General features: G+C 41.2%; 5 protein-coding genes across 5 annotated transcripts in view; 3 read left to right on the top strand and 2 right to left on the bottom strand.

Moving 5' to 3' along the window:
• The window catches only part of LOC145439637 (uncharacterized), a 5,543-nt gene extending 2,746 nt beyond the window's left edge, over nucleotides 1-2,797 (top strand). The window contains exons 5-6 of the mRNA XM_080317151.1: nucleotides 379-508; nucleotides 2,577-2,797. Of these exons, the coding sequence (XP_080173277.1) occupies nucleotides 379-508; nucleotides 2,577-2,639 (193 nt within the window). The 3' untranslated portion in view covers nucleotides 2,640-2,797. The remainder of the gene's footprint in view (nucleotides 1-378; nucleotides 509-2,576) is intronic.
• A 2,547-nt stretch (nucleotides 2,798-5,344) lies between these two features.
• LOC145439638 (uncharacterized) lies at nucleotides 5,345-9,801 on the top strand. The gene is made up of 6 exons (XM_080317152.1): nucleotides 5,345-5,537; nucleotides 6,335-6,521; nucleotides 7,515-7,645; nucleotides 7,702-7,933; nucleotides 8,764-8,893; nucleotides 9,592-9,801. Exons 1-6 carry the CDS (start codon nucleotides 5,480-5,482, stop codon nucleotides 9,652-9,654), a joined length of 801 nt encoding a protein of 266 aa, XP_080173278.1. The 5' UTR covers nucleotides 5,345-5,479; the 3' UTR covers nucleotides 9,655-9,801.
• A 12,434-nt stretch (nucleotides 9,802-22,235) lies between these two features.
• On the top strand, nucleotides 22,236-30,869 carry LOC145439636 (uncharacterized). The gene is made up of 6 exons (XM_080317150.1): nucleotides 22,236-22,399; nucleotides 23,647-23,836; nucleotides 24,919-25,049; nucleotides 25,109-25,340; nucleotides 25,952-26,081; nucleotides 30,669-30,869. The coding sequence occupies exons 1-6, from the start codon at nucleotides 22,342-22,344 to the stop codon at nucleotides 30,729-30,731; spliced, it is 804 nt and encodes a 267-aa protein (XP_080173276.1). The 5' UTR covers nucleotides 22,236-22,341; the 3' UTR covers nucleotides 30,732-30,869.
• Nucleotides 30,870-42,804: 11,935 nt separating this feature from the next.
• Nucleotides 42,805-46,173, bottom strand: LOC145439626 (uncharacterized). Its single transcript, XM_080317138.1, has 3 exons — nucleotides 45,885-46,173; nucleotides 45,108-45,288; nucleotides 42,805-43,933 (listed from the first exon to the last, which is right to left on the bottom strand). Exons 1-3 carry the CDS (start codon nucleotides 46,107-46,109, stop codon nucleotides 43,125-43,127), a joined length of 1,215 nt encoding a protein of 404 aa, XP_080173264.1. The 5' UTR covers nucleotides 46,110-46,173; the 3' UTR covers nucleotides 42,805-43,124.
• Nucleotides 46,174-63,874: 17,701 nt separating this feature from the next.
• On the bottom strand, nucleotides 63,875-67,100 carry LOC145439627 (uncharacterized). The gene is made up of 3 exons (XM_080317139.1): nucleotides 66,482-67,100; nucleotides 65,562-65,742; nucleotides 63,875-65,101 (listed from the first exon to the last, which is right to left on the bottom strand). Exons 1-3 carry the CDS (start codon nucleotides 66,764-66,766, stop codon nucleotides 64,359-64,361), a joined length of 1,209 nt encoding a protein of 402 aa, XP_080173265.1. The 5' UTR covers nucleotides 66,767-67,100; the 3' UTR covers nucleotides 63,875-64,358.
• Between the last annotated feature and the right edge of the window lie 4,989 nt (nucleotides 67,101-72,089).

Raw genomic sequence — 72,089 nt, 5'->3', positions numbered from 1 at the left:
GGATAGCTGCGGATACCATTTTTCGAGTCTTTGGTATGACCCGGCCGGGAATCGAACCCACGACCTACCGCTCGAGAAGCCGACGCTATCTCGCTCGACTCCCTAATTACCCACTTGTTACGGAAGTTGTGAGGTGTTGACTACAAAACCCGTCGTCTATCATTTAGGTCAAAATTCGACATCTTTCTAGGTATTAGGGCATTTTAGGCTAAAAGGGACGTGTGGTAACCCTAGTAAATGCGGACTGATAGAATTTAACGAACGATTGTATCGTCGAAGCAAGGGTGCATCAATTCTGAATACGGCGAATCGTTTTAAAACAGTTACAAATATAACTATATCTAGTAAAGAACGGCGATTCAATGGTCATATTTTCAGAAACGACTGTGATTGTGCATCCATGTATGACCCCGGAAGTGACATCTACCAGTACTATCTTGAACATGGCTTGTCGTGCGGAGATTGTTGGGCTACCAGAATGGCCGGAGCATTCAGCAAAAGACCAGAGGTTCGCTGATATATTATTGCTGAAGATCTTTCGCTAAGAGCTCGACAAAACGATAATTGCAAGCTGTAACTATTAGGACTGTGCACGATAATTCGAGTACTCGTATCTGAATCGAGTATGGGTTCTGATGATTTGAGTCAAGGAGGGCGAGATGATTTTTCGAGTACTGAAATTATGCGTACCTTGTCACTAAGAGCCGATTCATTCGCGAGAATATATATAGTTTTCATATCATTTTCCACTACGGATTTAACGTATTTCAGCACACGAAATGTGTAGTACAAGCTAGTGACTCCCAGTGATTCCCAACCGCGGGTCCAACCAGGGTTGTAATGACTCGAGTCCGACTCGAGTCAAGATTTTCACACGACTCGACTTGACTCGAGTCCTTTTCTGAAAATGTAGAAATGCTCGAGTCAAATCTGTGTATGGAATCGACTTGGACTCGAGTCATCGCGTATGACTCGAACCAAGTCGAATGACTCGAGACTCAGACGGCCAAGACCGGCATTTCATTGTAATTTCGAAGAATAGCAAAGTAACCACACTGTTAAGATTTCGTCTATTCGTACTGGTACTTGAAGATGCGACCAGAAACTGCTAAGCGCGAGGAAAATTAGTATATTATGAATGCGAACCATTCGATATCTCACCAACAGTGTTATAAAAAGTGGGTTAACAAAGACTTCATCTGGAAACTGAGCACTCAGCACAACGACTTGAGCTAGGACTCTAGTCATAATACCATGGCTCGGACTCGACCCTCTGCTCGCTGACTTGGACTCTGACTTGACTCAGTGGTGAATTGAAAATGACTCGACTTGACTCGAGTCAAAACTATCAAAGTGAGATTGACTTGTGACTCGGAGCCTTGTGACTTGGTTGCAACCCTGGTTCGCAACCCTGGGTCCAACATCTAAATATCCCGCAAAATAACATAGACGGTAGTTGTTGTTTCCGTGAACAGTTATGGTCCATTTCTGTATATTAATGGTAGAATTAGGGATATTAGCCGTGTAGCCGTGTCTTCAGTCATCCAAGGCCGCTTCTGAAAACCGGGAAATAGAATTATTGCAGACTATAGCGTCACACGCATGGATTAATTAATACCCGTCGGATATGTTTCAAGTTCTGCTGGCGTATAGAGCCTGCTGGCGTATAGAGCTTTATATATCGTGTCTGTGAAGAGTAAATTTCGACACAATTTTACTAACATACAAATGGCAGCTCGTACTCGAGTGACAGCTCGTACTCGAGTATAAATTACAGTTTAAGTCCAACATTACTCAGCGTATAATCTCCCGCAAACTTGTGCATCATGCTGCTATCTATGTATGAGGAGCTATCACGCAACGACATAGATGTTATGTTGTAGCAATTGTACGCATTTTAAGTTTATTTATTATATGTATAGCAATTGTACGCATTTTAAGTTTATTTATTATATGTATAACGCTCGCCAATCTGCCTCTTTCAATAACCGATATAGAATCTGTAGAAGTATATGTGCATGCTAGAGGTAGACTATAGCTACCTTTAAATTAAATAAAAAGTGTATACATGCGGCTTCTAAATCCAACAAGGTCGGGAGCCACTGCTATGGACGTTAGTGTGAACGACATGTCTTTGAACTCGCTAACATAATGTGAATTCGATAACATAGTGTAAATGACGTATCTTTGAACTCGATAACATATCTGTGAACCACAATATTTTCACAAAGCTCAGTGAGCGTTTTATGTTCGATCAAATGCCAATTTATACCTTTAATCAGGCAATACGTTAATTGTTGTTGCGTAACATGTGAATATTCGAACTTTCCCCCTTCATTTTTATTCGTACGATGTCATGAGTGATATATCTAATCGACTGGAAGCCTGTTACTCAATTCAGAATCGAATCACTCGCATTTGCTCAGCACTATCTGTAACGCAACCTGAATCGCGAGAGCTCAAGGCGCGTCTCTAGGGGTCTAATATTCAAGTTCATTTTCTTCCTCCACCGAAATGGATCAAATAATTCACACTTCCTTGTGTCTGCAATTTTCCCTTGTGTCTGCAATTTTCAGATGTCTGGATTGAGAGACTCAGTCCTTCGCTGCGCTGAACTTCTGTCAGCTTACAATGGATAGGCATCGCGGAGAAAGATACTTCCATTTTCTCCGTGTATAGCTTACTTGGGCTGGACATAAATACCTTCGGGGGAGTTGGCAATCTTATTCTGGGTTGGAATACTCTGTTATTTTCTCTCGAGACAGCATCGGTCTGAAATACATATTACTGATCAAAATTTGTGTTCGTGTGTACCTTGCCATTCATAAGGAGAAAGGAGGGTGGGAGAAAGGAGGGTGTAAGTAGTATCTGAGCATATGCAACGTACACCAACAGACATGGATAACTATAACATATTCGGCTACTACATTAGAATTTTCCAAAATTAGATTCGTATTAGGATTCGTATATCAAGATTCGGATGAAATTTATTCTCCAAAGTGGATTGAATCCGCGACAGTCAGTTTCTGAGTGAAGTTCAGTTTATCCAATTCTAAATAAGTATGAGAAAGGTTTACCATACTTTGAAATCGGGAAAGGTGGACACATTTTCAAACTTTGAATACCTACCGGAAGAAAATCCAGATAAATGGTAAAATTTTCCCACTTCTTGGTCGGTAGACTAAAAATAAAATCAACTTTCCGGCTCAACTCCAGAAATACGGTTTTTCTTTCACACTAATTACGTCAGTTGACTAAAATAAGTCACTTACCATTTAGCGTCATTTATGCCCATTTTCACTCGTATCTATCCACTATCTTGGCTCTAAAAGCTGTAGAGAACGAATTGCCAAAACAGTGGACATTTAGACGTGCCGGAGGACATTTTCAAAATCTTGATAAATGAGGATAAATCCTCCTAAAGGAGGACGTATGGTAACCCTAGAGCAGTGGTTCTCAACCTTTTGTCCCGCGGACTATTCTCAAGCTCCCCTATATATCCGCGGACTCAAGCTTTGTAAAAACGAAAGTAGGTCAGGCAAGCACTGTTTTTCACTCAACCCACACTCTCAATGAGAGCCTTGTCCTTGATCTTGCTTGACAAGTTCTTCGAATTCCGGAATTACGGTTGTCAATGTAGGCCTCCATCTGATGTCACCTTACGGTTGAAGTCTGACGCTGAACGAAAGAAGTAGGCTACAGCAATAGAGTTGAAACGCCAGATTCACACAGGTAGGCAATCATAGTAGTCAACAAACACCATGAATGCCACAAAACAACCACAAAACAAACAAACAAATAAACGACAAGATTTGTCCGTCATTGGTTTCTCTGAGAAAACACTGTCGAAGAACGTTGAGATGCGTTAGTGTATGGGGTGTGGAACGAGCGCGCACGCGACTATGATACAAATGTATTTCGAGTCCAACCCCTTCCTCGCCGAGACACACGAAGACATGAAGTTTCGGGCAAAGCGCGCGGTACAGCGATAAAACATTGGCCAACATTGACCGTCACTGTTTGCCAAAGCCTTCGATCTTAATATGTCCATTGTCCATCCTGACAGACAGTAGTACAAATGCAGAACAAATGCAACCCGCAGACGAGAATATTGCAATCCGATTTGAAGTGAAGTCGCGAGAGTCGGACGTGAGCTACGTTGCGTAGGCTACAGCTGTAAGGATATTTTGGGCACCAGGCCTATTGCAGATGCAATTGTTCAGACCAGCTAAATTCAATAAAGTCATCACTATTCTCAATGACGCAAGCTCCCTCAGTTATTCCTAGTGCCGCCGCGACACACGCAATGACAATAAATCGACATGCAAGGAAGTTTGATCACTGATGCGGAGATTACCGAAACCCTATGTGGGTATATTTCGGGTATACATCTCGTTCTCGGTAATGTTGTTCTTGGTAATGTCCATTATTGGTAATGTCATTCTCGGTCAAGTCCATTCTCGGTTATGTATGGGAGATGTGGTACCGATGGATCAAAAATTGCTAAATGATCTCTCTAACCCCCATATATTCAGTCGATATGAGCAGCTCTTTTGCTGGCTCAACACTTTGATACAAGCTCTGCATACGCACATATATACATGAATATCCACCTTCTGAAAAATTATTTATGAATTTTCAAAATTTGTTGCTCGAACGTATCCTCGGTCCGCACCCGGTTGGTCGGAAGGACCTGAATGAAAACCTTTAATGTTCTAACTTTTCTTGCTGTGTGATATAATCTAAGCTGCAGCAAGCCAAAGACGAATGTTTGGTCGCAACTGGCGATAAAGTAGAATAAATATAATACATCAAATGTTGCCATGAAATCACGTTTCGATTTTGGCACAAACTTAAAAATTTGTTGGTACATACACATTGCCAGTAAGAAGACATTCTGACTTCCAAATAACTCATTAATAGCGATAAACATCACAGGTAGTTATTAAAAATAGGGTCTATGTGTAGGCGAGTTTCTGTCGTTGCATGATATGTTGGTCCAACTACATTGCTTGATTTGGCTATGGCATCATCGGCCTCAACTCTCCATGTCCACCTCGGTAATAGCATTCTCGGTTCAGTATGGTACTGAAAATTGTAGCGCAATCAACAAACCAGTCTCGCTAGTTAGTTTACATGATAATTGTACCATATTAATGACCGTGAGTAGGCGGTCATTGAGTATATTGTGGTTATTTTATAATGTAGTTGATTGTCAGTTCTTCAACGGTGCACTGATCATTATACTTCTATTGTGACATTTACGGACGTCATCCACATCCACAACAATAACCAGTTAATGGGTACGGCAACACCTAGTACTTTTGCATAAAGAGAAATTTATTCAGAAGCCAAGTCTTGAAAATTAGTAGCCGTTTTCGCAAACATATAAAAGTCTGATGCGTGTGTCGGATAGGACACACAGTTCTCAGTTAGCAAGCGCATACAAGATCGGCAAGCCCATACAAGATCGGAAGATATGGATCGATGTCCCATTGTTATACTGGTTATATTCGCTGTAGCTGCCACAGCGGAAGGTAAGTCGGTGGTACATTTGTTTCGATAGATTAATACACTTGATTAACTTAGCTTCCATCGTACTTGAAGTACTGTAACTCAAAACCTCCTCAAAGGGAAGGGGCGGGGCCTACGATATGAATATTGGAGGCCGCGGAAGGTGACATGAGATTGAAATTGACAGTGATCTCATTTTTAAGACCGCACGATTAAGATTTAGCATATAAGGAAGGCCTATAGAATATAATCCACGTACAAGAATACGTGACCAGATATGAGCAACTGTAGATAATTCTCGTTGTCTAATTGGACCAATCAAGGCGAATTGGTGGCAATCTAATTCATGAAATGTTTCCATGATATAATCTTATTTCTGCTGCTCCTGGAAATGCTGAGGGATAGGCTAACTGATGCTGAAAGCGCGAAACGACCCAAGCTTGCTGTACAGACATTTACCATTGTCATGCTTATGAGAATGAACTTTGAATCAAAGATTCAATTTGCAAGTTTTCGCGAATTCAGTGACTCTGATTCTTATCCAATTTGGAAAACACTGTGCAACAGTAATTCTAATGTAGCCTTGTCTGAAAAAATGTGCTCTAATTCTAATCTAATTTTGAAAAGCTGTAAATACTAACGTTGTCGAAATACGTTCGTGATCTTGTTACCTTGCACAAACAGAATATCATCAAGGTAACGAACTTGATGAAGGAAAATAATTTAGACGCGACATCACTACAGTAGTTTTATCAACTATAATGAACATTTCTGTTTCTAACGAGCATCGTGACATATGAAATCAATATCTTCCTTGCAGGATGTCACCTAATAAGAGGTCGACACCGGAGACAAGTTGGCGAAGATTCGGTGATAACCAGAGTATTTTTCTCCAAATGCATGGAGAGGTTGACCTCAGACATACCGTGGGATTGGAATCAAGTGACAGATTTCATCGTCAGCTACTCACAGTGGTATCAGGAAACGGACTACTTTCGTTGTTCTGGGTATGTTATTGTGGCAACATCGGACCTATTGCACAAATTATTCCAGCTGAGTATTCGAGTATAACAGTGTGAATGATGCAGAAAGCGACCACATACCTATTTCATTGCACTGTAACAATCATGTGCGTTGATTACGACTCTTAGAAGGGTTGTTCAAAATGGACTTTTTTCAAATTGTACTGGCTACGTGATAGAATTGCTCTCGGTTACCGAAAAATGGGCTGCACACCTACTGTAGCTCAACTCCAACCTATAGTAGCAATGCAATAAGAGGGAAAAGTTTTCGTCGCATTATTCGCCCCGATTATTCGAAATTTCATGCAGGTGACGTCATATTTTCTGATCCGATTGTCGATATGCAATGTTCTTTCCAATCCTCTATTATTACCCCTGACGTATAGGCCTATGCCAGCCGAAAATATTCGGGTTCAAAAAACGTCATTTTTGAACACCCCCACTCCACAGACATGTCATCTCCACTAACGGCACTACTGCGTGGTTTTATACTGCACTTTGGTATGCTGTGATACGATCAATCGAAGTTACAGCAAACCGTTGTCAAAATAGCAACCTAAATTTGTAATTCTCAATGATTTTAATTATCAAGCAAATATTGTGGCTAGCGGGCCGTATAAAAAGTCTTAGTCAGGCCGCGATGGACTTAACCGCCTTGGCATCTTAACAGATATCTATGTTGCTTGCAAAATAACTTTTGTAAAAACGGAGTTTGACTAACTAAGATCTCAACAAAACTTGACCTCGAAAGACTAGACACAACCTGCCAAGGTGTGAAAAGGGTTAGGAAACCCTGCTTTATAACATAGGTCTACTTTATTTAAGGAGATTGATTCTTTCTTACTTTGAGAATATCGTGCATTATATACCTTTTTTAGAGTCTAACTCTAAATGTGATATATTTAAATTACTCACCATAATGTGATATATTCAAATTACTCACCATGACTCTAATTCCAATGTGATCTGATCATCCAGGAACCGCGACACTGCCGCTTGCTGGCGACAGGCGGCTACCAAAATGTTCAAAGGGAGCTCCGACGTCCTGCCGGCTTTGAATAGTTGCATCGACACGTTCGTTGACTTCACGAATCTCGTGGAACATGACGGTACAATAGAGTCCGCATTGGCAATTGCAATGTGTAATGATGTAAAATATGCTTAGACACCGCCAGTTCATTATCGGATATGGTGTATCGATCCATTGATAACCACTTTTCGGGGAGAGTGCCACATTTCAAGAAGATGACCTTTGGGTCAAGTGACAAGGTGAATTGCCCGAGAAGAAATGGTTACGAGTTCGGCAGTTGTATGATGGATCAGATGCGAGAACGAATGGACCATTTGGACTACTTCACTATAGCTACGTTCATGCAGTCCGATGGGGAATGCAACGGGTAAGAAATGAACGCGTACAGCATGTTAATATATATGTCTGCATGGTAGCGTTCCGTACCGGCCAGATTTCACCAACGATATAGAAATGAGCGAAATGCGAGTGCTGGTACTTTAATTCCAATCTAATTTGTTGAATGTAATCTTGAATGCAATCTTTTCTCAAATTCTATTTGCAATATAATTTGTGAAATGCTCATGCGCTCTAATTTTATCAAAGTTTTAATTATTTAATTTTGATCTAATTTCTGGTTTTCCTGAAAATGCTACGGCAGAACTATATAGTGCGAAACGAGCTAAGTCTGCTGTACAGGTATTTGCCGGTACCGTGCTCATGAGGATAAACTCTGATGTGACATCAACTGGTGTAGCTATCTATATTTGTAAACGGTAGGGTTACCATATTTCGGAAACGGGAAAGGATAACACTTTTATGAAATCATAAAAGTTGGTTTACCAAAACTGAAAACAGCTGATTCTGACATATTTAATGGAAATCTTGTTGCGTTGACATAAAAAAAGGTCATCACTCCGGCTCGACCCAATTAACACTATAGCTGTGTGGTGTTAACTAAATAAAACCTCGTCTATCTTTTCGGTCAAAATTTAACTACTTTCGTGGTCTTTTTGGGAATTCAGGCAAAAAAGATGTATAGGAATTTTAGGCTAAAAAGGATGTATGGTAGTTCAATGGGGCGTGACAGAATTTAACATACGATTGTATTAATTGTAGCAAGGACGCATCAATTCTGACTGTGTAGAATCGTTTTAAAACAGTTATTCTGTAACTATCTATATCTAATGAATAACGATTCAATTATCATATTTTCAGAAACGACTGTGACTGTGCATTGATGTACGACCCCGCAAGTGACATCTACCGGTACTATCTGGCGCATGGCCTGTCGTGCGGAGATTGTTGGGCTACCAGAATGGCCGGAGCATTCAGCAAAAGCCCGGAGGTTGGCTGATGTATTATGGTTAATTATTATCATTCGCTTATAGCACGAGAAAACGACGATTCCAATCTGTAACTCTGAGGAATGGGCACAATGATTCGAGAGATGATTTTTCAGAGTGCTGAAATAATACGCACCTTGTCACTAGGAGTCGATTTATCCACGAGAATGTATATAATTTCCATATCATTTTCCACTTCGGATTTATTGTATTTCACCACACGGAATAATTATTAGTACATGGGATTTATTGTATTTCAGCACACGGAATAATTAGTACGAAGTAGGGACCTTAGCGTAAATGACGACGTATATGTGAGGTCGTGATCAACCCACAACATCTTCACAAAGCGCAATGAGCGGTTCATGGTCGATCAAATACCAAATTACGTTTGCGATATAGAACTGGCATATTATGTTGATTGTGGTTGCATGAAATTCGCATATTTGAATTTTTCCCATTATTTATATTCGTACGATGTCATAATCAGTGATACTCAACCGACTTGAAGCCTAAATAAGTCAGTTCAGAATCGAATTACTGATATACTCGAATTTCCTCAGCAGTATCTGTAACGCAACATGAAACGCGAGAGCTCAAGTCGCGTCTCAAGGGGCCGCCTAACTATATTCAAGTTTATTTGCTTCCACCATCGGAATTGAGCAAATGATTCACACTTTAATATGTCTGTAATTTTCAGATGTCTGGATTGAGAGATTCAGTCCTTCACTGCGCTGGATTTCTGTCAGCTTACAAGGGATAGGAATCGTGGAGAAAGATGCCCTAATTTCCCTGTGTAGCGTGTATACTTGGGCTGGCGATGGACATGTGTTATGAAGCATACACGCTATTTGTTGAAGCTTGTGGTATCGAAATAATTGTACCATACCAATAAACCTGAATGACAATTCTTGTACGTTATGTGCGATCAGTGCCGATTCAAGCAGCAGGACACAATTGCAATTCCTGCATTACGCAAGTACAGTTCTTATGTATATCGATTCGGAAAAAGTGTCCGTAACAGCGGAATCAGCTGTATATGCCGGAATGCTTTTTTATTTTCAAAACTATCGCCTCTAAAATTGAGTATGAATTTCCAAAAATGTTATTATTACTCGAGTAAATCAGAGAATTTTACTCGAGTAAATCAGATATTACTTGTAGGCAATCAGTATTACAAACTATAGGCTACTGTTTATTTTTCAGGTCATGGCAAGCAGGTTTTTGTAGCTACAGCTTACTCACGTACGTGGCTTCCTGTTATTATAGACTAGCATGGTGGACTTTTCCACTGTGCCCCGATTATCAAGACTCTATCCCGCAAACGTCCACAACCCCAACTCGCATGGTTGACTTTTATAAACAGGTCCTTTGTTATATTAACAGGCCTTACAGACCTTTACGACTCAAGTTCATTAGTTTTTATTTTCCTCTGCGTTATGCCATATCGGTCACTGATCTCAATTTCTGCATCTTACGCTATTAACTCGATTCAGTATAGTTGTCACGCCGTTCGCTTCCTACATCAAGTAGTTGTCCGAAAGCTTTCAGCGACCCACGATTCGAAATCTTGACGACCTCTAACTCGCCGTATTAGAGGGCTAGGCGAAAATGCCAAGAATAATCAGTTTAATCAGGGAATGTATCCTACACGTGATTGCGAAAGGGATCTTGAAGTGTGGTTCGCGGTATAATTTTGGGTCGTGACGGCACCTTAATATGAAAGTATATGTAATATTTGTTATATTTCTTGCAGCAAAACAATTCTTCGCGATTTCCGGTTGCTAATAGTTTGTGCAAGAGCGAGATAGTGTAAGGGTGATGCGTCCGGCTTCTTGATCTGTAGGTCGTGGGTGCGATCGCCGGCCGGGTCAGACTACAGACTCGAAAACAGGTATATCCGCAGCTATTCTGCTAGGTGCTCAGCAATCACGGATAGCACGGAGGAGAAAAAACGGGGTTGCAGACTATAAAGGCCGTACCGCATCTCCGTCGTCAAGAGTATCTCGATGGTGCAGGCGAAACAGAATATCATATCTCTCTCTCTATCCGAGATCGCTCTCTCGGGTACTATAGCATAGTCAAAGTGAGACACGGGGGAAGGTCGTTAGTGCAATCTGACTTACTTTTTAACATGAAGATGTACCATGAAAATGTACCGACTTCTGTACAAGAATCGGTATGGATTCACGACATGATTTGTCCGGCATTGGTTTCTATGAAAATACAAGAATCGGTATGAATTCACGACATGATTTGTGCGGCATTGGTTTCTATGAAAAAACACCGTCGGAGAACGTTGAGATGCTCTTTAGTGTGGGGGCGTGGAACGAGCGCGTGCGCGACTACGATACAAATGTATTTCGAGTCCAACCCCTATCCTCGCCGGGACACACGAAGACATGAAGTTTTGGGAAAAGTGTGTGTGGTACAGCGATAGAACATTCGCCAACATTGACCGTCACTGGTTTGCCAAAGCCCTCATTCTTAATATGTCCAATCTAAACATACAGTACAAATGCAGTACAAATGCGACCTGCAGAGGAGAATAATGCAATCCAATTTGAAGTCGCGCGAGTCGGTCATGTTTCATTAGAGCTGCGTTGCGTGTGCTGTGTGCGGGCTCTCTATGTCGTATGCCCCTCATAATGTAGCATTCTAATATTGAAATGGATTCTTTTTGACATGTAAGGCTCGCGAGACGCCACTAAGACCAAAAGTTGGGTCGCGGCCTAAAAGTTTCAAGAGCCACTGACATAGGAGATAGGTGCAATGCAGCTCTTACGTCACGTTTCGTAATTACCAACACATTTTTCGACCAATGTGTAAATTTGTGAGATATATATAATGAACAAAACTCGGATAACCCCGTGATGTCACCAGGGCTTTGGAGCAGTCCTAAATTTAAAACTGCACCAGCTCCCAGCTCCAGATTAGGAGCTATCTTCTATCATAAATTAGCTCCGGCTCCAGCTCCAGAGCTTACTGATACCACTGCTCCGGCTCCGGCTCCACCTTCGGCAGCTGTGGTTCGGTTGTAGCCTTCGCAAGGAACCGTCGTGGTATGCAAGTCCTGTGACGTAATAATTATTATTACTTCATGTCGCCTGTCGATGACGTCATATCTGCATGAGAACGCACTTCGCTCCATGCCATTACATGTACTGTACACATTGTACAGCGTTAAAACATTGTCCCGACCTTATCAGCAGAAATCCACTTTTTACCAAATATACCCTATGGTTTGAAATTCGATATTGGTGCGCTCGTTACCAGTCCCACCCACCCTCGTCGATCAAGTTTAGTGGAATATAAAAGGTTCCCATTCAAACGAATCGAATAAACTCAGAATTAGTGTTACTGACAATCTAGTGTTGCATCAATGTTCGAGAACATATTTAACGCCGCGTACTTTACAAGTCAGTAACTAATTGAACTGCAAGCTCGGAAGTGATATTGCGCGACAGTTCAAGAATACGAGTGTATCGAGTGTATCAAGCAGACAAGAATGAATACACAAAATTGATGTTTACAATGGGAAAGCGCGCATCCAATCACTAATTGCCCTCTCATATTCCACACCAGGGCAGGGCTCGGACATACCATTGACTAGCACGTTTCGCGACAATTGCATGCCGAGTATAATAGCCATTTGGGCTGCTTCGATGCATCCACCTATATACGCTCGTAAATCGTTACATAGGATCATGCACTGGAAGGAATTTCAATTCGTAGACATTAACGACAACACACTGTTCAATTTGGCGCTACGATTAAAAAATTATCAACCAAAGAACGCGCATTTGCTCATCCGAAATGGCAGACGATGTCTCCCGGCGTGAGGCATCCGCGTCTCCAAATCGAAATGTGCAGCAATGTCACCTTTTCATCCTCTGGCATCGCTTGCATATTCGTCTCATTACTAATTACGGAAATTGCTCAGCTCACATATGCATCCATCACGTTTTGTGACATGCATGGTTTTCATTATATGTATGAACATGGTTACTGGTATATGTATGAACATGTTAGAAAATGTGGTGCCGACGACGCAACAATTCTTAAATCTTGTGAACGATTTATTATCGTAAAAGTATGTGAATTCAACCACTAGTAAGCATAGCATCTCATGAAATACATCTATCTGAGCCGGAGCTACTGTTCAAACACCGGCTCCAGCTCCACTTGAATTTTTTGTAGAGCTCCGGCTCCGCTTAAAATGCACGGCTCCAGGAACAGCTCCACTTGAATTTCAAAAAATGCACGGCTCCAGGGCTCCCGCTCCAACGCCCTGGAAGTCATGCATTAACGGAGCACTTCCAAAGGTCAAGTATAACGATGATTATATTCATAATTTCATTAAGATATGAAAATTGTGGACCATTTGACTACGGAACCTCAGTATAGCAACAAACAATATTCATTGTTCATGTTCATGTTATCAAATTTATTTCACTCTAAGCTTGTCACATGAAAAATTGTCGTGTCCGGTCAATACCGAGGTCGTGTCCGGTCAATACCGAGAATGCTATTACCGAGAAAGACGATGCCGAGAATACTATTACGGGGAATTAACATTGCCGAGAATGTGCATTACCGAGAAAGACACGGGCGAGAGAGAGAGAGAAATATTTATTGATTCGTCCAACCGAAACGAAAATAACATTGGCGCATGAAATTATAACAAAATACTTAACGGTGTAGGACAGGGTGTAATCGATATGACTCTGGGTAGGGTCAACTAGTCTGATCAGAGATCGAGAATTTATATTACCGAGAATGGACATTACCGAGAAAATAAAATCATTCAGTGGCATGCAAAACGATAAAATTTGAATCACTCGCAAGTCGCGAAGCACGCGGTCAGTCCACATTATTGTCGAATATTAGCAGGACGATCAGTAACAATAAAAAGTTTAAAATTCCCGACCAGACAGAATAATCTCAAAATGTAGCACGATATGGTAGATACCGCCTTAGATATATGGTTATTATCCATGAAATTGGGTTTCGACCGGTATGATATCGAGGCGAGGTCGATGAGATCTCGTGCTTCGCTGTATCTACAATGTCCATTGTACATGTCTAGTTCTTCGCAACCCGCTTTCTGTAATTAGAGGTGTAAAACCAGTTACGTACCACAGGTTGGGTTAAGTATATATGCGCAGTGTGCACCAAGTCGCTAATACGAGCAATTGCGGTGTCAGATGATACGCGGGTGATGTCGTAACTCAATTTCGGTAATTAGCTAGGCAAAAGCCAAGTTGCGTCTTCCAGATAGGCAAGGATGTCTTGCGCACCAGGCCTATTGCAGATGCGATTGTTCAGGCCAGCGATGATGTCGTGCGCACCAAACCAGCTCCGCGCTAAATTCGGTGAAGTCATTACGATTCTCGGTGACACAAGCAATGACGTGAGTCGACCTCGACATGCAAGGAAGTTTGATCACTGATGCGGATATTACCGAAACCATATGTGGGTATATTCGCTGTCAAATCTCGGGTATACATCTCGTTCTCGGTAATGTCCTTCTTGGTAATGTCATTCTCAGTTATGTAGGGGAGAAGTGGTATATGTGGATCAAGAATTGCTAAATGATCTCTGGCCTCCTCTTTTCTGAGAATTTTTGGTTTTTCCTTTGAGAATTTTGGGTAAAGGTAGGCCAAAATCCGACACTGAAGTAGCATTTCGGGAGCTGAGCCGGAAAGTTGACCTCTTTTGGTTCAACCAAACTGACATTGTGAAAGAAACTGTATTTTGGGATCTGAGCCAGAAAGTTCACCTTTTTTCCCATAGTCAACCGACCACAAAGTCGGAAATATTGATCATTTTTACCGGATTGTACTCTTCTAGTTTTGTAGCTCTGAAGATTCTGAAACGTGTCCTCTTTTTACATTTCAAAAATATAGCAACCCTACTAGATCATTCTCATTGTCCAACTAGACTAAGCAGGGCGAATTGGCAATTCAATTTGTGTGAAATGTTGATATGATATAAATTTCTGCTGCTCCTGAAAATACTGCGGAATAACTGGTGCTCGACACGAGCCAAGCTTGCTGTACTGTACTGTACAGACACATTGTCATGCTTCACGAGAATGAACTCTGATTTGTTATGAACCGGAGTTGATTCAATTTGCAAGTTCAGTGACTGATTTTGATCCAATTTGGAAAATAATTGTGTAGTAATTCAAATCTAGTCTCGTATGAAAGAAATATAGCTCTAATTCTAATATAATTTAGAAAAGCTGCAAATGCACTTGCACGAACCGAATACCACCGAGGTAACGAAATAGAATGCCACCGAGGTATCGAAATTGATGAAGGAACATGATTCAGACTCGATATCACCGCAGTGGTTTCATCATTTATAATGAATATTTCTATTTCTAATGAGCATCATGAAATCGATTCCTTCTTTGCAGGATGTCACCTAATAAGAGGTCGACACCGGAGACAAGTTGGCGAATATTCGGTGCGAACCCGAATATTTTTCTCTAAATGCATGGAGAGGTTGACCTCGGACATACCGTGGGATTGGAATCAAGTGACAGATTTCATCGTCAGCTACTCACAGTGGTATCAGGAAACGGACTACTTTCGTTGTTCAGGGTATGTTATTGTGGCAACATCGGACCTATTGCACAAATTAGTCCAGCTGAGTATCCGAGTATAACAGTACCAATGATGCAGAGTCCAGCTGAGTATTCGAGTATAACAGTACCAATGATGCAGAAAGTTGAAATATTATTCTCGACCACACCTAGGCCTATTTGCGACCACACTGTGACAATCGTGTGCGTTGATCACGACTCCACAGTAGGGGTGTTCAAAAAGTGACTTTTCAAATTGTACTGGCTTCGTGATGGAATTGTTAGGTCACCTAAAGAAGCGCTGCACACCAATTTTGGCTCAATTCCATGTAGTCTCAATTCCATGTAGTCGCATTGCTATAAGAGGGAAAAGTTTTGGGTCGGATCATTCGCCCCGATTATTCGAAATTCCATGCGGGTGACGTCATATTGTCTGATCCGATTGTTGATATGCAATGTTCTTTCCAATTCTCTTATCATTACCCCGACGAATGCCAGCCGAAAATATTAGGGTTCATTTCAATATGAATATATCTATACTATTCGGTTGTTATAATACATCCAATACTTTCTCTTCTGGCAATGCCGCTATAGGTTGGAATTAGTCAAAATTGGTGTGCAGCATTTTGATAGGCAACCGAACATGTTATCAACTAGCCATTATAATTTGAAAAAAGTCATTTTGAACATATCTGCTCCACAGACATGTCATCTCCACTAACGACACTTGTTTTATACTGCACTTTTGGTATGCTGTGATACGACCAATCGAAGTTTACATCAAGCCTTTGTGAAAATATGAACTAAATTTGTAATTCTCGATGATTATAATTATTAAGCAAAGATTCAATTTTCAAAATAGTGCTTAGAGTGAATATGACTAGCGGGCCGCGAAAAAATTTCAGTCATGCCGCAATGGACGTAACAACCGCCTTGGACTTGTCATCGTAGCAGATATGTTACCGCTTCTGGCTTGTAAAAACACAGATTGTCATCGTAGCAGATATGTTACCGCTTCTGGCTTGTTTACCGCTTCTGGCTTGTAAAAACACAGATTTTGACTAACTAAGATCTCTCAACAAAACTTGACCTAGAAAGACTAGACACAACCTGCCAGGGTGTGAAAAAGGTTAGGAAACCCTGCTTATACCATATGCCTACTTTATTCATGGAGAGTGATATATAAATACTCATAATGCAAACGTGATCTGATCATCCAGGAACCGCGATACTGCCGCTTGCTGGCGACAGGCGGCTACCATAATGTTCAACGGGAGCTCCGACGTCTGGCCGGCTTTGGATAGTAGTATCAACAGTGTTGATTCGACACGTTCGTTGACTTCACGAATCTCGGGGATCATGACGGTATAATACAAAGTCCTAACTGCCAATTGCAATGTGTAACGATGTAAAAAATGTTTATACACCGCCAGTACAGTATCGGATATGGCGTATCGATCCATTGATAATCACTTTTCGGGGAGAGTGCAACATTTCAAGAAGAGGACCTTTTGGTTCAAGTGACAAGGCGAATTGCCCGAAAAGGAGCGAAGGCGAATTGAATTGCCCGAAAACGAGCGGTTACGAGTTCGGCAGCTGTATGATGGATCAAATGAGAGAACGAATGGAGCATTTGGACTACTTCGCTATAGCCACGTTCATGCAGTACGATGGGGAATACAATGGGTGAGAAATGAACGCGTACAGCATGCGTAACATGTCTCCATGGAAGCGAGAAATCGGTACCGGCCAGATTTGACCAACTATATAGAAATGAGCGAAATGCGGACTAATTCCAATCTAGTTCGTTGAATGTATCTTTGCTCAAATTCTATTTGTAATATAATTTGTGAAATGTTTCTGCGCTCTTAATAAATTATCATTTCATTTCAATCTAATTTGTGGTTTACCTGAAAATGCTACGGGGGAACTGTGTAGTTGGAAGCGAGCCAAGTCTGCTGTTCAGTTTCGGCACCATGTCGGTATCAACTGAGGTTCATTCAATTCGCCTGTGTAGCTATAATTGTCAATGGTAGGGTTACCATATTTTGGAATCGGGAAAGGAGGACGCTTATTGAGGACACTTATCAAAGTTTGTTCACCGAAACTGAAAACAGCTGATTTTCACATATCTGAAGAAAACGGCTGCGGCCAAAATTTTTCTTTCGTTTTGCCCTTCAATTTGAGAGACCACATCATTTTTAGAGCGCAGTGCCCCTTTAAGGTTGAGTAGGCGACGGGATAGCGTCGTTGTTCAACTGCGTGTGGCCAATTAATCTCGATATTGAATTCATGCGGCCCGCGTCCTCTACGAAATTTGAAAAGTGGCCTACGATCCGTTTTGAGTTGGCGACCCCTGGCATAAGCGGGGTGCCTTACCTAGAAGTGCGCCGTGAAGAAATATCAGCCTGGTGCAAATGGCCATTGTAGTCGACAAAAATCATGATAACCACAGACGGCATTATGGTTGAGTGCATCGTAAATGCCGATAATGCAAGTCTTCTCGCTTCGACGAACTTACGCATAAGCTGCACTCTCGCAACGCTGCGCATACACGTGTATAATGACATACAGTCTCTAAAATTTGACGTAGTAAGCAAGTAGTGCGGAATCTCGGCAGACTGGGGTCGCGGGCCACATTATCATGTAAGACGGAAAACTATCCGCGGGCCGGACAAAATCCCTTCGCGAGCCGTATGTTGCCCACCCCTGGTGTACAGTAATATCGGCTATCACGTAACTGAAATGTCGGATTAGCAATATGACGTCACGTGACGTCATGATGAGGTTCACGTTCGCGTTCACACAGAACATTTCAGAAAGGTTCGCGTTCACACGAACCTGAACCTTTCAGAGGTTCACACCATCCCTAGTTAACAGTCGACTGACTGTCGGGTCACTTGCAAGGGTCAATCAAGTATATCGATGATTATATCCATCATTTTATCAAGATATGAAATTGTGAAGTCATCTTGTTACATAAGTTTTTCGAAGTACAACACTTCAATATTGCAACAAGCAATATGTTCGTTGTTCATGTAGGCAAATTTATTCCACTAGATTGCTAGAAGCTTTTCGACCGACTTAACAGGGGCGAATGTCAGTATGTGCAGTTAACTAAATTACAAATATACAAATGATTTTGCCTTTGCGACAATTACACGGAGTCTGTAACGGTAGATAACAACGCATGAAAAAATCTTAATCTGGTTAGTTAAATTACTGCATCATGTTTATCGTGGGGAAGGCGGTCATCGGGTGGGTATATTGTGGCTAGTAAATTATCACTTCAATGAAATGAATGAAGGGGATGCTGCAGTGTCCTCCTCCAATAGAGTCGGTGAGCCGCCCGTGGGATCCGTCCCTTGTCCCTAGTGTGGAGAGTATTTCAAAGCTCGAGGGCTGAACGCGTGCATATAGGCAGTCTAAACATCCAGACGCCTACCACGCGGGCCTGGTCGTGCATAGGCGGTCTAAACATCCAGACGCCTACCACGCGGGCCTGGTACCTGCCGCAAGGACCAAGGCCCGCTAGGATCACGATCAGCTCGTCTTACTCGCACGAGATGAGATTCGACTTGAGGGTGAGGGGGTCAGTTATATTAACCAGGCCCTCGCAGATCCACACCCGGTCCGTACGGTCGAGGGAGTAATACCAACAAAGCGTACCCGGCCTTGAGAGAGAGCGGCTAAGGGTGCAATCCCTGGACCCGCCCCCTGTGCCCGAGCCCACGATAACCCCTCCGATAGTCGACCTCATGGAGCACGCGTGGAGAGACAGAGACACGTGTGGAGAGACAAGAGACAAGACAAACTCACATGGAGCACGCGTGGAGAGACAGAGACACGTGTGGAGAGACAAGAGACAAGACAAACTCATAGCCGCGATATCGGACCACCAGTTCATTGTGGTCCGCCCAGTCACGTAACCTCGAAAATCCTAAAGAGACCAGGAGGCTCGTGGATCTCGAATACCGAGAGGTGTTCGGCCGACCCACGAGAGCCCGCCCGGTGGTGCGTAAACAGCCTGTACCACCCTCTCGTCCTAGAGAGAAAAGGCGCTGGGACTGCTGGCACTGCCAGAGGAAGTTCCGAAGCAACCGAGGGAAATGTGCGCCTTGGGTTTTATCCGGTGATTATAGAGAGTCGACCCCCGTGCCGCTACAACCCGACAGGGCTGGAGTTCTGGAGGGGAATTTTCGAAACAGCCTTTAAGTCTGACAGCCGTGTTCCCGAGTCTTTGAACCCGACGGTATGGGAGTTGGTCCGGCCGGTCGAAAGACCCGAGCTGGATGCGGCATTAAGATCTACGAAAGCCGCTGCGCTGCACCTGGGGTGGGCACGGGGTGACCGTCGAGGAGCTCTGAGGTTGCTCTATAGGGAAGCCTTGAGAGAGCACTACAACCTCTAGCTCCTCGTATCGTGTCCCCCGGGGAGCGCCAAGGCTGCTCACACAATCCTAATACCCAAGGTGAAAGGTACGACGGATCCGGCATAACATCCGATCACTTTGGTGAATGTGTCTTAGAGCCTTCCACCGAATCTTGGCTCAGTGCCTGGAGACGGGGTTCAATATTGACCCTCGCCAAAATGCGTTCCGTTCCGCCCAGGGGACGGTCTCCTGCAGAACACGTTTTTGCTGCAGACCCTTATAGGGTATGCGAAGGAGAAGCGGAGGCAACTGTGTATAGTGTCGATTGGCATCGCCAAGCGTCTGACTCTCGTGTCGCATGATTCGATCCTTGCGGCATCACGAAGAATGGGGGCTCCTGCCCCCCCTTCCTAACCTATGCCAAAGCGTTCTATGGCGACCTTTCGACCCGCCTTAGCGTATCCGGGTATCGGTCAGACAGCATACCGACCCGTTCTGGTGTCCGACAGGGGGATCCAACATCTGACCTGGTTAACGCAGTCGACTGGGTGGGTGCGACGCAATAGCGTACTGGGATCCGTGTCCGTGTCCGTGTCACGCACATGACGTTCGCCGACGATATAATCCTGACGGCTATGAATCCTAAGGCGCTACAGGCGCATGCAGTTGGCTAAACTCGGAAAGGAACTGGCGGAATGCGGGCTTAAGATCAACCCGCTCAAGTGCGCGAGTCTGTTCATCCAGACTGACGGGAAGAGAAAAAACCTGGGCGGCCAACCCTTCTACCATCGTAAGGGTTGGCGGCGTGTCCGTGAGAGCCCTGAGGATCGAAGACTCGTTCCGATACCTCGGGGTAGCAACTAACGCCGGTAACACCAGGGGTAGCAACTAACGCTGGTAACACCAGGGGTAGCAACTAACGCTGGTAACACCAGGGGTAGCAACTAACGCTGGTAACACAGATCTCAAGTCACGGACCGCCTAAAGAGGGAATTAGCCGAAATATCTCGGGCTCCCTTAAAACCGCTCCAGTGTGTGTACATGCTCAATAAACCTGTACTCCCAGCGACGTTGCATCAGCTGGTTCTTGCAAATGCGACCAAAGGATACCCTAGTAGCATGGATCGTCTGGTGAGGGAGGCGGTCCGGCGGTGGCTTAAGCTACCGAAGGGCACACCGATCGCGCTTGTCCACTCTAAACAGGGCGAAGGCGGGCTGGGTGTGCTATCACTCAGTCAACGAATACCGGTGCTCTAGGCCCGGAGATTGGTACGCCTTCAAGGCGTTGAAGACGAAGCGGTGAAAGCCGCGTTCGCCTATCGTAGCGCACGAAAACCGTTGTGGTCAGCCTCGGATTCCAACGAAGTACTGGCGGCCCGGATGCGCGAGCGTCTCGTGGCCTCAGTTGACGGCAGCGGCCTTAGATCCGCCAAAGAACTCGAGAAAGCAAAACGAATGGATCGAGAGGTCGACCATTCTGTATGGAAGGAATTATATCGGAGCCGTTAAGATCAGAGGCAGAGGCAATCTCATGCCCCCTCTGGCCCGAACAGCACGAGGACGTCCCCAGATTGATAAACGGTGCGAGTGCTGTGGACGAATCGCGTCGCTGGGACATATACTCCTAGTATGTCCCAGGTTGCATGCAGTCCGTATTCGGTGGCACGATCGTGTCGCGCGATACGTGAAGCAGAGGATCGGGACCGATATATTTCGTGGGAGCCCCACATTAAGATCAGTGGGGGACGAACTCCGGATACCCGACCTCGTAATTATCAGTAAGATCGAAAAAGTGGCTGGGGTGGTGGACATTTCCATCGTCACCGACAACGCCTCCTTGGACGCCGAGCACTGCAAGGAGGTATCGAAATATGAATCTGGAGACATTACAGCATGTGATTACGTCCCGTGCGAAGGTAGACCGCGTGGTCTACGGCGCCATTATCCTTAACTGGCGCGGATGCTGGAGCTTGGAGAGTGCGGAGGACTTACTCCGTTTTACGGAATCGAGCGTCCATGACCAGTGTGCCCTCTAAGCCATCGTGTGCGAGGGGGGGGGGGGGGGGGGTACCAGGTCTGGACCGAATGGAATAAATACAAATTTCGTATTCGAAGACGGAAATCAAGAAGTACCTTCAAGATGGTACCGAATGCCTGCGGGAGGCTCACTGGATCGACTGTACGCATAAGCTTATGCAGCAGGTTCTCGCCCGCACATTAAGCGAAGAACGTGGAGTAACTATGACTCTCAATAGAGATCAGTAATCTTCTATTGTAACACCTGCGGACGTCACCCACAACCATAAACAGTTAATGGTTGGCAGCACCTAGTACTTATGCAAATTAATTTTCTCTTTTGCAAAGTTAAAAGGTCAAGTCATAAAAATTAGTCGCCGACTTCGCACACTTATAAAGTCCGATGCATCTTTCGGATAGGAAACAGTTCTTGGTACTCAGTTAGCAAAGCCAATACCAGATCGAAAGATATGGATCGGTGTCTCATTGCTATAGTTGTTTTATTCGCGGCAGCTGTCACAGTGGAAGGTAAGTCGGTGATAAATTTGTTTGAATGCTTCTCTAGGAATAATCTTATGCTTCTTGGAATAATCTACTTTCTGCCGTTGCCGAAAATGCGACAGAGCAGTGTAGCAGCTCAAAACGACCCCAGCTTCCCATACCATCTCATGACAATGAATTGAATTTGATCCAATTCGCAAGTTGTTCGCGACAGTAACTGTAATTTTATTTCAATTCGGACTAACATGTATAGCTCTAATTATGATCTAATTTAGATCTTGATACCTTGGCTCAAGGTAGCGAAATTGATTAGGGAAAACGATTCAGACGCGATATCACTGCAGTAGTTCTATCATCTATAACTGGAGTGGGCAAACTGCGGTTCGCGAGCCGCATGCGGCTCTTCTAGCCATTGGTTGCGGATCTTCAATGATTGCACATGCGTTGCCATTTAGAGTGGGTTGCATCATTTTGCTAGAAAAGTTTTGCCTGATTCTAATTCTAAATTTGATGCATTTAATAACCTACTTTGCGTATTGTTTTCGTGCCGTTTCTTTCCTTCTCGGTTACGTGTAACACTTGTAAAATTGAGGGAGAAGTATAGCGCTATAAATAGGGTTTAGAACTTTGCAATTGAACTCTCGAATCTAGTCCACATAAAATCTCCACCCGCAACAATGATGCATGGTTAATACATGAATATATTTGTAAAGGCTTGTTGAATGATAATTGCAAGAAAAGAAAGTATGAACAGAAAGAATAGAGCAAGAAAATAGAACTTTCTCTCCCATTCTGTTCAGATTCAGTGATAATGGAGCCGTGGAGGTAAGCCAGTATTGTCCTTTGTCTGTCCAGAATTGCAATACAGCTTGATAATTACAAAGATAACTTGAGACGTTATTACGAAAACAAACACCAAACCGTTGCCACGAGTCACTCAACGAAGAAAGATTGACGCAGTAGTAATATTATTGAGCTGAACCTGATTGAGCTGAAATCTTCCTTATTATTGAGCTGAACCTTATTATCTAGCTAAATCTTCATAATTGCTCAAACCTTGCAGCCCAGGTGAAGACGTACCGTATCACCACACCATGATAAAACTTCATTCGATAGCCTGCACATTCAAGACAGAATAAATTGACATTTTTAGAACTAATATTTTTGTAACTAATATTTTTGTATGTGACTCGCGAATGAATAAGGTCTGCGTCCACCACTGATCGATGATAAATCTTTCTATTTCTTACTTCAAATCGATTCCTTCTTTGCAGGATGTCACTTGGTAGGGGGCGGACACTGGAAACGACAAGTTGGCGAAGATTCGACGCGAACCAGGATATTTTTCTCGAAATGCATGGAGAGGTTGACCGCAAACATACCATGGGATTGGAACCAAGTGACCGATTTCATCGTCACCTACTCTCAGTGGTATCAGGAAACGGACTCGTTTCGTTGTTCAGGGTATGGTTGCAGCGACCATATTGTACAAATTATGACAGATCTATCTTTGTGATGTTGGATATTCGATATAGTAGGCTAGGCAGAGCTGTGCAGAATCTAGCACCGGAGCAATTTCGTTCCAATTCTAAGCTACGAGTTGAGTATTCGATTATAACAGTATGAATGATGTAGGACCGACCATATCTATTTCATTGCATATCGTGCATTTTTGTGTGTATCGCATATCGTGTGTTTGTGTGTATATCACGAGTGGGTGTATATGCCGCAAAAACATCAAGGACACAATCAACGTCCTTTCCTTTTCTTCCAACCTATAGAGCAAGGCGGACAACTTTTTCGATCGGCAGGCCGAACATGAGAAAATGAAGTACTTGGCGGGCCTAATTGCCGAATATATATAAATTGGGTACTATACATCTATTCAATGTTAGCTTCCAAGTTCAAAGCAGAGAGGCCCAAACAGTATTTAATTGATTATAAACAATGGAAGTCAAACAAATCAGACATCTGTGGTCGGGTTAAGTTGTCAATGAGTTTTTCAACTCTGGCTGCATGTCGACTGCACGTGAACTGCACGTAAACATCAGAGTTCTCGTTAATATTCAAGGTCAAAAATGTATGTAGACCCGAACAGAGCAAGCATAGTTTAACCACATCTCTCAGGTTGGCAGACTTGATTCATTCCGTGACAAATACAATTTGTCAATACTTTCATATTAGAATTTCACTTTCAGTGGTGGAAAGTTTCTGCCGGTCGCTAAAAATCCCTTGGTGGGCCGGATCTGCGGATCTGCGGTTGGGAACCCCTGTTTCATAACATTTTTATGGAGATTGATCCTAGTTTAGTTCGGACATTTATTGTTCACATGGACTTAACGAGGTGCTGTAAGAGCACTCGGATTATTACATTATTTACGAGCACATACCTGACCTCGAGAACATCTTGCATGACATACCTTTATAGCCACCTCAACTCGAGAATATCTCTCATTACGTACCTTTATAGCCTCACTCTACAACATTTGAAATATTGAATTACTGGCCATGATTCTGAATGCTAATGTGATCTGATGATCATCCAGGAGTCGTGATACTGCCGCTTGCTGGCAAAAGGCGGCTGCTAAAATGTTCAAAGGGAGTTCAGACGTCCTACCGGCATTGAATAGTTGCATCGACACGTACGTTGTTTTCACGAATCTCGTGGGACATGACGGTAGGAAACCAAGTCCACCCTGAGAACTAAATGTGTAACGATGCAATATATATGTTTAGAAACCGCCAGTACATTATCGGATATGGTGTATAAAGCCATTGATAAGCACTTTTCGGGGAGAGTGCCACATTTCCAGAAGAGGACCTTTGGTTCAAGTGACAAGGCGAATTGCCCGAAAAGGAACGGTTACGAGTTCGGTAGCTGCATGATGGATCAGATACGAGGACGGATGGCGCATTTGGACTACGTCGCCTTATCTACGTTTATGCAGTACGATGGGGAATGCAATGGGTAAGACATGAACGCGTACAGCGTGCAACATGTCTCGATGGTAGCGAAACATCGGTACTGGACTGATTTTACCAATTATAGAGATGTGGTGTACGAATGCTCTGTGCTGGGTCAGAGCGGATACCCCGAATCCCCAGGTAAGGTCACCATACTTTTTGAACCGGGAAAGGAGGACACTTATCATCAAATCATACAAAGTTGCTTTAGCGAAATTGAAAACAACTTTATACAAAGTTGCTTTAGCGAAATTGAAAACAACTTTATACAAAGTTGCTTTATACAAAGTTGCTTTAGCGAAATTGAAAACAACTGATTTTGACATATTCACTTGAAAATCTTGTTAAGGTCACGACTCTGGCTCGACCCCCGAATTACCCACATGTTACCTACAGTTACGTGGTGTTAACAGTAAAAAGAGTGGTCTATCTTTTGGGCCAGAATTTAACCTCTTACGTGGTCTTTTTTGGCATTTTCGGCTAAAAAGGAGTCAATGGGGACTGACTGAATTAAACACACGATTGTATCATTGTAGCAAGGATGCATCAGTTATGAATATGCCGAATCGTTCTAAAAACAGTAAATACAACTGTCTAATACAGAACGATTTTCAGAAACGACTGCGACTGTGCATCCATGTACGACCCCGGAAGTGACCTCTACCAATACTATCTGGTGCATGGCTTGTCGTGCGGAGATTGCTGGGCTACCAGAATGGCCGGAGCATTCAGCAAAAGACCAGAGGTTCGCTGATGTACTGACTACTGAGATCATTTGTCGAAAGCACGAGAAACGATGCTTCCAATCTGTAACTTGTTGGACTGGGCACAATGATCCAACCCAGCATTAATTTGAATGGTTCGAGTCGGGTAGTGAGATACAACTTTTCCGAGTAGGCCTACTGAAATTATACGCACCTTGTCACTAAGAGTCGGTTCATCCACGAGGATTATAGTTTCCATATCATTTACAACTGCAGATTTATCGTGTCTCAGCACACGAAATGAAATGTGTATGTAGTGCATGGCTATCGAGTGGAGAGTATAAATTCCGACTCAGTTTTATCAAAATGACAGCGTTTTTTATCAAAATGACAGCTCAAGTCAAAATTTCAATCTCATGCTCAAGCAAAAATTGCAATTAAGTTCAATATTACTCAGAATCTATAGAAGTATATGTGCATGCTTTTGAATTAGCTGGACGGAGAGATCCAGAAGTAGACCTACCTTCAAATTTTCGTTGCAAGCGTATATATTATCTTCGTACACTTGTGCATCAAGTTCTTGAATGTATGCAGACTGAAAAGCTATCACATAACATCAGTTTGTATTAATGTTAAGTTTAATGTATAGCATTCGCCAATCTGCGTCTCCAAATCCCCAAATAACCGATATAAAGTCTATAGAGGTATACATAGGCGCCGACTTTTATTTTTGTATGGGGTGGCGGCAGGCGCGTAGCCAGGGGGTGTCGAAACCCCCTCTTATTGAAACGCAAAACCCCTTCCTTTTGAAATGACCATTCTGACGGTAATATTCAGTTGGAATTCAACAAGCCGTGTTATCAGTGTTACGCGGGGCGAATTAGCGAGATTATTCTGCGCACGCATATCGCATCACACAGTGTAACGCGACGCGATCTACCTCTGAGATGATTGCGAAAGTAGGTCATTGATTGTCGCGCACTCGGCATTCGTCGCTGGACTGAGCAGTAACACGGCGCGACAATTCTGGAACACGAAAGACAGGCAAGAATGATGATTACAAACGCGCGCGGCCAATCAGTAATTATCCCTTACCGCCAACGCAATGGGTTTTTACTGAGTATTAAGTAGCTCACATCGCGACAATTGGTTGCTGATTAAAACATCGATTTTGACTGCATTGCTGCATTTCCCTGATTTACGTTCGCAAAGCATAATTGGAATTATGGGCACTGGAATAAATTCCAACTAGCAGGCACACACAATAAAACACTGTCCAACTTCGCGCTAGGAGAATATTTATCACAAAAATGGTTCACAAAATATTTTAAACGCGGCTTGCGGCCCTCAACGATGCAAATAATGCACTTTAATTTGTAGAAGGTGAACGTATATTTTTTCGTCAAATCGCGATAGGAGATGGTGTTTCTCAGAGCGCGCGATGAAATCTTCGTTTGCGATGAGGTCGAATTTGTACATCTAATAAGGATCGTCAGTTTGTTGAAATAAGCATCAGTACGCTGTGCGAAATACATAGTATTGATCAATTTTATCGGACTGTACAATCGGCCGGCAAGGTTGCGCTTATAACGAAATCGCAGACATGCCGCAAACCTTCAATAATTACAATTACAGGGTGCGCTAGTCATTAGGGATGGTGTGAACGCGAGGTTCACGTTCGCGTTCTGTGTGTGAACCTCCGAAATTTTGAGGTTCGCGTTCACAACAGAACCTTGGTAGGTTCTGCACTGTGAACCTTTTTCATATATTGCAATTTTCCCTTCATTATAGCATCTTTGGTTTAAATTTAATGCATTTCAACTGCGGACCACTCTATGCATGGCGCTGGCAGCATAAGCAATCGAAATATCCAGCTTTCCGTCAGTGAATATTTAGTGACTCTTTGCTGTGAGCTTAACCCGCAATCACATAACATCAAGAGCGAAATACACTGCATGTAGTCAGCGAATGATGCTTATTAAACCAATCAATGAGATTGATATCGTTTTCTGATGTGAAAATCTAGCAGGCGTACGGGGTCAATCGTGATTTCATATGTAAACTGTATCATAAACACCAAATCCGATGTTGCCTACTGTTGTATAACTTGATATTGTGGTTCTGTTTGTTTGTTTTGGGGTATTCATGGTGTTTGTCGATTACTATGGTCAATGGTCATTTACACCAGGTCGATATTCTTCTTATTTTCCGTATCTGTCGATTTATAGCACGGCCCACCTCTAGGCTTTTGTAAGACACCGCTGACGCGGATGAGGTGGGGAGGAGGAGCCTAGGTAAACCTCCAACACTTAGGTATCGGATTCGGAAGTCGACCTCGGTCGGACTCGAACCCGCACCAAGTGGTGTTGCATCCGCGGATTATACCACTGCGCTATCTCGCCACTATTGATAGTGTGGTAATATCGGTAGCAAGTATAGAAACCCGTTTTACACTCTGTTCAATATCCATGTAGCAATACTCAGGCGCCGAATACATTGCTCGGTCTGGCCGAGACCGTTGAGGCGTAAGCTTATATTCCCTGGCAAGTCCTCGTCGAAATTGTTGGCAAAGCGACGGAAGATCTTGATTTTATGGAATTAATATATCATTTGATTGCCTCATTTGATACATTTGGCGACGTTTAAAACGTCAATATGTAGCCTACTTCAGCACTGTGCCATTATGTGGCCCGAGTCGTCGCTAGGTATCGTGTACAGTACACTGTACAGTACATACATTGTACAATACATATACATAATGTAGGCAATTACATAATTGAAATGAAGGGTTGAAATTAGCAATATGACGTCACGTGACGTCATGAGGTTCACGTTCGCGTTCACACAGAACCTTTCGAAAAGGTTCGCGTTCACACGAACCAGAACCTTTCAGAGGTTCACACCATCCCTACTAGTCATACCTAAATACCCAGATTCGGCAATGACAACGAGCACAATTTGTTCAGACGCGGGCAAAGTTTTAATCAAAAGATACATTAACAATGTTACACTCGAGATTGTTACTGTTTGGCGAAAGTGATTCTGCAGACGGTAGCAGGCCTGCATGCGGGGGCGCTAAATCATACCACCGCCGATAGTACCAATGAGACATCGATGACCCATTTCGCGTACAAATGATTCTCGCTAATTTTCAGTACGCAGCATCGATAATACGAATTAGTGAATTGGCATTTCAAAAGGACTGGATTTATAGTTTCAAATGAGAAACTCACTGGCTACGCACCTATAGGGTTTTAATACCGACAACGCGCTGGTTATTCAGCCCGGGACCTACGGCAGACGCAAGTCCCAATCAGCCAGTCGAATTTGATCGTGAAATGGTGCGATTTTAATTATCCAGGTGTTATTGCTGCAAGAGCATTATGGCTGCACATGCGGCAACCTCATCAATGGAAATACAAATCCCGATGGTTTGAAATTCGTTCCGCGACATAGCTGTGCCCGCTAGAGTCCGTCCAGCAATGAAGCAAGAATTAGTGGCCTAGAGATGATAGCGAACGAGAAAGCGCGCATCTAATCCGAAAGCGCGCATCTAATCCGTTATTTCGCAACTTGCGTATGGCGCAATGGAGTCTGACATCGCGACAATGACATCGCGACAATTCTTTTCAATTGAATATGCGCAAATTGCGCACTTAGCGCAGGAATGGCTTTCAATTCGCAGGCACACACAAACACAGTGTCCTTTTTCGCGGTTCAATTAAAAAGGCTATCACGAAACTAACCCAATAATTATTTTGTAAACGAATATGCGTGCAAATGCAATTTAATTGAGAGAAGTATAACGTGAATTCGCTCGTCCGGTAGAGAGAGAGAGAGAGAGCTGGTGTTTCTCAGAGCACGCGTGTCGAAATCGACGTCGTAAACGAGGTCGCGTCGATTGTATGATTACTAATCACGGATTACAATTTATTTGGCCGTTAAGCACTAGTTTCAGCTGCGTATACAATTAGTCGCGCGCGTATCGGTTAATAGTAAATAGTTGGCATTTACGCGATAATCACAGACTCGCTAATTGACAGCACAGACGGCGGACGTTTAAGCATTTTGTATATGGGGTGGCCGCCACCCCATAATTATGTCATGGGGTGGCTGCGCCACCCTGCCACCCCGTAAATCGGCGCCTATGGAAGTATATGTGCATGCTTTTGAATTAGCTGGACGGAGAGATCTAGAGGTAGACCTACCTTTTAAATTTTCGTTGCGAGTAGCCTACCGAAGTGTTTTTTCATGCGGCCATAAAATATAAAAATGCTGGAAACCACTATGGACGTTAGTGTAAATGAGATGTGTAAATGACATATGGAGCCACAATTTCACAAAGCGATAACGGTTTGAATACCAAATTATACATTTAGTGTGATGTAGAAATTCGTACGATGTCATAATCACTGATTATTAATCAGTCATAAATTCAACTCGACTTGAGCCCCATACTCAATTCAGTATCGAATCACTGAGATACTCAATTTGCTCAACAGTACGCTATCTGCCACGCGAGAAGAGCTCATGCGCGACTCAAGGCGCCTAAATGTATTGAAGTTCATTTCCTTCCGCCATTGGAATTGATCAAATGATTCGCACTTTCTTATGTCTGTAATTTTCAGATGTCAGGATTGAGAGGATCGGTAATTCATTGCGCTGGATTTCTGACGGCTTACAATGGATAGGAATCGCGGAGAAAGATACTTCAGTTTCCGTTTCTGGGGATGATATGATTCTGGGCTGGAAATAGTCAATATTGAGAAATACTGTTTATTTCTTTTGAGACAGCATCGGTCTGAAATACATATGCTACTGATATAAAATGTGCTCGTGTATCTGGCCTTTCATCGTGTACCTGGCCTTTCATAAGGAGACAGGATGTAATAGAATGTTTGAATCCGCGAAAGCGTGCACACTTAATATGTAGACTACATATGTAGACTGCCGTTCTGATGTAGCATTTTCAGGAGGACCGAAATCAGATTAGAATTTAGAATTTAGAAGCATTACACAAATTTCATCGAAACACAAATTAGATCAAAATTAGTGCACAAAAAGCATTTCTCGAATTAGTTAGAAATTAGTTTACCGACATCAAGTCTACAAACCCAAGGTATACACATTGCAAAACCAATAAAACGTGTAATATGGCGTGGGAGATCGGAACAACAAGATGAAGGATTCAGGGGCGTCATTATGTGGGGCGTCATAACCAATAAAGCGTGTAATATGGCGTGGGAGATCGGAACAACAAGATGAAGGATTCAGGGGCGTCATTATGTGGGGCGTCATTATGTGTCAAGTAGACCTGCTCGTGCTTGGCATTAGAGCAGGGATGCTCAAGCCTTTTTTGGCCGTGGCTCATTTTCCGGTTTGAAAATGTTCTGTGGGCCACCTCGGGGCCATGCACCTCTTATCAAGGAGTCGCAGTCCTGTTCAATGCAGCCGGCGGCGCCGATTTGCATTCATACAAAACAATGGTTCTTAACCTTGTCCCCTTGTCCCCAGCGCCCCCAAGGGGCGATTTGGATTTCGAAAGGGGGCGGAAACATTCAGGGGGCGATATGGGGGCGCTGGGATCAGAGGGGCGGTATGGGGGCGCTGAAGAATTATCGAAGTATAAATGGTGTAGTAGTGACATATGATGAATGAGTTCTCATTGCAAATTAACATTCGACAGAATCTTTCAACTTTCGTCGCGCGAATATATTCGCAATTTTTCGTCGCGCGAATATATTCGAACGGATTTCGAAGTGTGTCATTAAAATGTTGAATGAATTGCGCGTACTTTAAAATCACAAAATCCAAAATCAACACTCCCGTCATGCTTGTTAAGAGCTATATTCAACAAACTGTTTCGAACTAGGTCTTGTATCCTGTAGCGCACAGCGTGTCGAAATCGGAGGAAAGAGGCAGTGTACCCCACTTTCGAGAGTTAGAGCCCTATGTACACCTAACATGTTTTGAAGCGGTTAGGCGAAAATGATTCATTAAATATACTTATATTTGGGAGCTATACAAAATCGAATCGTCAGAATACTTATTCGCCGTATCACGAAGGATCACATTGTTAGTGTTGTGACTAGGGCTGGGCACAATGATTCGAGTACTCGAATCTGAATCGAGTATTAATTTTAATGATTCGAGTCGAGTAGTAAAAGTCGATTTTTTCGAGTACTGAAATTATACGTTTCTCGCCACTGAAAGTTGATAATCAACGAGAATTATAGTTTCGATACTAATTTTCACTGTTGGAGCCTTGAAACATTGATTGCCCGTATCGTACCATACGTAACATGTAGTACAAAGCTACCAACGTTACTGGGAATAGCATGTTTCTGAAGTCATGATCATCCCACAACATTGTCATCAAGTGCAATGAAATCGGTATGGTCGAATAATACCAAAGTATCTTTAATGTGATGGATAACAGGCATTATATTCTTTGAGATCGCATAAAAGGTACATATTAGAGCTTTGACATATTACATTCTATTATGACGTCATTACGAGTGATACTCGATTACTCGACTCGACTCGAAGCATATTACGTGATTCAGAATCGAATCACTCAGGTACTCGATTTTGCCCAGCCCTAGTTGTGACCCACTAGCTCAAATGAACGTTATATAATATGGGTTGCTTTGCTTTATTTGGAATGCATTCATGTTAAGTTTATAACTGGGGACAGTACTAATTTCAATATGAGCAAATAACTGGGGACAGTACTAATTTCAACATGAGCAAAAGTCACAGAAAGCAATAACACAAATCATATTACAATTCCCCATTGCCAATCGCTAAGATGACATCGTGAAATATAGGCTACATCGGGCTGGAACAGAATGGTACTAATAGGGGGCGGCAGACCACGGAAATTTTGGAAAGGGGGCGCTGGAGAAAAAAAGGTCAAGAACCACTGATATAAAATATCATACAGTTGTGTATTGAAATAGCGCGTCGAAAACTTTTCGACCAAATCTCCCTCAACAAACGTCCGATGAGATAATTCTGGCCCTCTCGAGCTCCCCCAAATTCGGTGTTTTGGGTTCAGCAGTTACGGCCCTGGTAGATCGTACAACTTGTTATATTATTCACAGTGAAACTGGTAAATACATGCACAATCCGGGGAGCAACCTGCCGCCAAAGGATGGCGAGAGATGTCAGATCACGGGATTGCGGTAGATGAAGAATTGGTAGGAGTTGCAGAAAATGAAGAATCGAAATTAAAGAAATTATGCTGGGATTAACGCGTACAAGTGTTACTCTAGTCCAGTGGTACATTCAGGGCCTTCTAAAGAAAATGCACAGTGCCATGTACCGTGGTGTTTCGAATCAATCGAACCGAATGTCCCACGAGTTCTTCGCTCGCGACCCCTGTGGCGCCAATGATCGGTGAAATGTTTCGACTCCATTTTTCTCACAGCCCATTTTGAAGGCTGCGTAACGCATATTTCGATTGTTTTTGTTATTCCTCTTGTAGTACCGTGATCAGCTGGGAAGGCCAGTTCAATCAATAAGCATTCTCTTTTCTTTTTCAGTTAGATTATCTCATAACTGACTGCAAAATCAGGAGCAACCGCCCAGATATAACTATTACATCCCGCAGAATTTTTACTTGGTCGTTTTCTGTTACTGGTACGGGACCGGTATGATTACGGGACCGGTATGATTACAAGTATTTGCACAATTCTAAGATGAATGTAGTGATCGTCCTGTCGTGTCCGTGTATTCGGTAGGTGCAAGACATACATGAGATGTGCTACAATTTCATTTTCGTTGTGGCACGTTCTGCATTTGTCATCTGTTTTCTGCTTCAGAATTCGTTTGCAATTTGTTTGTAGGAAGCGATTGGTCTTGGTGCTGCGAAAATGTTTTTCGTTTGCCGATTTCAGGCCAGAGCTCAAGCAAAGCAGAGTTCTTGTGCTGTACATGTAGAGGCATCGACCCCCATATATATTTTCTGTCATTTTGAGTGTTGCATTTTTGTATTGAACTCGTGCTGCTTTTGCTATTGTGGGTTTGTCGATTGCGTTTTCTGTGCGGATCAATGATATATATACAATGATTGGAAACTGCCACGCCCCCTAACGCTGTAAGGTTTACTCCCGCCGAAATCAGCGTGTGCGCGGATAAGGTTGACTGCATACACTTCATTGAGTAATGTTGACCGTGGTGGAGTATTGCTATCACCTTTGCTGGCAGTTATTCCACTGTTTTTTCGTTCGTTGGTTGATTGTTAACAGGTTTAGCGAGCATAATGAGACAGTACTGCATACTAAGGTCTAATCAAACTTCCGCCAATGCGCAATATTCAGGTACTGACTAGCTGCTTAGGTTTTTGCACCTGTGGATGAGCGTAAAAAAGCTTGGAAAATTAGGACAGATTGAGATTCGAGCATTTGTAAGCATCAATTACGCCATCTGATATCTTGAAAGCGAAACTGATTAAGATGCTTTTGTGAGTAATCTTATTGCTGGTGGGTGGCCAACCTGAAAATTCGATGAGACCCATTTAACAGAAAGCAATTTTATTGAAGGATACTATAATATTTTTAACTCTTTTTTCTCACTAATAGTTGATTGATGAATAGTTGGTTGCGTCAGATGTGAGATAGTGTTGCATACCAGGGTGTGCTAAAACCTCTGCCAATGTGCATTTGTTTAAATAAGTTCCAGCAAAACGTTTTTGCACTGGCGCCAAATATGAATGGGCGGAAAACCTTGAGAAATTTATAAGGAGCATGCGTCAAGATCGTGGCTGGATCAATTGTACAAAAAAAGACGATTTAAAGATTTGCGAACTTCATTCGCGTCATCTGATTTGTTGAAAGGTGAGGAAATATGATTCTATACTGTAGCCTACTCTTCATCATTGCATAAGCACTATACAGAGTGGTGGGCTACCTTGACCATATATTTTGATTCCCATGGTAGTTGACTGGTAAGCTGATGAAACGAGTTCCGTTTTAATGTCTAATGCATTTGCTCTTGCGTATAGGATACAAATCGATCAATTTGCAAATTGGAGCAATTCCAACCTTAAATTTGCCTGTAAATTGGCTAGATTGTGTTCTCATGACTTTATAGCTGTGTCGAAAACTTCATCGCGAATATTTCAGCAATGCTGTTCACGGTGATGTTTCATGTGTCTAACTACTTCTGATTTTTTGCATTTTCAGTGAAAGAGAATATTTTATTCAGTACAACGAAAGACGGAATGGTAGGATTCGTTGATCTTGGGGAGTCGAGACCTGTATATGATGATGAACCAGCTACACACGCTCTTCAAGTTTATGCCAGTGGCCTGGTAACGTCTGTTTCCAAACCCTTGGCATACTGCGCAACATAGTCGGTGGCTTCATTTCGACTTTCGAGTAGGCCTATATTCTGGAAATGTGTCGGCATCTTGGAGGATTGTGGATTTCGGGTAGCTGCGTTTGTTGCTGATGGACTCAGTGCAAATCACAAGATGTTCCAAGAGCGTACGCAACAACCTCTACGCCAGCCGCACTGGTGGTACGAAACTTCTCAACAAGGATGGTAAATTTATTCGATGGCGGCATTTTACGGCTGTTTAAACTGACGGAATTGAGATGCGGCAAATTGACGGATGCACATTTTCGTATGCAAAGCTCGGCAAAGATGCGGGAGATTTTTGCAGCTCAGCTTCTGTCTAATAGTGTTGCGCGTATTATGCGAGCAGGAGAGGTGACGCTAAAGAAGCTTCTGCATGGTTTGCAGGTATTTACAAGTGGTTCGGCATTATGAATATATCAACCAAGTTCAGCTATAACGCCGACTTGAAGCCATATTGCAGTCCAGACGATTCACGCTTGGACTGGCTGGAAAATGATTTTTTGCCTAAAATGCGAAAATGGATATATTCTTGTGCTGAAGGAACAGCAACTTAGAAAACCAAAAAATTCTTGAGTCTCGATAACCATTTATGCATTTAATAACCATGGACAGGTACGGTCAAATAGCCGAATCCTTATTCTGCACTACAGATATTAATGAATTTGGTGACACCTTGATATCATATAAAATTACGGAAAAAAGAATGTTGCCCATCCTACCAATGATTCGGGCAAGAGCAAGCAAAGATGGACAAACAGCTAAACAAGGCAGATTTCATCAAGAGTAGATACGGCATCGTTCGGGTCGTATTTGGCCATTCTTGAGCCAACGAAAGCGAGTGTACTGCTGCATTATTAAGGACATCATCCAAATACTTTTCCCAATTTGAAGATGACAAAAATTGATATCTAGCACTGTTATTGCTTAACAAATCACGCATAAACTGTTTTTGTTGTCCACATGGTTATTTTTGCATTGGTCTAGTTCTGTACAGTTGCATATTAATGTTACTTTTTTCAAATGCCTGCATCATTATTTCAGTCATATACACATGAATTAGGGATTTGAGGATTAAATTATGCATTCGTAAATGTTCTATCTGTGAAGTGTATGTATCTTCCTCATTTCTTTACATAACATGATGGAATCCTGAAAATTCAATTCTGTATTGTAAGGCATCGAGATTTTGTGGAATGATCATGGATAGGTGACTTTTTTCAGAGGTGGGTGATGTATGCAGCGTTGCTACTGAAGTAGTGGAAGTATTGCTACAATGATTTGCTCAGGTTCAAATGAAGTAGCGAAAATATAAATCTGTATAGTACCTTTGAAAAGTTCTAAAAGTAGATTTGGTTGTTCGCTCGGAGTCAGTTGGAAATAGTCACTTTTGAAATTGCAGGGTTAAGCTTAGTGACTGCCGCAAAATGGCCATTGAATATGTGCGTGCTATTTTCAAAAACCTTCAAAACTCAGGAGATCTAGATATCCCCGGAAAAAAACAAGTTGTGATGTTTTTGTATTTCGTGAGTAGTATGAAAACACAATGACCCGCGGAAGTAGGCAAACCTACTCGAGTACTCAAAATAACTAGAATTACTCCTTTAAAAACTACGTCTGCTTGATATTTAATTATATATGGTGTTATTGATGTAGGAATGTGATGAAAAAGCGACACCTCAAGTCGGAATGAAAGTGTTGTCACTTGCAACAAAGGTTGAACGTCCGCGACTGTGTGAACATAAGCCTCGTTGGTCGTCACAAGGCTACATCACGGGGATTGAGTATAATTGCGAGTCGTCAATGTGTGAATTGGATTTACGATACGCGCATGACGCGCGAAATTTATCTTGTGAACTAGGTGTACAACTGTACGAAGTACGTGTACGTGAATCAATGTTTATATGGCAGCGGTCCGCTAGCATAATGAGAAGAAAAATGCCAGACGCGAGAAAGAAATGCGCTTTTAAAGCTATTCAACACGTTAACGCTAATTGCCACTGATAAATATACCCAATGAATTATATATCATCGCTAGTTCCTCAAAGAAGTATTGCTGAGGAAGCCTTTGTTTACAGCACAACTGTGTATGCGATGAAGCGTGACCAGGAACACGCTGAAACGCAGAGCTCACGGTAGTTTCCAATCATTGTATATATATCATTGGTGCGGATGGTGTGAACGCGAGGTTCACGTTCGCGTTCTGTGTGTGAACCTCGGAAATTTTATGTCAGACTCTGGTGTGAACCTCGGAAATTTTATGTCAGACTCTGACTTTGAAGGGTGCACTCTCAACTGTGTAGCCCAGTATGTGATGTAAACTTCCGCGACTAGGCTGAATACATTGCTATACCAGTCTCTGCACGCTGTAACAGTAAGTTGTGCAGTTTCCGCGGATTGGGTAAAGTTGTGCTACTGATGCACTCATGTTCGAGGTGCTGTCAAGGACTCATTTTCGGAACTTCGGTTATTACGAGGCACGAAGTAGCGTATAGGTCAGCGTCGTTCGAGGATGGCGTCGAAATGCGAAGTATTTTACCCACGTTCAAGCACTTGCTAGGACGCGAGTTCTCGGGTTCGAACGTTGTTACTCGCAAGCTCTACACCTGGGGCAACCGGGCTAGGATTATCGCGTCGCCGGGCTTCTTTCGCATCGAAGTATATAAAACCTGATCGCGTTCAATTGTTTATATCCACACTTCTTGCTTGCATTTACGGCAGCCTGCGTATAGTCTGCACGAAGCGGTTTGTTGCAATTGAGACATTGTACTAAATTTTTACATTCGCCGGACTTATGATCTGAGCCCCCACATTTGGCACAACCACGTTTTCTGTGGCGTTTAGTCACTGTATGGCCGAGCTGGTTGCAGTTATAGCATCTGGCCGGTGGAGAGTACGGTCGGGTTCGGAATCGGTGGCCGGTGGAGAGTTGTACGGTCGGGTTCGGAATCGGAGAAAGGCGAACGTCAGAAACTGGGAGTCTGTAGTGCTAGCAGATTTCAAAAGAACTGATTGGCAGGGTTCGACGCCGTCTTGTCCTCCTACGGAAAAGTTCGACATAGGAAACCATGTACGTTTGAAATCCGTACAGCAATTCATCCTGATATGTCTATGGGAACGCCCCATGTTACAGCGCTAGATGTTGATATTACAGCGCTAAATGTTGAGGGTTTGGGTTAAGAAAACGGCTGTCTTAATCGGGAGTTTGCGTGGGTAAGCGTAGCTCCTTCAAGAGTTTCTTCACTTGCTTAGCGTTTGCGTGGGTAAGCGTAGCTCCTTCAAGAGTTTCTTCAGTTGCTTAGCGTTAACTCACGATATAAGCAGATCGCTTAGAGTTAACGCAAGATATAAGCATGTTGCCAGAGTTGAGCATGCGAATGCCCTCCGAAGTACTAACAAGGTGAAATATTGCACTGTTGACTGCGGCGAGGTGCTAATGCCTTAACGGCCTTTTCGTACCGGTCGCCAAAACCTTCAAACTATCACCATCGTTGCACGGAGCACCACTAGATGCATTTTCAGCACTATTGGACGACAGAGGTGGCGCATTGTCTCTGGCAGGAATCTTAGCGTATATACTGCAACTCTCATTGCTATCGCAAAGGTTCTCGTCTTCCGGTCGGATCCGCTTCCTTACTAAAGTGTGATCCGGCACCTCCATTTTCACAGTAAGGGAACGATCTATCTCTCCCTTTACGGAAAGCACTTGTCTAGGTGCAACAACTAACAAGCTTATGAAGACCACGTAACGGCAAGAAGTAAAGACTTTCTCCGGTATTAGAACGCTTTCGGAGGCCGACTATCTACCTGCAGCAGAGATGATTACGTGCCCCGCACGCGGCGACGTTCACTCGACGAATGAGACCGTACAACTCTTGAGTGCATTATGGCCGTCCGCTGTCCCACTCACGTTGCGAAACCCAATTATCTAATACCCGCTTCCACTGCGTGATTAGAGTTTTAGTTCCACTGCGGTGGGGAATAATATAGGCATTCTGCTCTGAGACAGCTTCAAACAATTCTTCGGTGAATGGGATTACATAGCAGAGGTGAGAGATTTTTTTATGCGCAAGCTGTACAAGTGTACAATGTACATCTACATATGTCGTGTGTAGCCACCTACTGAAGCTGCAATGTCAGAACATGCAATCCAATGATACAATTAATTGTTGCAACTCTTACATTACGTACAGTGGTGTACATTCTAAACCGACCCCAAAGATCAATGCGTGCGCTAAATCCTAAATCTATTACGATTTGTTGCGGTGGGGTCTTATACTTCCAGAGGAAGTTGATAATTGTTACTATACTGCAACTATGGCTATTTTTGCACACCTTTTCAACGGCATACGACAGATGGCCCTGCCGGAATACTTGATTACTTCAGCATCAACTTTCAGTTATTATTTAATCGATATTATTTTCGTTGCTGTTATAGCCGTAGCCCGTATAGGTTGCCATAGCCGGGGACCAAAGCCGCCGTTTCCCCCTCCCGTTTTCGACTCGTATATTGTGACTCGCATATACGTGGCACTGAGTCTCAACAGAGCCGGATGAAAAAGCTTTTAGTAGCCTACGTATAATTCGCTAGTATGACTATATATTTTTGTAGTATAGGCTACGTATAATTCGGTCATATGAATATATTTTTTAGCGAAAAACATAACAAATACAACTAAACTTTCACTAATCCCGCAGTTTTCAAAATAGCACTGTGGCCCACCTCAAAATTCTCCTATGGCCCGCCCACTGTTTGAGAACACCTGCATTAGAGTCTTTGTACTAAAGTCGTATTGATTTCAGATTTTGAAAGCTATCGACTCCATACGTCTACAATTTCGACTTTTGTTACATACGAATGTTTTTCTTTCGTTGGCATATATCCATGCTCATTGAAAGTCCTACATATTACGTATACTAGAAAACGCATATACATATAAATACATACATGACTTTCACCGCTGAAACGCGATACCACCTTTTTTCTCTGATGGCATCATTCGGCGCAATAGGAAACGAAAATTACACCCTCCGTAATGAGCGCGCTACTGATATTGCATCTCAAATATGGAAGTAACGCACACCGGATCAAAGGAAGGAAACGCTTGCATATATTCGTACGAGAATCTGCTGATGAGAAATGTCGTTTCCACTTTCATCTTGAACCAGATTGAAATTTCAAACTTCTTCCATGTCGCGGCGATTGAGGCGCGGCGAAATTTGATATTAGGATGGCGTACATGGAGATAATTGCCGCGCATATAAGCCAATGAAACTGATTTTCGGCAATACATGCTTTGATTTTTGTGGAAATCACTCGGTATTCCCGTATTTCATCTCACATAGCCTTAATTCGTCGAGTGGCTATATGGAACGACTATAAGGTTCTATTAATTCTCGGCATAATGTACTATACTGTATGGCATTCATGTAGAGGTCTATTATAGCAAGCCTCAGTATCAAGTTGTAATATTAGCCAATGCTTATGTTAACAAATGTTAATTATAGAGGTACATGAAGATATGTATATATACATTAGGAATTGTAAGAGCCCATTAAAAGGTTCTGCTTCGTGTGGACATGAACTTTTGTAAAAGCTTCTCTGTGAACATAAACGTGAACACGACCATATAACGCCACATGAACTGACATTGCTAATTCCGCTACCTCACTTTAACGAATTGCCTTATCAATCATGGGATGTTATTACAACTCCTTTGTAAAGTCAAATATATTTGAGGTCACTTTGTGCGCGCGAGAGCCCAGCATTTGCATCTAGGTATTGCCGGGATGCCCAGGAGCAGCGCTAATGCAAGTAGCCTATATGTCATTATTTCCGGTCTCATCTTACATATATTCATAGACATTCTATTATTTACACTCAGAATGGCGTGATTTCTCAAGCAGAATTTCTGTTAACGTCATAAAGTTCTTTAGTTTTGCGTTGAATTCCCGGAAAGGCTGCTCCCGATGTCACCCTGTCGAATTCCAGAGAATTTTGATCACTGTAAAATTATGGTAGTAACTACAGTATTCAAACATAGAACCTAATAAACCATGTTTGCGAACGGGGCCCTCTCCACTTGTAAATACCGAAAGGCGAACGTGAACCGAACGCCGTCATTTAGTTTTGAAGCAGTGTGCCTTGTGAATCAGCTCAGTGCATGATTACGAGTACAGATCATATCTTTGAGGTTGTTCAACATTGTCAACTAGTGTCATGGTCTCTGTTAATTCTATTTCGTGCATATGTGGGCTGCGTCGTCCTACCCGAACTCGCGTTAAGGCTACGTTTCACGATTCTCGCAGAAGTCAAGTCCGAGTCCAAGTCAGCTAGTGTAGGCTCGCGGTTGAGTCATAATGTTTTGACTCGAGTCCGATTCATTATGTTCACTATTCAAATTTCAGTTCAGTTACGTTCAGCAAACTGTTTTCAACTCTGCTTGAGCGATATAGAATAGCTCGCATTCATAATATAGTAATCTTCCTCAGTCTTAACGGTTTCTGGTCCTATTTTTCAAGTATCAGGACTGATGGACGAAATACCAATAATGTGGTAACTTTACTATTCTCCGAAGTTACAGTGATATGTCCGTCATGGCCGTCCTAGTCTCGAGTCATATGACTCGTTTCGAGTGATGCACAATGAATCGAGTACAAGTCAAGTCAATACACAAATGGACTCGAGTCGAGTCATTTTACGCCTTTGAAAAAATGACTCGAGTCAATACAACCCTGGCAATTACTCACAAAGACTAGATAACAACACTCGCATTCTGATTAGGATTCGTAAATAATAAAAATCAGAACGGGAGCGCGATTGCTAATCGCCCAAACTACGCTTATAGACGACAGCAATTCTGATTAGGAAGGTAGAAAGAGGTTTTTGGAGAGGTTAGTGTGTCATGTGAATTCTGAGATAGTGTCAAAACAATGGTACTGGTTAGTGCTAACACGTATAGCACTTGTTAAACAATGATGAAGATTTATATCCATTAATAGTTTCAGTTATGCATTACGCCACCCGCCCATCAACACCAATGCATCGAATATATGACCGTCATCTTGACAATAATTGAGGGGTTTCTATTATAATGAGATTGCAACCAAACTACGATAGAAGGCATCGCTGACCCGATTGGCTTGAACTGTCGTATGCCGATTGTCGCACCCTACCTGTAATTTTCCTGTTGCACTTGCACCTGTATACCCTAAGAAGCATGTGTGCCAATTCCACAAAAGCAAGCATCGGTATACAGGAAACAGATGACGCGCTTGATAGACATATCTACCTCGCTATTTTCCAAAATTTTACCTCAATTCGAGAGTTGGCAACAATATACTCTTATAACACAGGCTAGTCTTGTCTTAGTATGTAATGTTTAAACATTCAAATGCGAATAAAATAATAACTGAAATCTTTATTCAGCAAAGAGATGCAAAACATATGGAATGTCGAGTGAACAGGAATGTTTTAATATATAGATTTCACTAGCAATAAAAGTCACTTGGTGTCACTAAAGATTCGTACATTAGAGGTATGCAATATAGACTAATCAGTTACCAACTAATCATACATTGGCTAGTGGATATCACTATATTCCAAGTCGGTATACTCGCTGGCGAATCTATCTAAAACTAACAGTCTTTAATATGATTTTATACTTCTATCTCTTATGATTTTGTGTCGAAATTGCACTCCGGCCAACGCTGCGCAAATTTCAGCTCCCTACGATAGAGGCAACTGAAAATTTACTCGGAATTGGACTCGTAACGGACTCCTCCGACGGCGAATTGAGGCGACAGCTATTTTCCGGCGAGGAGCAGTCGGACACAGTTGTCAAAAAGTCCCGACCTGACCGCGACGCGTACAGATGCCGAAACCAGTCCGGCGCGCGGAACGCAGACTCCACCGATGCTACGTTAGGCCGCGAAGTCGATGCCATAAAGGAAGGCGGAATAAACGTTGGGCTTTGATAAATACTGCTTAAAAAATTCGCAGGAAGTTGGGGTACATTTCTAATAGAGCTTGGCAATAGGTTCCTCACTTTCATCAAATTCTCAGCGTACAAACGCGCAAGAAATGGGTTTTGCGGGATGCTATTCTTTTGCACACCGAATGATGGGAATGACATAAAAGGATTTGTCATGTCAGGAGAGTTACTGCTTCCTATGAACGGACCCGCGCAGCTTGAGAAGGCTTCTCTTTGCATTCGCAAAATGTTAGCGGTGAACTCATCTGGTCGTGGTGGTGTGATGCATTCTCTTCTCAACCAAGTCTGTTGTTCACAGCGAGCTCTTTTCTCTGGTAATTCATGATGAGGAGTCATCTTTACCTCCGGTAATGTACTGAATATGGGACGGCTTGCTACCATCGTTGGAGACGGGATAATCGATTCAGAAGACGGGGGTAATGCTCTGGATTGTGATACGAACATGTCCTCCAAACTCTCGTCGGCGAACGCTCGTCTTTTTCGGATTCTCTCGGTGAGCGGGGATATATGCGGTTGAATCACAGAAAATCTCGATGCTGTCAATAGAAGAGAAATATTATGTCGGGTGATAACGTATGTGTATCAGACATGAAAAACTGGATACTTCTTGATGTCGAATTAGATTAGAGAAAATGCCGGTAATAAATTTTTAATCTAAGTATTGAAATGTTTCTATATGCTCTAATATTAATTCTAATCTAATTTCCGGTTTTCCTGAAAACGCTACAAGAGAACTATATAGTGTGAGACGTGCCAAGCTTGCTGTACAGACGTTTGCCATTCTCGTTCTTATGATAATTAACTCAGATTTGTTATGAAATGAACTTGATTATAGTTGTATTTCTCTAAATCTCCAAGTTTGTTGCGAATCATTTAATTCAAGTTTTAATGTAATTTAAAAAAACGTGCAGATGTAATTCAAATTCTGATGTCATTTGGAAAAGCTGAAATATACTAGTTGTCAACTCTGGTGTGGAGAACGTATCATGAATAAATGAATAATGATGAATGAAGTAATGGATGACATGATAGAAATAGAAGAATACAGACTACCGGAAAACCGAGACATAGTCCTTACCCACATGACATTACTGTTACGTTATGACGACATTACAACACCAAGTTACGGCAGTCACGTAGCCGCGAAAGTTTGAGTTGGCCGACGCTGCCTTGGTAGTGAGAAAAATCTTCCCAGTCGTGCAGTTGATACCTATATTGTTTTCTAGTGTGACTCTGACCAAGTAGTCTTTTGTACCGATGATCACATGGTAAATCGTAAAAACAATGACAGAAAAACGAATCGGACAATCCTTGACTCATTGCAACTTACCAAAACTCGATTATATGTAACAGATTCTCGCTATATATCTCACGACTATTTTACTACGAGTTGAAAGTCAAACATATATCACGTCGTATGTGTGGGCGGTATAATTTTTTCGAAAGGAAATACTGATTTTAGATATGTCAGAAGAGTTACACTTATATATGGATATGGAGGAATATGATTCTACAGAAAACGCATATACATTATACAATGCCAATTCTTCAAACAACGCATGTCATCTTTAATGTTTTGTGTATGATTCAACCAGCAAAAAGCAAGATGAAAATGTATCGGGTGCGATACCTATCAAGGATGCAACTGAGTATTTATTTTGTTACATATACGCTCAGCCAAAATAGAATAATCATAAAATTTCTACCCACCATCCAACATGCTTTTGGAAGATATCCTCGCGTTCCGGAGTGCCCGGCTGCGTAGTCTCAGAGATTCAGCGGCGACTTTATTGGCCTGCAACTTCTCCTCTGTATCGACCGACTCCATAGGATCACGCATGAGGCTCTTACCGCGTTTCACTTCGGCGGCTTGTTGTCGACGCAATGCGACCTTAACATCGTCAAAAATTATAATTGATTGTTACATAACACTCTATTTTAGTATATTGTAGTTCTCATTAATTACATAGTGAAATAATATGAGATCAATTGAATAATATATTCATATTGAAATGAACCCAAATATTTTAGGCTGACACTCGTCAAGGGTAATCGTCAACAATTAGTAGAGAATTGTGAATAGTAAATGTATATATTCTCTACTAGTTGCTGACGATTACCCTTGAAGAATGTTAGCCGAAAATGTTGGTGTTTATTTCAATATGAATACACTATCCAATTGTATATGGAGGTTCTGTATCTCCGAGAAGCTCTCAAACAATGAAATCAGAAAATAATTTTCGTGAACACTATATTACACTAGTAGATTGGAGTTAACTTCCTTCAAAGCGAGTTCCAATATATATATATATTAGATTATCATTATATGATCAGCGTGATACCTCATAAACTGACTTGATTGAACACCGGCAAATAACGATGAGCACGGCCGAATATATCGCCATTACACGCGGCCGAGTTGCGCATATCGCGCCTGGTTTCATCCGCCATTTTCACATTGACTCAAAGTTCAGGGTCACATATTACCTGCGCCGCCATTATGCGCTGCCTCTCCACCACCAGCAAGCAGTTTGAACATTGACAATCGCGCCACCTGCAGTGTCGTTTGTGCCCTTTTAAGATGCTGACCACACCGTGGTTTCGGCACCGCGCGCATTTCGGAGTTCTGAGGGGTTTGCGGGAGTCCGAAGGTAGAGAGTCGATCTCTTTCGGATCGCAGTCATTATCCGCTGATGTTATGTCCATACTCATAGACTCAGACTTTAATTGTAGTATACGCTGAAAAATGTATGCTATATGATGTTATATTGAATTACACAGTACACTATGACATATATCACACTCGTTGAAGTTAAAATCAGCACATAATATTTAATACACAACGCTATGATATATATGGTTGCATATATCCAAGCTACTATGCTACCTAGACGCTATAATTCCATAGTAACATGCTAAGAATTTTGCCGATACGCATGTTGCTCCACGTTCATGCGGGGATACACACACATACATGTAGTTATATCTATAGGTAACGTTCATTTTGCGGCTGAAATCCGTCCTACCCAGTTACGGATCAACATTTCGACTTTTGTATTTTATAAGCTCCGAAAACATTTACGGGGACGGTTCAGACCGTTTTCCAGAATTACATGACGCGAAACAATGACTTCATATTGTTAATTTATTTACTAAAAGCTTTCCAGCTGACTCTCATCAGCATGAATATATGATTTTTTTGCTTTGCGCCTACTGTCTTTAGTAGGCCATGGTACCCCAAATTACTTGTTAAGAATTATATGAAAATGGCGTTTCAATTTGCTGAAAGTCGGAACATTATATAGTTTTCAACTGTTTTCGGAACATTTTTAGTACTACGAATTTTAATTTTGAGATATACTGGGGTAGATTAATTTCAATAGCAAAATAACCGAATAACCCAAACATATTCTGAATTCTACGTCCTCGTAAATAACTATGTCATGCGCCTGTCTTCAGACATTTTGTCTGAATTTAAACTTTCGTAACGCCTTTTACTAACTGCCTTAGTAAGCCATCGCTATCTGAATGACGATCAAAATCTTGGCAAACCATCTTAAAATACGGTGTGGATTATCGGACAATGATGCAACACTTTCTTTTCGGCTAAAATGCGAGAGAAACAGCTAGTTCCGAAAAGCGCTTGGTAAAAAGCGCAATTTCCTATCATTGTTGTCCTTGGCTATATTTCATTATGACGTGTTACCGCAGTCGGCATACCAATGATAATTTTATATTTTGGTTTGAATTGATTATCCGCTAATGAATCCCTGGTTATATTACATTGTTAACTTGGGACATAAGTTATTATACAAGACTTCAGATTCACAATTTTATAACGTAATAATTTCGAGGTCATCGTTAAAACGTGTATTTATCATTTCTTGAGCAATCCAATTATGTGTTTGCGATTCAGCTAGATATGTGTGACTCTTAACTCTTTTTTCAGATACTTTTCTTTGGTAATGTAATCGAAGAATTTGAAGTGATCAATAATGATAACGTTTTATGCCTGCTAAATTAATTTTATATAGTAGAATTGAAATTGTCGTAATGGTCAAATGATATTCATTTATAGCCTACTTCAGCCACACTATGGTCCATTATCTCCAATACATAGATTCTGCATCATTCCCTGGTAGTAAAAGCTGCCTCTTCAATTGGATATGTTATCTTTAGATTGAAAGAATGATAACATGTTGAGAAAACTACGAATATGTTGTTGTTGGTATGAGATATTGGTGTTTACAGCTGTGGCCTTGTGCATCAGGTTGGTTCTATTTATATTTTTCCTTTGTATATATTTTCAGGTGTGTACGGTCAGATCAAATCTGGATTTGCGGTTTAAGCAAATGTCCAGGTTCCTCAATAAATGTTTATTTCCACGCATATCGCGCTACTGTAAACTTTAATTTAACCAATGGTATACTTAAAACAGGCAGAAAATTCCCACACCTCGCATTTGAATAAGTATTTTTTCAAACCCTATCCAATCTCGTTATTTGTTACTCTTCAATGGCTAATCACGGCTTTGTTTAGGCGACTCCATCCCATAATGGACATTCCCGTAAAGATGATAACGGATTTGGTAGCAGCAGTTAGTGTCACATTACTGGTGGACGAGGCTTTGATCGAGTTTGCGGAACCGTAGTTGTTCAGTCGAATATTACGGCTTAAGGATATTGCATTACAAAATGCACAGCGCTGAGAAAACATTACTGCTAATTCGCCTTAGCAAGTGAACCGGAAAACTCGGGAGAAATGAGGGACCTTGACCACGTGATTATACTTGGCTTCCAGCATGCCGTTATTTTGATGACTTCGACATGTTTTAGATATCCCTGTACTTCGAATCTACTGCAGCAACACCAATGGGTTGTGGGTTCGTGACCGGCCGAGGTATCGGAGGTTTATCTCGGCTCCTCCTCGCCACCAGATCCGCGCAAGCGGTGTCTTAAAAAGCCCAGAAGTGTACCGTACTACGAGTCGGCGGATACGGAATCAAAATAAAGACAATCGGCCTGGTGTAAATGACCATTGTAGTCGACAAACACCATGAATAACACATAAAATAATCTCGGAGTCAACTATCGTTCAAACATGGAAGGTGAGCATGAGTCCCTTTGGTCAACATGCTACAGTAAACTGATCGACACGTCACTTGGTAATAATTAATACAGTTGATATAACGTATTTCTATATGCAAGACTCGATTGTTATTTTAAATCACCTGGAACTATTTCCATACATACTGTCAAGACGAATGAAAAGCTGCAACCTGTCACATTTATATCAGAGATGTTTGCTGATCGGCCTGAACTCCGATGTAAGTCGGAATGGATCATCGGTATGTACATGCATATTGCACATGCATATGTATTGTACGACGCATTATTGGCTCTCGGAATCTCATTAAAATCTATATTTCAGTTTCGTGTTCCAGCACTATACTAAAACTCATTCCCATAGTTTCAGAATGAATGTTTAATTTTTGGTCACAGATGATTTTGCATCCCGGTCCAAGAAACACTGAGTTAGGTGAAGTTTGAAATGTGATGTACACATGTCCCCCAAATGAAATCGCAAAAGCATTCAATCCAAAAGGTTTTGTTATTATTGGTAAGAATCTTTAATTGAAAAGGACATGTGCGGTTCCCACCACGGGACAGGTTTGGTGCACCACACACAATGAATATTATCGAGAACTTGAAAAAGTGTGTTTAGAAAATAATTCAGTTCCCTATTTAGTAACATACACTAAAACACAATGGGCCCTTAACCTTTTATCAAACCAACTCTAATTTCAGACATGTTCATGGTCTGTCGCCCACACGAAATTAAGGGACTTAGGAAAGTCTACGGGATTCACGGGTTCCGACATGATGATTATTGAAAATATTCAGACTTGAATTTCGCCGAATGACCACGCGTCTAATTAACGGTATGAAATAGTGTGTACTATTTTGGGGCTCAAATCAATTGAGAGAGATTAAGCCTTATTTGTGATGATAACTAATAAATTCAGAGACCATACGCTCGAAGTTCGATGACCAATGGGTACTATACTTTGGAAACTAGCTGCAATCGACTCATGAGTGTGGCGATTGATATGTCACGCAGTTATATGGATAGAATATTTCAGAAATCACCAAAAAATATTTTGATTGCAGAATATGAGCTATGAACCCCTTGTTCCGTGTATATCCCAACAAATACTGCTATAGTAGGCTACCGAGAATGTCATTGCCCGAATCACATATTTAACTAGCGTTCGAATTGCTCACGAATATTAATATTCGAACAGATAAATAAAAACATGAACAAATACTAAAATTTACAATCGCAGAGTGCCGGTCATGAATGACATCATCAAAACACCAGCACTTGAGCGACTTGATACAACACTAGCTGATGCTAAAACAATATGTTACACGGAAAAAGTTGCACACATAAAGTCTCCTTAGCCCGCATGCACTGCATAATATGATGTCAAATTGCGGAATAATAATAGCGTAGACTAGTATTGCGCATACTGCATATACTGCTGCTGTGAATCATCGTAACATCTGACCGCATTCTTATGAGTTATGTTATCACTCAGGAGTCACATTATTATTGATAATGTAATATTTGTTTCGTTCTATGTACATTGTACGTGCGTTCACACGTCGTACGCCCTACAGTTCGCCCGTATGAAATTGTGCATAAATGACTTTGATTAATATATAATGTCCCATGACATCTCTCAGCATCGATACCCCTGAAGTCCAGCGTGTACGGAATAAATGGTATTCATATCAAAGTAAAATCGTCACGAAATATTCGTTACTATCCCTAATAGACTGATAATTCAGCAATTTCCCAAACTATATTTCATTTTCAACGCGCAAATTTCTAGCACAAGTAAATATGCGTTTGATAGAACCCGCTTTGAAGATGACGATTTTCTTTGAGTGGCGGAAATAATATCTATTCGAATTGTGACTGTTAAAAACGGCTTTAGAGACTTCAAATGGCCCATTTCTACTAAACGCCCCAAATTTATCAAACATGTCCTATCCTAATTTTATAAGGATGTAGAAACAAGATATCTGCCTTCCATTATGAGAATTTTTCAACAACAGTGGAAATATTCCACACACATTGCGATGCGTAGGTGCACACTACACACCTTTTCACGGAAATAATGACAATAAAATAGACGCTCCAACTATCCCATTCTCAATAAAAGGTTCACTAATGCATGAGACTTCATGCGATTGTATGGTCCGGTACAGACATTAAATCATATTAAAAGTATCGTGGAATGTTACTTCTGCATATAGTCTGTCTAACTTCACTTCGTAGATCGGTTGATTTCCATAGATTTAAGGCTCGTAGTCATAACATTCTTACTAGGTATCTGAGCACCTGCATCAAGCCTACGTAGTACGTAATATAAGATTGCTGGTTTATCGCAAACCAGAGCGCTCTATGTTGTTTGCCTACGTATACGCCTCATCGTCAGCGAATTAGGGCAGCGAAAAAGCCGCTAACGAGACCCCTTCGTCGGGCGTAACAATATAATCGAATTAACAGTAACAACCTCTCTTTGAAATGGTGCAGCAGTTCTGTCTTAAGCATCTCCCGACCGAACTAATGTGATGGATATCTAATATAGTGAAAACACTATTTCCACTTATTACCAGACAGAATTTTCGTTATTTTGTGTTCGGCCTTGTTTGCTCAATAAAAAGCTCACATCTTTTTCTATCGCCGGTTTAAAAAGTACCTTAAATACATCGAAATACGATGTCTCAACTTTTGCCCTTTCGAACGAGAACTTGACCTTAAAAATTGCTAAACATCACGCCAATATCGCTTTATATACGTGAACCATGAAGTGGGAGCTGGATATCCATTGCATTTTGAGGACATATCCTATACAATATGATTGTCGCGGAATTGAAGAGAAAAAAGGATTAACGTATACTAGCATATAGGAAAGGTAAGGTTTCTAATGAAGTTTCCACCCTGTATCCTATTGACATTCCAAGATTATTCTCACTTATCGCTAGACCGATTTGCCCTACTGTTAAGAAGATCTAATTATATGACGGCTAGCGATTGGGAAATATTAACATATGCGAAGTTTTTAGCTATTTACGTAGGATAAAAGCCACCATTTTGCAATAACCCAAAACTGCAAGACAAATCACTCCATCCACTTCACACGATGATTAAAAATCCAACTGGTTTCCCACGCGGCAACTGTGGCAAAGTCAACTCTGATAGTTACATTCGATTCCGGTCAAAATATCGTCGACAGAGACAGCCCCTTCCGGTCTTGTTTACCCGAGCTTACAGTATAAACACGTCAAAGATCGCCGAATGGATGTCTTGTTTGAACGCGGCGACCTTGGGTAATTGGACACTTTCCGTAACGCGTCAATTTGTGACTTGATGAACTTGTTTACTGCACAAATAAGACAGCTTTGACGGTCACTACCTATACCTCACACTCAGATATCTCGGTTCAAAATATGCGTTAATTCAGAGAACATTGTTACTGGAATTGTGCAGGTAAGAAATTATACATGACGATTGGTTAGCATATTGACATTGAAATAGACCCGAGTATTTTCGGCTGACATTCGTCAAGGCTATTCGTCAGCAACTAGTAGAGATTTGGTAAGTACAGCACAAACGAGGTGTATTTTGATAAAAATCGACTCCACGACACACAAATAAAAGAAAACTCTGAAATTATGCCGGTGACCTTGTATTTGGCGATGCCATTGTTGATATTCAAAGTTCTTTCCAATTATCTACTAGTTGCTGTCGATTAGCCGTGATAAGTGCCGCGAAAAATATTCGGGTTCATCTCAATATGAATATACTGTTCAATTGCAGGCCTATATTTAAGCTATGTACCTCTTACACGTAACAGGCAATACCCATGTGCGTAAACATTTATAAAGTGTCTTCTGCTTTGGCCTACACTATATTTTCAGAATCCAAAAAGACGACATTTTTTGCCGGAAAGTAAAACGAAAGTAGTTGTTGTGACGCTTGAGCTATATGATATTTTACATTTTCTTGGCAGTTGCAGGCAAAAAAAGTTACAAAAGCAGATACCAAAAAAACAATCATATTTCTTTTATATATTCAATTCATGAATACTTTGTGGTTTCCTCAACATTTGCCAATATGGAATGGTCATTTATAACGAAATTGTGAAATTGTTTAAGCGAAGTATCATTGAAATAATATACAACCGTCAATATTCTCGAAACTTATCCAGCTATAGGCTGGGTATGCTGTAATGTTTTGGAAATTAATACGTATTGACTAAAAGTCTTATTGAAAATATAAGAAACTAATATTAAATGCAAAAAAGAGGACATTTGGATGTCCTTGGTGGACAATTCACTTTTCTTGAGAAAAGAGGACAAAGGTAGACCATATGTGACACCGTTTGAATGGCAAAACTTTGCAAAAATCTCTACACTATAGGTAGGCTATACATGCAAATGCAAACTTACGGGTGAGTTACTTATCTACGCGACAATCGTTATTATTTTTTTGCATAAGAGTTACATATCGTACGTTACATATCCATTACCACTGGACTGACGAAGCAATGGCAACCTATGTATAATTTCAACTTCGAAGAGATCCCACCTTTACTGCTACTGTCACTTAAAAGTACGTTACGCGTGAACGCATTGCGAATCTCCCCAACTCTCCATCTCTTATCATTTGAAGACAGTCGCATTGGTATCAGGTTTACGTATGTTGTCGCGGCATGTTTTCTTCGCTGACGTAATCAGTAAATACATCACGCCCTGTTGGATAAGGGTATAGTTTTACCTTTTACCTCATTTAAAACGTGTAGGTCATTGGTGACTGTATTCTTTCGAAGCGTACTAACTGTATTGCCATAACTCAGATTATCACTGGACCATGTTTGACACTTTCACGGATTAGACGTCCATCTACACATGAATCATCGCAACCCACGAAAATTAACACCAGACGTAAATAGTGATTGGGAAAATTCGCACCGGCTCTCGACCAACGATGGATTCATTCTGCAACCTTCAAGGAAAACATATTTTTAATCCTTTTCGTGAATTTGTGGATTACACATTGCAAAAGCGTGACGCTATGACTTTATTGTCTACTTTAACTTGCGCTTGTGTGATGCTATCCCAACATGTGTCACAAACCTGGAGCTGCGCGTTTGTTGATGTGGAAACTTTTGGCACTTTTTACAACGGATGCGTGAGTTACTGCGCGTTTTACGCACATTTTATCTGTATCGCAATGGGCATGTGGTATTGACAAATGTATATGCCTGGAACCCAGGATTTTTTACAACAAAATGACATGAGTACATATCTGTATCGTACTAATGTCATGATTCGGAAGTAGCCTAACTTCATTATTGGAAGTTCGAGATCTAGAATAGACCTACTTGTATCTCTGCTAGTTGTGACTGGGTTCACCTAACATAGAACTGTGGTTTCCAAAACCTTTTCAGCTTATAAATCAGCAAAATTATAAAGCTCTCGTGGCACAGTTAGGCCGACAAAAGTTGCTTTAAATTGATGGATGTGCTTGTTTATATTAACAGAACATTTTATGCATCAGAGATGAGGTTGCATTGTTCACAAACATACCCGCATCTCGTCATTAATTCCAAGTAGTGTCTATATCGTTCACGGCTTTCAATTTCAGTCGAAAAAGTCATGTTCACCTAGCCATTACGATGCAAATGTTAATACAATTTTGATTGATTTTGCACCGATCATGTAATAGGAATCGGAAGCAGACAGCCAAAACTCATATAATTTCATTTGTGGAAAAAGGCTTTCTAGCTGTCCTCTGCTGAAAGATCGCTTTATTATTACGATGTCGTAATCGCTTTCATCGTCACCTCTGCTTATTTATCAGATGTTGAAGAAGTTCGAGCTCCTTTAAGTCGCATGTGCTAATCTTCAAGCCTTTTTGAATATGTTCTTTTACAAAATCGCAAAAATATTCGTGGCACGTCCGAGAATTTGTGGCGGCACACTTATGATATGCTGGTATTGTCTGCTTAGCTCGTAAAAAAACGCGTAATTAGGCCAATAGTGAGCGGAATCAAACTGTCCGAATTAAGCTGAGTCGACTGGTATATCTTCTAGAAGTCACTGTGTGACTTTGGATGTCGCTGATTTATAGCATGCCATATAGGTGGCATGTCAACATATATTACATGCATCATAACCTATATACATTTTTATTTTCTACAACATGTATGCTTATCACCATTTTCGTAGGAAGTATTTTTTTGGTTAATCATCCGTCCTTGAAAACTCATCGCGTCAGTCATAACACGCACCTCTATTACGTCACTAGTAGATTTCTGGTTGGTTGAAGATCTGAGAAATGGTACATCGAATTCCAAATTCTTCCTCAAGTGGGACTTTTAGCAGCTAGCGCGAGCTAATTTAATTAGCAGTAACAACTTTCGCTCGGAGAATTCGCTCGAATTTGTGTTAGAAAATGATTCGTAGCTGTTAATGCGATGCGTATCTCCGGTGCTAATCTGTTGCTTTAAAATCGGTAATGTGTTGCCTCATCTGAAACTTCATTCATATTTTGGCATCACCAGATTGCTATACGAACAGGACTGCACTTTGGAAGTCAATTAACGGTTTCAACCGCGCAGGCAGCTCAATTCACAGCTCTTGGTGTGTCGAATGATGACTGGAAGGGTTGTCAGTCAAATACCGAAGCTCTCACTGTGCTATTTGTAATGTGTATTGGTAGATTACCGAGTTATCGTTAGATGTATTTTATGCGCTTTATTATTTTAACACATAAACATGAATCCGCTCTAGTGATATCACAGTGATATTATTGACCCATATGTGACGTAATGAATATAAGCCTATACTCTAAAATTGATCGTTCTATACTTACCATTGTATGTGAAATTACGAAGTACATTTCGCCAAGACAGAAATATTGATGAAGATCTTCATCGAAATTGCTAAATACCTTATGAATTCACATTTATATTACTTCCCCTCGCATAAGACCACCTATTTGTAGCATCCGTATGGTTATATGGCTAATGTCGTCACGCATGACTAATGTACATTTTGACAGAGACTTTTGCACCAACTCACTATGTGTTGAAGGTAGTGACGAGTGCACATTTAGGGTAAGCTTTTCGTTCGTTTCTTTACAGCTTAATCATTTATGGGTAACTCATAAAGAAATGTACAATGATACAGCATGTTGATTCCCCGTATATGCAAGCCACGCCGGCTGAAACCGAGACTTGGGCGAAGCATCTATTTTCCAAATTTCGCAAGGTGAATTGAAACCTTGAATTGGCCGTTCCTGGTAAAGTCTACATTCTCCCCTACGAATGAATAATATCAAAGGATTATTTACGTATGTCCAACAACCGTTTAATATCACTTAGGACTGCATGATTCAGGACAATCCCACCCATGACGCGGTTTTATTTAGTAACGATATCAGTCTCGCCGTATTGACATAATCCAGATGTATAAACTCCACCCCAACGCTGTCGCCTTGCCGTGGTCAACAGGATATGTTTGATGACTCTAAAGGCTTTTGAGATAATCGCGGAGTTACCAGCTATGTTTGACACATGATTGTCCTTATATAAAGACCACCCACAGACATCTTTATGTAAGGAACAGAGATTATGGGTATTGTCGGTATGGATATTCTGTACCGCAACAAAGATGTCTTATAAAAGCGGAAACGACATTGAAAGACTGTTGTTTCGTACACCCTTAACTTCTGATCCCAGTTACTTCGGAGAGTTGTATTCATATACGCAACGTACGTAGCTTCGGGATTTGTTATAGGATCACAATATGGATGCTGAGGCCAACGAATTTTCATCCAGGTCTTAAATTGGCGACAAGAGTTGTCTGACAGTTAACACGATACATGAATATTGACAGATCGCAATACCTGCGTTCTATATAATTGATATTGGCAGTGTTTTACAATGGTAAAAATGATGGTGTGGCACTTGACGCCGTATAAGTTTCTTGTATAGTTGTGTTCGTCCCTATTTTCTTCGTGGGCGACTTCTAGCAGCTTGCTACAAAGTAAATTGTAGAGGTTGAACGTATCGCATGGAAGATCTTTCGAAAAAATTGAATTCCTCCACTCTTAACTCTCACCAAATCGCGACTTGTTATTCAACTTATTCATAATATTGGCCTGATCGGTGTGACGTGTATATTTCTACATTACTCAGGTCGCACCGTGATATCTCACCCCAACATGAAAGATAATGCAACAGGAGCAGCAGCAATGTCTATGAAATTTACCACGTCTTGTGAATGATCTAAACATAAAGTCAATATCCATAGAACGTTAAACTCAATGACATTAATTTCGCCTCAAATATACACTGACTTCAGTGACATTCAGTTTGGAGAATTGGATTGGAACGGGATTGCAATGTCACCCCAAGGCCATAGTTCAAAAAAAAACTTCATGCTGCCTGGCTTACAAGTTTCGGAACTGAAGAATTATTGTATCACAATGAAACTGAAAATAGTATGTCTCATTTCGGATGGACTGGGCTATTGGCGTCTGGACATATCGATATCGAGAGTTTCGACCAACATGCGTCAATCATTTTGTGCCTAAGTTTCATAGTCGACGGTCTCTCTGCGAGTGCAACGCAAAGTCGCATATGTTGAACGTTGTTGAACACTCTGTCCCGTAATCGCGAATATAGTTAGATTCACTCTGATACATTAGGCGTTCTTTCATTTTCCCAACGGGGCAACAATATTAAAAGCAACAAATCGAGTGAAAACATGTTGCGCGAAGCGTGTAGAAAATTTTAACTTTTGATAAATCTATCGCAAATTATTCTGCTTTATTGTAATCTACGAAGATCTACCAATATGTGACTGGCTCATGGATCTGCCAATGCGTCGGAACTGATATTTTAGTCATCACATCTCAAGTGTTGCGGCCAGACTAATCAAATTTTTGGTTGGCCTCAGAAGTTCACAATCTGTGCAATCCATTTTTGATAACATTAGAAATTTCGGTAATTACCTCGCGGGCCACTCGAAACCTTCTCGCGGGCGATATGTGGCCCGCGGGTCACGGGTTGCGCGGGCCACGGGTTGGCCGGCCCTGCTCTACTCAGTGTATGCAACTCTTAGGGTTTGCAGTTAATCGAATTCTATACCTAAACAGTCAAGTATTTACTACTAAGAAGTCACAATATACGATGTGTGACCTTACGCTTGAACCGGAACGAAATACAACTAGACTTGTTAGAAGAACTATATGACATCAACTGTACTGTACAGTGCACATAGCAGAGATGAGCGGATTTGGAATTTCTATGTCCTAATCCAATCCAAATCCGAAACTTCAAATCCAAATCCAAAACCTAATCCATAACTTTTTCATTTTATAGTCCATGTCCAATCCTAATCCGATTCCAATTTGAAATTCAGAAAAAATGCTACTTTATGCAAGGGGGGGGGTTTGGAAAATTTACTTTCACAACCAACGATTCTCTTGATTTGAGATAACTTAGCATAGGGCTGCACCTCTCATGTTCATTTGCACCGAGTGAACCATAGTGTAGTGTCCTATAAGTACATCAATAACTGATCTGAATAAAGTTTGTCGCCATTCGCCACACGAAATATTAAGCTCCCAGAAAATAGGTAAATCCAATCCAAAGCCTAATCCGTTCAGAAAAAAATCTGTAATCCTAATCCAATCCAAATCCGACAAAATTTCACAAATCCTGTTTTTTCAAAACCTAATCCTAATCCATGCTCATCTCTGGTACATAGAACAGTACAGGAACATATAGTAGGATATGTAGGCTCCCTATCTACGACAAGCAATATTTGCTGCGGTATAATCTAGTGTTCATTTCGTCTCATTCTCGTCGGGCCCTACTTAAAGCGAGCACCAGTCGGCATTCAGCCAATCAAAACAATAATCTGTGGTGATACATCCGCAGTATATAGTATACCCTCGAATATGTGCTCAAGTTCATGGAAGCAAAAGGAAAGTTGCCGTGAAAATCGTGATCAATTTTCCATGTGATGGTATTCGTAAACGAACACTTCGAGAGTTCACTGTAATCGTAATCGTAATCGTGTGTTTCAGAAGCAATCGTAATCGCAATGAAATTTGTCGATGCAGTAATCTCCCCTCGTTGATGGTCGTTCGTAACACAGACGCGATAAAATCAGACCTGAGAATTGCGACCATTAGAAATTCATTCCATGCTTTAATTAATATATTTACTAATCCCTGTATGAGAGACTAATTGAAGCTTTTGTAACCTTCCTTGACTAACAATACTCGCGCCAATGCCATACGATTATAATAGGACACGAAAAGCATTCGTTTCGCATAGGTATATCGACGAAGGTAAGCTATACATACGCATTTGGCGCCAGATATCAGATCTTTGCCACATCCTCTCTCGTGTTGCTTCGCATCGCAATTCCTTGAAGAGTTTTCCACCGGCAGGCATGGATTTGCTTGAAACTGAACACCGCTTTTTGCTGCAAATGCATTCCGAAGCCGCGATCTCACAAGACGCAATGACCATAGACTTGACCCGCTCTTTGTAAGATGTGTGGGAACAAAGTTGCGATCTTACATGTGAAGTTAACATTAGACGGCAATGACTTTGGGTGGTTTCTGCGAACTTAGGGATTGTGTTTCGGTAATTCGAAACTATAATAGCAATACTATAGTGTAGTGCCTGGACTTGAATGAAGTTCATTTGCAAAAGAGGCTGGATACTTCCGTAACAGAATCGCTCTGATAACTATTTTCAGTGAAGCTATTTTATACTGTAATTAATATGGATATCAGGCAGAATGGGAGACATTGAAAACCGTTCATTATTATATACATTATTACATATGCATGTTCTACTCATTAATCTGGTGCTCGCTTGAGAAGGGTAATACTTTTCGTACAGGTTTTCCTAATTTGTTTGAAATAACTTTTATGAAAACCAATACTCTTTATGAAACCAAGACCTACCTTGGCTTGGCTTTGGTGATAAACTATTAGAACCAATTTCCAATTGAACAATATATACTAGTAGAGAATTGGAATGAGATTTGTATATCAACAATCGTATCACCAAATACGTTTCTGGTGAATACCACTGACAACTATCAGTCAAAAATATTCGGGTTTATTACAATATGAAAATACTATTCAATTGTCTATATTGAAGTTAAGTGCCAAGATTACCTTCAATTATTAGAACTTAGTAAATTTGCGCGTATTGGAAACAATCTCTGTGCGAGCACAAATATCACGTACTCTAGGTACATGGGCCTGAGTGTAAGCGGTATTTGGCATTGAGAAAACATGAATGCGCAGTTTCTTTATAATTCTATGAATTCATTAAATTCAAGTTTTCACTGTTCACCGTTATATAGGATTGATGCACTTCCTCCAAAATATATCCTGTCGCCAAATTAATACTTTATTGCATTAAGTGGTATGTAATTTTGGTGTATATGAGTCAAACACTTAATGTAATTGATATCCAGGACTGGTCTTAATATCAATCATATTTCATACCATAACGGGTAACTTCAAACATATGCCGACTTAGTGTCACATACTCGAAAAAAACCAAGAGATTACATAAATATGACGGACGTAGATTTTGTTAAATTAACCTCACGTTCGGAACCCTCTTCCCACATGCTGAACAATCATCATTTTTTAAACAGGTGTGTGAAACACGGTTAAGTGTCTTATCTCTCATTTTGAGAAAAGTTGCTAATTACACAAACTTTCACAGGTTTTTTGTAAAATAGTGTCATTGTCTGTTTATTTGGGTCAAAAACATGATATCATCAAAGGAAAAATATTACCCCTTCGCTAAATCAAAGAGCCGACATCAAGAACAACGTGCAAATGGACCCATACAGGAAATGTGATTAGGCTTTTATCAACGTTGTGTATATTTCCCTTAATCCTTAATAACTGCTGTTGCAATGATCCAGGAAGTCCATTTATGGTCTGTGTTGTATATCCACGCCCCATCACAGGTGTCGATAGAGTTTTGATGGAATATAATTGTTTTTGAATCACAAATGTTCTTACAATATCGGTGGTTGCAGGATTTGGCTAAATTGAATTTTTTAATGCCTGAAATGTATCGAAATGCATACATTTATGAAGTAATAAAAGCGATTTAGGGATTTCCTGATCCATACTACATACATGAATGGTGTGCAACATAATTTTTATTACAGCTGCGAGAAATACGAAATATAGGCAACAGGCATGTTTGCGGCATTTTTGTGATCGACAGAAATGTGAGCAAGCTGGTTTGAATTTCGACGTTGCCATGTCTCTACAACGTCTAGAAAAAATCAGTTGGTACTGTCGGTGTATAGGTCTATATCCCGGTTGAATGCCGATAGTAACTTTTGATCAAATGAAGTGCGATGATTTTGTAAAGCTCTAAATAGCTCTCATCAATGTTTCCAATCAGATGTCTTCTGATTAACCTGATAGTTGATGTGTAAATTGATGTGCAACGTGCGATAGGCTGTGTATTTTGCATATACGCACGAGGTTTCGGATGTAGGCGCATACAATGGGTACTTGTCGTTACAAAGTAGAACGCAATTCTACAATTGAAACTGCATGTGTGCTGTGAAATTTGTCGTCATGCATTCGATTCATTGTTCGGATCAAGTCGACATAATATAGTTCACTCACAAAACCTATGGAGGAACTAGATATTTTCAATCATTGGAAAATTTAGCCATCCACAGCTCGTGAAAGGCGACCTGACTCCGTGGGAACAACTTAGCCATTGCACAGATATAGTGGATTTGTTTGAAAAGCGCCGGTCATATTCCTGTAACCGTTGTTTGTTTTCGGTGGGGCTGGGGAGATGCCTCAACCTGATACTCGAAACGAGACTTGCGGAATGTGACGAAACTATGGAGTATGTTTCTGGTTCAACTGGCCGTTGTTATTGAGTCAACTGTGGCGGATTATATCCTGCACATCTATGGTCTATGTCCATTGTTCGTTTTCAGATCACTTTGCACCGAAACGTTCCCAGCCGTATTATTTGCATATTATTCCGACTTGCCTCCCCATCCGTAGTATTGGAATTCAAAATTACTAATGCAAGTGTGGGCAGCGTTGAGAAATCTTCCACTGAACGTGACTACAGTCAGTTATCTCATTTAAAATTTATTGCTACTGACATCCATCCAAGTAAACTATTTTCATTACATCTCGGTAACAGTATGGATCTGTACTTATCTTGAAAAGTTCTGAAGTGTCATGTATCAATGCGTTTCCACAACTAACATATCTGAAGATAAAATTACATATACCTTTATGCTAAACTTTGATAATGGACATACTTGATTTATATGCTTTAGCGAACGTACAATATCACTTACATGCGATTGATTGTAGCGCTGCATACGCATCCTAATTGTCAAGCAACCCTTGTCAAACTGCAGCTGAAAGAATCCACATCTCATTAAAATACTTCGATCAAGCTTCAACAACTAGTAGAATATGTTTGAGAGAAATAATTCGTTGAGGTCTGGCATAAATATGTTTACCGGACGGATTCAGTATCATGCACATTGAGCTAAATATACGCAACACGATAGTTCTTCTTAAAAGTCAATGTTTGCCTCATCATCCTAATTGCTCACTACAAATCCCCGTACATGAGTACTGACTAAAATGCAAAAGCAATGGATGGGTGTATCCATATCAGGTTACCGACTTGCCCCCGTAGACGTCAATACAAGTTGGTGGATTTATCAGAGAGGGGCGCGCTTGGATAATAGTAGATTACCAAATTGAATCGCCGACTTTCATGATGCTGATACCAGGTAATCCCAATAATTTAAACAAGGAACAGGGATTATGCACCATCTGCAATTCTTTGGCAGGAGATCAATTCAGCCGCAACTCTTGTCCTGGATTGGGCAGATGTACCAGAGACTGAGATTCAACTAAAAATCGAGTATTAGGCTGCTTTAAGTTGAGTCAATTACTCGAGTATCTCTAAGTATAACGTCACAACAGCATGAATGATTTGAAAAGTTCAGATATGTGCTAATATGCAATCACAAATAATAAAAAGCCTATTTTACATCATAGTTGGTATTTTGTCGACACAGAGATCGGTTATTTCAAGTAACTTGTATATTGTTGCACTGCATGCTTCATATGCTGCAATACGACCAATCGAGGTTTAAAGCCCTCCACGGTGGAAAATAGTATCGTAACTAACTATGATTCTCAAATATAAATTAACGCATATAAGTGGCAAAGAGCGGATAATGTCAGTATTCGAAAATATTGTCACAGCTGGACTCGAATCATTAGAATTATTACCTGATTCTCATTAGAGTATGCCCCAAGCATTGAGCCCAACTCTAAGCTTTCCTCAATTTCAACTTTCAACTTCCAAGTTACACGTTCCTGCATAGATTCTAGTGGTCCAAGGCACAGGTACAATGTACATATCATCAATTGATTAATGGATATTATTATTCTCCTTCTGATTCTTCATGGAATATGAATTAAGAACTTGTGAAGTCCTGAATTGCATTAAAATTATGATATTCTTTTGTGATCTATGATCACGTGTATGAACAGGTAAAACTACTAGCTGTTATTCGCGATATTATTGATAATAATAATCATTATTGGTAAAAAAAACGTGATATCAAATGTGCGCCACGGCTATGCATTTTATTATAGGGTTCACCTGTGACTTCAATTGCCCACTCTTAGGGATGTTGAAGGAACAAAATGTCTATATTTAGGTTGAATATATTAAATGCATTAAAAATAACATATATCGCGATATCTAGTCATGTCAACTATGGTATGGTTTTACAGCAGTGATTAGATCGTCAAATGTGTTACTTCCTGTCTGCGTTTCTCGCGAAATGCGTACAATTTGAGACGATAACAAATTAGTTCCGCAGTTACGCGTTTTAAGTCGAAAATAAAATATGTAAACTAATTTACTTTTATCAGTGTATTTAGTTATTACAACGCATTCGTAATGAGATGTTCTTCCACGTCCGACTTTTACCGCCCTTTGCTGCGAACGAATTCATGAGTATGAGAGAGCAAACTTAAAAATGGCGACAAATCTGTGTTGAAAGCTCCACCATGTTATTAAATAACGTCCTAGATTGAGTAAGGATATAGAAATAACTTACCCTCAACATAAGATATATTCCTGTATACGTACATAAAATCGCCTATGTAGTCAGCTTACTAGCCATGCCCATTGCTCAATTGTACATAATTGATATGATTTGAGTCAAGACTGTTGTGGATAAAACTCAATACAGCAATTACCTCCATAATTCTAATGAGAGAATATGTAACCCTATTCCACTTGATATGCAAATCTATACAAATATGTTAAACGGAAAAGTTTATTTCAAACGTTTATAATTTCAACTGGAACAAATTGTAATAGTGAAATGACATCGCGGTAAATAATGCTCCTTGTTCCAACAATTTTTATGACTATTCATAATAACAGGCGCTTGTAACTTATACAAACAGCCATGGAAGCATTGGAATTTTCGTCTCAATATAAGGACAGTGGAAATAAATAATAAGGAACGAATGCAAAACGTTAAAAATTATAATCGAACTCCACACTTTTCGATTACCAACAGATGCGTTTGGGTACAGTTACAAGTGCGCCCTAACTAACATGTTTATAATTAGTAAAGAAACTTGGTGGCGGTATGCAGTTGCTTGAAGAAGTCATGCGTATTGCCGCTGAGCATTTGGAGACCTTAAGCATCATTTTTAAAATATTGCTGAAAATATACTTCATCAAAATCATCTCCGGGAATGCTGCGATATGTTGGTGAGGCGAGCACCGTGCAACTACGATTTTCCGATGATAGACGCAACGGAAAAATCGTGAGGTTTTCCGCATCTATCCGCAGGGAGTTTTGGCGTAACACCTATCGACTCAGGAGAGGAGCAGTCCGACATCGAACGAGGGCTCGGGGTCGATTGCTGTCGAATCGAATGTAAACTGTTCAGCCAATCGAAGTACCTTGCCTGTACGTCAACGGGTGAATTTCGTCCCAACGGAGAACGTCTTGGCATTGAATAATTTGAAATGTGGTCGCCAGCTAGCATTTGCCAATATTTACTGACGTAATCGATGTTTTGAGGGACTCGCAAGTTGGTCATTGTCTGTGCGTTGTGGCAGTGTGCATTGCTGATATCAGGAAACAAATTATGTTGAAGATACATAAGTTTTAGGAGGTAGTTTCTGTAATTTTCGTTCAATGTAACACCGCCATTGATAACTCTTGGATACTGAACCTCCAAACGCGGTACTGCTTCGCTGGATGCGACCCGAGATATCGGTTGTTGATATATGTTTTCGGGACATGCCGGTCTCGGTTTTTTCGGTTCTATGATATCGTCATTCGACCGTGATGTAACATTGAGGTCATGTGACGTTGTCACAGGCCTGTAGTCTCTGGCCCTGCTCGCCGAATGATCGGCAGATCTGTAGTATATATCTTCGAGGCTTTTGTCAGCGAATGCGCGTCTTTTGCGGATGCGCTCCGTCAGTGGCGAGGTGAAGGGAGGCATTGCAGAAGTCCTTGTAGCTGTAAAGTTATAATTCGTGAGCGATTCCTGGTATTGAAGGTTGGCGACGGAAATGTCGCATGGTGATCAGAGGTGGTCAGTAAGTAAGCGCTTCTACTTTTTGGGAGTAATTACATAGATTTGACCTACTTTCACGTCTTACTCAACGTGTAATGTTTTCAAACTACGTCCACTTGTACAGTTTTTCTGGCAAAACTACTAAATTTTTACATTTTTATATCTACTTAAAATTGAGTACGGTACTACGTCTATTTCTTCTACTTGAGGAGCAAAGCGGTCTACTTTGACCACATCTGATAGTAACCTACACCAGTGCTGCTTTGAATAGTAGATGGACGAAGTAGATTGCATTGCATGATATCCTTAAACTCTCTTTACTCCATACTAATCCATCAGTGATACATAGTTTGTGTGTACACTACAATTAGTGTTCTGTACTTTCCGATAGATGTTATTCACCTTCTGTAAAATTCCTTGACGTCATCCGCGCTGTTTTCAGCGCTCTGGAGCGTAGCTTGAGCGATTCCGACGCTGCTCTATTTGCGTCCAGCCTTTCTTGCGATTGGCCAACCCCGTCGCTTGATGTCATCAACTTTGACCCGTTCTTGTGCTCGGCTGCCTGTTGCCTTCGCAAAGCGACCTGAAATTGCGTTACGTGGAATTCAAGGTGCATGATACTCGATATTGCTTCAATGGGATAGTGTAGAATCCTAATCCGATTTGCTTCATACTTCAAAATAGAATGTCAGCCGACGCCATTTTGTTAGTGATGTAACCAGATGTAATCGAAGTATAGTCATCGTTGGTACTCAAGTATAAGTACAATTATCTGAATAAATATCTATTTAATTACAAGTAGAAGTAGCGATTTAAAGCATCTATAAAAGCTAGTTCAAGTGGAAGTAGAAATTATGGATTTAAAAATGTACTAGCGTAGGTAGTTTCAAAAGGTAGCATATTAGTAGTGGACGGAAGACAACTGGTCACTCTCTCTCTCTTTCTCTCTATTTTACTCAACGGTGATTACAATTTCGGTTACAAACGTGACGGAAACCTCTCCCAAAACTACTTACCACTTTAGAAAAAGCTCAAAGTATCAAAACGAAGTAGTCAAAAAACGTAACCACTCGCGTAATGAGTGCAGGTATGGGTAAAACCTACGTGAATGCTCAGAATAAGTCGGATTCCTTCATTACCGACTACAAATGGCTGTGCCATTACAATACAAAACGCACCGGCTGCTTCGTAGGACTTGTGCATTTGTGAGTACTATACTCTAAGAGCAAAATATTGTAAGGACAAAGTGTTATAGTATACGTTGTATATCGGTTGAGATTCAGCCAATAACCATTCAAAACATACGGAACATTCCATCTCACCTGCGCAGCCATAATGCGCTGCCTTTCGACTACCAGGAGACAGTTCGAACACTGGCAGTCCCTCCATCTGCAGTGTCGCTTGTGTCCCTTCAAAATGCTGACAACGCCGTGGTTTCGACACCGGGCGCACTTCGGCGTACGCAGCAGCTTACGAGGCGATTGCCTCGCGCATGGGTCGACTTCGTCATCGGCGACTTTGACTTCGACTTCTCCTTCCATTGTTGGCATGTTACAATTTATGCAAGAGTAATATCTGAATGCGCAAAGCAAATACTTGAATTTCATTTGGGTTTTTGCTGCGATAAGCTATAGTCAATGTAGTGAATACTGAATCTTCTGCCTAATGTACGATGTTTAGTTATAAAATTATGCATTTGGTGTAATATATCACATTACCTTACACCTATTATAGCAATAATTTCTCAACTTGGACTTTCATTTCGAAGGCACAATAGGGTTGTTATTATCGATCTCATTTACTATACGTTGTACTGTTTATATTAAATTAACTAGACTATGTATATTACATAAGAAGAATGGCCAACCTATATCTACAGAATCCCTCGTCTTGTTACACGGCAATCTGTCTGAAACAGCTAGACAAACATCATCTTATTTATATGTACCCGCAGTTTCATGCAGAACGCAAAAGCGAGAGACGTTTCATTGGAAATCCATCGATACGATTGAGCCTGATACCAACAGACCGCGTAATAAAAATGAAAACTCCTTTTTCTTTCGCAATAAAATCGAGAGAATACGCATCGGATGAGTGATAGTCTGATAGATGACTGTATTGTCAAAAATATTCTCGCGCATTTATAAGTTATGCAATCATAGTCATGGTTATGTATGCAAGTCCATGTTACTAGCGATGTAGGCTACTATCAACATCAAAGATTGAAACGTTGCAAGCAACAGATAGAATGCACAATTGCACGTGATTTGATATATAACGACACGACTTAACCAAGGTTGAGTAGCCTTTTTATGCTACTCACAGTGCTGCATTAGAGTCGCAGTGTACTGAAATAGTTTTAATAACCTGCTCATTCCATCACATCACAAATAAAATACGTTCAAGTGATTGGAATTTGTCTCTACTCTATATCGCTACTAATGTTTTGTATCGCTTTTGTAATAGTACCATTTTCTGCGACATAATAACGTTACAGAGGTAAATGATACCAATAAGATCTTATGCTCGATTCGATTTGTTTACCCATGCAATACTGTGCGCCAAGGGTATTCGAGGTTATCAGCTTGCCACACAGTTCCTTACCTAACCTTGAAACTTTTATCGAGTTCAAAAATATGATGATATCCGAGTTTTCTAGTGAAGATTCAGTGTAATCGAATAAGCTAGGGTTAGGTGGCCTATATCGTGTATAAACGTATATGGAAACTCACAATCGAAACTCTAAAGCCGCCAACCACAACTGGGCGTCCGTAACCGCCCGTCTTGCCGAAAACGAATTAAATTAGACTCTGATTGGCCTGGTTATGGTCACACGATTAAAATCTGTGTTATGGCACAACAAATATTCGACAAAACGGTTTGTAATGAGGTTTTATACCAAATTATAACACTCACATTGGTGATGCGACGTTGACGTATACAAAGTTCTTTTGAATTCTCTAAGTCGTTGACGATTATCCAGGACCAGCCGAAAATACTCCAGTTTACTACAATATGAATATATTATTCAATTGTAAACATCGTCAACAACGACTGTCATATTGGTCCAGTTCAATAAAAGACTTTGGATATTCTCATGAACACAAATAATTACCTACTCCAGCAAAAATTCCCCCTGTTCTCTGTTAATTTCACTTGTGTAATTTAACGCATGACGCGCCCCTCCGTTATCTCTGCAACATCAAAGATAATTAGCTTCAGGAATTATTCAAAGACCAGTACACGTTCATTCGTCTCTATTACCGGAATTTGAACGTCAGGAAATTTCGATCAAAGGGAGTTACTACTTTGGGCTTTCGTGATTGCGTTTGGTGGATGTTTTGCTCGCCTTCAAATTCAGTATAAGCTGATAAGAAGTACATTTTTATCTTATTGTGGACGTTGCTGTTAATTCGAATTTTGTTGTAGATCACAAGCACGTCGTAGAATCGTTTCGAATTCAACATGATGTGATGTATATGTGATACTTAGTGTGATATTTATGGGTGATACTATACCATTCACCAACTTCACCTACACTTCGGCATCACATCCAACTTACGTCACACTATAGCAGCAAGGAATCCTGAATGATACCATGCAATCTATAATATGTAGCCTTTGAATTGTGTGCTTAGAACCAAAATACCTGTTACCAATCGAGACATGTTATATTGCCATTTGCCCAGTATACGAATGGGTTTTTAACCACTGTTAGTAATTCTTGATTAGAAATAGGAACTAGTTGATTGCCAATGATAGCCGAGTTATACCGTTATACTCGCTCTGAAAACCGATACGCCATGTACCGTGAACACCGATAGCAATATTTTCATATCGATAAGGCAGATCAAACAAAACCTTGGTATTACTACACGAAGACTGACGGATTGTTGTGGAATTATGGGAACGAAGCGGCGATCTCCGTGAGATAACTGAAACCAATTTCATAAGGATTTCGTCATTTGTATTGATCTCGCGAATTATTTTTGACATTTGTATGTTTCTCAAATACAAACCAGCTACCTTGTAAAAATTCGGTTATGTATTAGCATAGTGATAAAATTAGGCCCAACAAGTGACTAAAGGTGGATGATAGCAATTAATTTAGTAAAACTGGCGCTAAAGAAACTTGTAATTCACTAGGGTCTCTCGTTTACCAATTTTACTCAAATAGCTTCTTGGAGGTGCAGAAATTGAAATAAACCGACGATTACCCCTAACGAGCGTTAACTAAAATGCCCGTCTTCTTTTCAATATGAATATACTATTCAATTATGTATTGACGTTCTGTACCCCCAAGAAGCCATTGAATAGTATATACGTAATGGAATAAATGGACAATTACCCCTGTCGAGCGTTACCTCAGATATTTGGCGGTATTTACCTATATGAATTTACTATTCAATTGTATATTTTATTCATCGTGTCATGTGGTACGCGCGTATAAGCGGTCTCTGCAGCAACTTGAACGAAAGTGGTCCGTCCTACAAGACGGCAGATCAGGAATCGCAATAAGGTAGGCTATATAGGCCGATGTAAATGACCAGGGGGTACGGTCTAAATGCAATGAACATCAAGCAACAACGATCATGTTTTATTGCTGTTACTGTTATCATCATTTTTATGGGGGATCGCAGTATGCATTCGACTGTTTCGTGATCCCCCTTGTCTTTCTTTGAGTTGTCATCCACTTGGATTTTCGTATGAGAACGTCATCCACATCGAGAGAGCCGCACCTAAATATCATACCGATACCATAACTGAACTGTTTATCATTAATTCGTATTTATGAACACCATACGAACCCGGGGTCATACGTTCGCCGGTTACTTTCTCCCACAATGTGATACATACACGGTGTGTGTGGCTGAGATGTTTGTACCAATTTGCTTTCAAATCACCCGTGTCGGCAAATATCCATCGCTGAATAATTCAGTCAAGATGTATTGTGTGACATAAAGCAGCTATGTATCATGTCCAGTTGTAGTAACAGGGTCGAGAGGTTATTTAATCTACCATGTGAAAATCGTCCCTGTGCAAGTGGACGGCTTAAGTGTGTGCTCACAGTTATCTCGCCCGGCTTGTCAGTCACTCGAAAGAGCTTTGGATGGCGATTACATACACGTAAGACATTGCAGCGTTAGCCACATTTCACCATGCTGTAACCAAGCCACAGGTTTCCGAATCGCAAGTCAACTTTTATAGTTTTCACTACAGTCAAGTCGAATCATTTGCAATTTATGACCGAGTCAAGTCCTAGTATAAGTTAGCACAGGGCTCGAGTACAAGTCGAGTCAATGCACAAAGTCGCTGAAGTCGATTCGGGTCATTCACCATTTTAAAGAAAATTACTCGAGTCACGTCGAGTCAACGACAAATTGCGACTCAAGTCATTAAAACAGGGGCGGCGCTAATGAACTTCTTCTCCATACACCAGAATCGCGCTCAAATAGGAATCGTGGCTCTATTACATGTCATCTGGTAGAAGAAATTACGCTGCATGGCGGAGTCTAAAGTGCCTTGGAAAACCAATGCTTCAATATGTGACTTCAATGATAACTTGCCGCCTAAATATTGCAAGGATTACCACAAACGGCTTTTTAATATAGTGAATCTACGCATCTTGCACGATTGTATTGACTCGGATCAAAGTGCTGGAAGCTGATCTCTAGACCCCTCTTAGAGACGTACACCACGCGGGCAGTGTCATACTGAGCCTAAAAGTCCGGGGTTCATGGTGTTATCTAACATCAGAGGTGGAAAAATAAGCTATCATTGGTACTCAAATAAAAGTAAAGATGACGTCGTAAAATTCTACTCATGTAGGCCTACAAGTAGAGGTAGATGAGTCGAAAAGTATGTATTGTAAGCTTAGCTTTCCCGAAAAACTGTACACTGCTAAATCGAAGTAGACGTATAGTCTCTAAAACAGGGGTCGCCAACTCAAAACAGGTCGCGGTCTACTGATCAAATTTAGTATATAACACGGGCCGCATGAATTCAATATCGAAAACAAATAGGTCACAAAGTTTAACAACCACGTTTTTATAACTTTAGGTCAGTACTACGCAGTGCTCTCTAACATGGGCAACATGCGTAGTCACCACAAATGAAATAATTGTATATTAAACAAATAACAAATACATTAAAAAATATCAGGATCATAACTATTATTCTATTTTTAACTGAGCTGCTCACGATACATGACAACACTTTTCACAGACTAAAGAATCGATATTGGGGCTATCTAGACACGGTACTTGCTTGAAAACTACCTCCTCGCAAAGCTTGATGTTATGGGGAAGCCCCTAGTCATTTTCTAGGCGTTTAGGTCTTGGCAGTTTCTGGGCCATAGCACGACAATGCAATATAACCATTCATGCCAGTTAATTCTTCCTCCATGGAATGCTATTACAGTCGCTGAAGCCGTATCAGCTACAGTAAGGAATAGTGATCTTGGGCGCAGGAAAAGGGCTTACTTTGAACAAAAACAATATTTTAAAACTGAAACAATTGCAGAAACTCAAAATGCTATACATATCATTCTTCCGAAATCTGAAATCAGGTCGCGGGCCACAAAATATGAACTCTCGGCCGCGTTTTGGTGACCCTTGCTTTAAAACATACCCTCTTGAGGGCGCAGCGCAAGTAAGCAAAATCTACTTGAAGTGTAAGGATAAGTAGAAGAATTTCGGTACTGCCCCCCTCTGCTCAATAGTAAAACAATCAGGTTAATATACAAATGAGACTAGTGAAGATGACTATTTCCGGAACAAGGTGTATAAAAATTGATCGGGCGTATTGTTTGCAATGCCAATTTACCCGAAGGTCTGCGAATAATATTACTGCAAGAAAGCGTACCGGATGACTTCAATTATCTCATGACTCGAAATAACCCATAAATCCCTACATGACTGTTTGTTGTCG

This window comes from Botryllus schlosseri, chromosome 5 (assembly GCF_051294905.1).
Source record: "Botryllus schlosseri isolate E-star chromosome 5, Bs_hap1, whole genome shotgun sequence".
NCBI lineage: Eukaryota > Metazoa > Chordata > Ascidiacea > Stolidobranchia > Styelidae > Botryllus > Botryllus schlosseri.
The sequence above is the reverse complement of the archived record's forward strand: the minus strand, read 5'-3'. Positions and strand labels throughout refer to the sequence as shown.

Bases quoted from the DNA above. Each gene is read 5' to 3' on its own strand.
- LOC145439636 (XM_080317150.1), top strand. From the start codon at position 22,342: ATGGATCGGTGTCTCATTGCTATAGTTGTTTTATTCGCGGCAGCTGTC. The intron at 25,050-25,108 runs GTAGGAAACCAA...ATATATGTTTAG, and splicing joins GAATCTCGTGGGACATGACG to AAACCGCCAGTACATTATCG. The intron at 25,341-25,951 runs GTAAGACATGAA...AACGATTTTCAG, and splicing joins TACGATGGGGAATGCAATGG to AAACGACTGCGACTGTGCAT.
- LOC145439638 (XM_080317152.1), top strand. From the start codon at position 5,480: ATGGATCGATGTCCCATTGTTATACTGGTTATATTCGCTGTAGCTGCC. The intron at 6,522-7,514 runs GTATGTTATTGT...CTGATCATCCAG, and splicing joins GACTACTTTCGTTGTTCTGG to GAACCGCGACACTGCCGCTT. The intron at 7,934-8,763 runs GTAAGAAATGAA...TCATATTTTCAG, and splicing joins TCCGATGGGGAATGCAACGG to AAACGACTGTGACTGTGCAT.
- LOC145439627 (XM_080317139.1), bottom strand. From the start codon at position 66,766: ATGAAATTCAAGTATTTGCTTTGCGCATTCAGATATTACTCTTGCATA. The intron at 65,743-66,481 runs GTGAGATGGAAT...ACGCAATTTCAG, and splicing joins AGCGCATTATGGCTGCGCAG to GTCGCTTTGCGAAGGCAACA. The intron at 65,102-65,561 runs GTGAATAACATC...ATAACTTTACAG, and splicing joins GTCAAGGAATTTTACAGAAG to CTACAAGGACTTCTGCAATG.
- LOC145439626 (XM_080317138.1), bottom strand. From the start codon at position 46,109: ATGAGTATGGACATAACATCAGCGGATAATGACTGCGATCCGAAAGAG. The intron at 45,289-45,884 runs GTAATATGTGAC...GACGATGTTAAG, and splicing joins AGCGCATAATGGCGGCGCAG to GTCGCATTGCGTCGACAACA. The intron at 43,934-45,107 runs GTGGGTAGAAAT...TTCTATTGACAG, and splicing joins TTCCAAAAGCATGTTGGATG to CATCGAGATTTTCTGTGATT.